Source organism: Sylvia atricapilla, chromosome 10 (assembly GCF_009819655.1).
Source record: "Sylvia atricapilla isolate bSylAtr1 chromosome 10, bSylAtr1.pri, whole genome shotgun sequence".
Lineage (NCBI taxonomy): Eukaryota > Metazoa > Chordata > Aves > Passeriformes > Sylviidae > Sylvia > Sylvia atricapilla.
In genome coordinates, this window is record NC_089149.1 from 17,397,947 (window position 1) to 17,462,490 (window position 64,544).

At 48.8% G+C, this 64,544-nt stretch overlaps 3 protein-coding genes across 3 annotated transcripts; 2 read left to right on the plus strand and 1 right to left on the minus strand.

Annotated features, from left to right (window-relative positions):
* Window positions 1-280: 280 nt before the first annotated feature.
* On the minus strand, window positions 281-11,849 carry DNAJB11 (DnaJ heat shock protein family (Hsp40) member B11). The gene is made up of 10 exons (XM_066326159.1): window positions 11,717-11,849; window positions 11,280-11,436; window positions 8,417-8,514; window positions 7,365-7,497; window positions 6,315-6,457; window positions 5,664-5,746; window positions 5,080-5,137; window positions 4,469-4,580; window positions 3,795-3,954; window positions 281-647 (listed from the first exon to the last, which is right to left on the minus strand). Exons 1-10 carry the CDS (start codon window positions 11,782-11,784, stop codon window positions 583-585), a joined length of 1,077 nt encoding a protein of 358 aa, XP_066182256.1. The 5' UTR covers window positions 11,785-11,849; the 3' UTR covers window positions 281-582.
* Window positions 11,850-12,177: 328 nt separating this feature from the next.
* On the plus strand, window positions 12,178-21,048 carry TBCCD1 (TBCC domain containing 1). Its single transcript, XM_066326160.1, has 7 exons — window positions 12,178-12,525; window positions 12,627-12,779; window positions 14,043-14,409; window positions 15,295-15,481; window positions 16,125-16,622; window positions 19,813-19,988; window positions 20,576-21,048. Exons 1-6 carry the CDS (start codon window positions 12,178-12,180, stop codon window positions 19,940-19,942), a joined length of 1,683 nt encoding a protein of 560 aa, XP_066182257.1. The 3' UTR covers window positions 19,943-19,988; window positions 20,576-21,048.
* A 1,180-nt stretch (window positions 21,049-22,228) lies between these two features.
* On the plus strand, window positions 22,229-29,429 carry CRYGS (crystallin gamma S). Its single transcript, XM_066326161.1, has 3 exons — window positions 22,229-22,825; window positions 27,057-27,299; window positions 29,101-29,429. The coding sequence occupies exons 1-3, from the start codon at window positions 22,805-22,807 to the stop codon at window positions 29,371-29,373; spliced, it is 537 nt and encodes a 178-aa protein (XP_066182258.1). The 5' UTR covers window positions 22,229-22,804; the 3' UTR covers window positions 29,374-29,429.
* The last annotated feature ends 35,115 nt before the right edge of the window (window positions 29,430-64,544 follow it).

Genomic DNA, 64,544 nt, shown 5'->3' on the forward strand with positions numbered 1-64,544 from the left:
ACTTTTGGGACTTGGTAGTTAAGAGATCCCACACAAAGGTCTTGAGAGACTCTTCCCAATCAATTGTGGGGCCTAACACATCCCAGTGCACTGCCAACAGCACCAGTGTTCCTGCCCCAAAACCAGACTCTGAACCAATACCACACTCTGGACTCAGAGGGGAAGGGGAGGAAGGACTGGGATTAAAAATACCACCCCAAAACAACAGGAATTTGGAAGAAATTTACGCAAAGGACGTAAAAAGCAGGAGCAGCTATGAAAATATGTTGAGATGGCCAAGAAAAGTCACATCAAAATATATTTAAAAACCAGAAATTCCAATCCGTGTGGAATTTAAAACTCCTTTTCCCACCTGTTTTCCTGCTTAAGGAATCTCTGTTGTTCCAGGACGTGGAACATGATAGGCAGCACCAGTTATGTCCTGAAAAAGTATTTCCCCAAACTCTGAGCACTTCCATAATTTACAAACCAAAGATGAGCTAAACCTCAACCATCGCCCCCCTCCCTCTTCCCCCTTCTACAGTGGGCAGGAGAAAACAAATCTGACTTTGCATTTCCAGGGAAGTCCAATTTTTCCACACATCAATATCCCTGCAATCCATTGTAGACCTTCTGCACTGATCCTTGCTTCAACAGCTGCTTGAGACCTGCAAGGGAAAGGAGAGTGTCACACACAGAGCACAGCAAAGATGTTGGGATGACTTTTCCAACACTTCTTCCCCATTCCTGAAATCCCGTACATGAAACATTACAAGGAACTGGCAGTTCAAGGATCTGCCGGTATCAAATTCTTACCAAACAGGCTAAAACAGTGAGTCAGCCCTTAAATCCATAATAGCTCATCTCCTGGGGTCGGCAGCTCAGGGCAGGGCTGGCAGGTCTCCACTGCTGCTTAAAGGGCAAGTCCACACAGAGCAGAGGAAGCAGAGTGGCAAGGGTGGATGATGTGTCATTGTTTTTCCAGAGATTAGAGAAGGAGTCCCCTCTGATTAACTCAGCCTGGTCACTCACTGCCCTGGAGCCTCAGGACACAGCTTAGAGCAGCCTCAAAAACCACTGAGCCCAAAACAGAGAGAAACTTCCAACACTGTGGGTGACCTCCAAATAACTAAAAGGAGGATACTGAGGGGCTGGAGTGTGTCCAGGGAAGGGAACGGAGCTGGGGAAGGGTCTGGGGCACCAGCAGCAGCTGAGGGAGCTGGGAAAGGGGCTCAGCCTGGAAAAAAAGCAGGCTCAGGGGGAACCTTCTGGCTCTGCACAACTCCCTGACAGGAGAGGACAGCCAGGTGGGGACAGCCAGACTCTGCTCAAGGGAACAAGAGACAGGATCAGAGGAAATGGTCTCAAGTTGCTCCAGGGGAGGTTTAGATTGACTATCAGTAGTGAAACCAACCAATTCACTTGTACAGAAGAAAATTCCAACCTTTCAGGCATGCAAGTCCTTCAGGAAATCCTGCTAAAAAACTGTTTGTCTCTGTGCAACCCTTGTCCTGCTTGTCTATCCTTATACTTTTTTGGTTACACATTCCCCTGTCCTTGAAAATCAGTGATGGGATGGATAAGGGTCACAGTAGTTACGTTAAAATACTGGAAAACTGTCTTGAAGTAGTAGTAACTGGAAGCAGGATGTCTCTCTTTCAGGCAAGAATTTCTCATGCTGCTTGTCGATGGCCAGAGGTTCCTGAACTCTTTTCAGGAACACCAGGACAAAGGGAAGCCCTGTCCAGGAGCTGCTCATTATTAGGAACAGATCATTCTCCAAGGCAAATTGACTTCCTCTCCCACATCCAGAGGAGGCTCCAAGTCACTTCCTGGCTGGTGGGTGAGAGGATGTGGCCCCTGGACGTGTGGGTCTTAAAAAGGAAGGCTGTGCTGGAGAAAGGTGTGCTCCAGGAACCCTGAAAAAATTTGGATTAGCATAATTCCACACCTCATTTCTCAGCAGCTCCCACTGGCCTGCTGGCCTGAAGAACATCCTCAGTAGTGCACAGGATATTTCAACACATACCCGAGGTTTCATCAGGAATTCCAACCAGGAATCCTAACAATTGGTGCTATTGCACTTCAGGCACTTTTTACTGGAGCCTGATTCAATTTTTCCCTTGAAATGTTGCTGATACCAACAAGAAGTGACAGGTTGCAGCACAGAGAGAGAGGCAGCTCTGATCAACACTGATCAAGTCCCACTGCAGGAAAGAAGGGATATTATTTCTGTGACTCCAAAGCTCGGGGTGGTGCTCTTGGAGCCAGTGTATCTTCTGATAGCCCCAGGAGGCAGACATGTACTCAGGAGATAAGAAATGAGGACCACTGCCAACAATAAGGAAAAAAGGGATGTTTTGAATTCTGAAGCCTACAGTTTTCCACTGAATGTACACTGAACTGCTGCCACACACAAGGATAGACCTATTCCCTCATAAAACTCCCCAAATCACAGATGTTTGGAGATACCCAGCACACAGAAAAGCATCTGACTGCCTACCCAGTCACCTTCCCCTGGGAAATGTGGAATTGCTTTAGGAAACAGACAAAAACACCCAAAGCCCTGTGCCTGCACACACCCATGCCAGTGCCATCATCTCTCTGTTCCTGGATATCCATAGAGGTGTGTGAGCAATTCTGTCAAAAACATAGAGGCTTCTGTCCCTGCTCCTTGCCTAGTGTCCTCTAAACTGCCAAGAGCAACAGCTAAAATAACCTCACATCTGTTTCAGAGCTGCTGTTGCCTGATGAAGCTTCTGGAAGGGCAGCAGAGCCTGGACTGAGACCCCACAGTGACGTGGTCATTGTGCCCTGTACGACATCCTTGGAACGAAGGGGAAAGCAGAAGGATAAACCCAAAAACCAGAATCACCCACCTCAGCCCAGAGGTACAGACCTCCCAGCCCAAACAGTTGCAGAAGGAGCCTTGGGACATCTGGAGCTGCAGCCACCAACTGGACTGCACAGGGCAGCTGGCACAGGGTGGCCAAGGCAGCAGCAAGTGCCAAGGGTGAAATAAAACCCACCCACGGCTTGGCTTCCCACTACAAACATCAGGAGTCCAGGGAATCACTAAAATAAGTAAATCTACTTCAGAAGAAGCCCTGGAAGAAGTTCTGGGGATTTCCTGAAGAGCTGCACTAATACATGCCAGGAATATCTCTGTCCCGTGACAGAGGATGAGGCCCTTGATTCCTACTCTGACAGAGAGCAACAGAACCATAGAGGCTGCTGGAGCAAAGAACTCCCTGCTAGGAGTATAGGATTTAAGCATTCATCCTCCTGGCAATTTTAGGATTCCTACATAGTTTATCAAGTTTCCATTTGAGCACTGGAGCTGAGGAGCAGATCTGTCCTAAAGGGAGCAGGGTGGAAGGAGCTGTGGCGAGGAACAACCCTTCTCCTGATGCAGTGTGATATTCCTGCCAGTTGCAGCAGAGGGATTTCCACAAGTCTTGCCTCCAAGAAAGTAGCAGCAGGGGCTGGAAAACCCTTTGTGATCCCATTCCAGCTGAGGCCAAACAAACAGAGGCTGAGCCCAGCAAGGCTGTGGGATCAGACAGATGGGCAGCACCAAAACAAAGCACCTGCAAACTTGCCAAGAGCTGCATTCCAGCAGCAGCACTTCCCAACCTCAGCCACAACCACAGCAGCCAAGCTTCCTCACTTCCAAGGGAAGTGGGAGTTAATCCCAGGCTGTGAGCCAAGGGTGTTATGTTGGACAAGGGGCACAGGGACAGGACAGTCCCTCCTGACTGCTCCAGCCCCTGGATGAGCTGTGCCAGGTTCAGGTTCAGGCTCTGGACATGCACCTTCTCGCTGCTCAGGCGTCAGCTGCTCCTTGGGGAACTCCACGTCAAAGGTGATTATTAGGGAGCCTTTGATGTTGTTGTTATCAAAGTTTGGAAGACCTTCTCCCTTCTTCCACAGCTTGGCACCGGGTTTTGTGGTTTTATCCCGCCCAATGTGAACCTGGCGAGGAAAGGAATTTTAGAACATTATTGGTGTTACAGGGTCAGGATCCCAAAATCACTGAGGTTGGGAATGACTTCCAAGATCATTGACTGATCCCCACCTTGTCAACCAGAACAGAGCACTGAGGGCTACATCCAGATATTTCTTGGATCCCTCCGGGGATGGCGACTCCACCACCTCCCTGTGTGTGCACCCCAATACTCCAACACTCTTTCCAACCCACTGGAAAGCTCCAACTGGCATTGATTCCTTGCCAAAACCAGTGATATTTGATGGGTCCCAGGTGGTTTTACTGGACACATGCCGGAACTAACACCACCCACTGCTGGGACAGCCTGGAAGTGAGGCACACACTGTGCACCCCTCATAGAAAGCCCATTTTGGCTCCATGGGAATTTGCCTGGAATGGTCCAACAGAGGGAATACTGTAGATAACCAGACCCTGAACAAGCCAACCCTCAGCACGGAGCTGCAGGGGAATTTGGGGTGCACACAACACCCTGGGCCTCACCTTGTGCCCGTCCAAGTGGGCAATATCCATCTCAAAGCCTGTCAGTGCCTCAACCAGTGAGATTGTCACGTTTGTGTACAAGTCATCTCCTCTCCTTTCAAACACTGGGTGCCTGTGGAAATAAGAGCCGTTGAGCTTTTCTCCTTCCCCAGAGGGGAAACAGGTCCTTGAGCTTTTTTCCTTCTATTTGGGAGTTTAGAGAAATCATAAATAGGAGGGGAAGTGAGGAATGAATCAAATTTAGCCTCATTTTCCTGTGTAAGATATGCACTGATAAGTGCCTTTTCTATTTCTAGGGCACTGAGTGGTGAGGTGTGGTAAGATGCCCTGACTCACACAGCAATTTTCTTAGCAGTGCATTTCCTTACAATAGCAAGATCGTGTGATAGGAAAAAGGAGACATTTATTCTGAATCACATATGGTGATTTCAAGCCAAAAAAATTAAGATACTTTGATAATTCCATTCCACTTTATCAGCATTGAGTCCAGCTCCTCCAGCACCATGAGGGCTGAGCACCCTGCACAGCCCTGAGTAGCAGGCCTGCACCTGCCCTGCTGAAGGGCAAGCTCCATCTGGCTAAGCGAGAGCCTAACTAGGTCAGAGACTTACTTCAGAACTTTTATTCGGAAGCGCAAATCTCCTGGCTCCCCATCCACGTGGGGCTCACCTGTGGGGGAGAAAGAAAAGCTTTGTTTCCAGGAAATAGTTAGGAATAAGTGGAGAGACAAGCAGGATATTACAGACTTGCAGCTCACAAGTCAAAGGAAAAAAAAAAAAAAAGCAACTGATTGATCTTTGGATGACCAAAATTCTGTTTAAACATATCCTAAAGAGCTTAGGGCTTTCTGACTCTTGCTTCAGCAAGGTGACACCTCTGCTGTTCTGGAACACCTGTCTGCATGTTAATGATGTCCTTTAGTCACTGAAGGGCACAGGGGATCCTTCACAGGCTCAGGCCTGGAATAGACGCTCCTGCTCAAGTGTTATGCCAAACATCAGACTTAGAGCTGGTTTTGTTCATGTCCCCACTCCCAGCTAAGGGAATGGAACTGCGTTTTCCAGACTTAGGGACATGCTCTGGGGTTCCAGCAGATGCAGAGGACACGGCACTTCCAACCACATAGGGGGCTTGGGCACTGCCAGTGCCAGAGAACCATGGAAGAGGAGCAGCTCAGAGCAGAGCACACACTCACCTTCCCCAATGAAGGGATATTCCATGCCATCCCTCACCCCTGGTTCTATCTCCACCTCCAGCGTCCGCTCCTCATTCACCAGCCTGAAAACGGGAAGAGAAGACCAGCACTCAGATTCCAATTTTATTTATTTATTCCAACTTCATCTCAACTTTTAATTTGTGTCACTGGGGTAAGGAGAGCATCCCCAACAAGCTCACATATGCTCTCCCTGCTCACATCTAAACCTAGAGGGTCAGAGCTCCCCTTCTGGTGAGCTGAAACTCAGGGAGCAGAGAAGATGAAGTTGAAAGCTCCCAAATACACAGGCAGCATCAGGGTGTGTGACTACATCATGGCATTCCATAAGCAGTTGTTCCCAGCTTGGCTGGGACTTGGCTGTGGAACTTCCACTGCAGTGTGACTGGGCAAGGATTAAAAGGCTGGAAGAGGAAACTACATCCAACAGATAAAGATAAATAAGGATATAACAGATAAGGCTCCCTGGAAATGAGAACCCGCTGTTAAGCCTCCCCAAAGTGCCCAGTTCTTCCTGGGAGTATAGGTGCGTTTCCCCACCTAGCGGTGGGTTTTGGAATAAACATCCCTATATCACTACATAAAATCACGGAATTTATGATTTTGTGGAGCAGGAAAGAGCACCAAACTCACTTGACGTTGGGACATTCATCACAAACAACTTCCTGAGTCATCTGGAAGCGCCCAGGCCCCAGCTGGGTGGTTCTCATCTCCTGCCTGCAGTTGCATTTCCTTTTGCCAGGTGCCTGTCTTGCCACTGGCTTGTTCCTGACAACCTGCAGGGAAGAGGGAGAGGTTGATGTCAGCTTTCCTGGGTCTCCACAAGGGTCTGGATTTATCTGAACAGAGAATGGGAAGGGATCTTAAAGAGCACCTAATTCCAGCCCCAAGCCATGGGCAGAGACACTTCGTTGTGTGGTGCTGCCATATGTGGCCTCAGCAAAACACTGCAAAGTTTTCACCTTGTGATCACACATTACACACCAGGAAAGTTCTCTCTGACATCACTATTGCCATTCTCTTTCCTTTGCCACACTTTTCCACACAGGAAAGGTAACACTAGGATGGAACACCCCACACTTTGGTTATGACACTTCCTTGTCCCACACAACTGGGATATTATCTGGAGCTCCCCCAACAGCCATGACACAAAATCAACCAATGGAAAGCCAACATGCAGACAGGAGGGACTGTCAGCACCAGAGACAGAGCTTGCTTAAAAGAAGATAATAATTTTCCACATACTCTTCTTACTTGTGTAATCTGGAAACTTGCCATGACATGTTTGGTCATAGAAGGAGATTGAAAAATCCTCCTTGTGGTTTTGCAATAATTGTAAAGTGAATTTGAAGCTTATGAACAGCCTCTCAAATATCCCTAAATTCTGCAGCGGGACAATTTACACCTGTTCCAACTGGCTGCTGCACTAGTTAAGCTGAGCTGGTGACTGACAGCCAATAAATCAATATTATCACACTTCATGGAAACACTGTCAGATGCAAAAGGTGAATAAGGTGTGGTTTCTTCAGTAAATACAGAAAATAGCACCACAACATCCTCTACTTCCAGACACAGAAAAGGAGCATCTATTTCAGCTCTGAATTTTGGAAGAAGATATTCTGAGCTCTGGTCAGGCACCTCAAATGTGGGAACACCTGGAAACACTGAGACAAGTAAACTTACTTCTACAAAGTTTCCTGAATACACCTCCTCCAAAGTGACCTCCAGGTCCACGATGATGTCACTTCCTCGGGGAATATTCCTGTCTTGCTGGCGAGGGTTTCCTCCAAACATGAATCCAAAGTCCCCAAAGAAGCTGGAGTCAAGCACATTGATTAGGTCAGGAAGGAATTCTGGCCAAGTGCTTCTACTCCACTAAAAAACAGCCTCCTCGCAGTCCTAAAGCTGCAGAGTAAACCCAGGAACCTCTTTTAGCTCCTGCAGAACACAACTAAAGCCTTTGAACAAAGCAGCCACTTTGGAAGAGTTCTCTGCACTAAAGAAAACAAAATTTGGAGCAGAACACTCAAAATCTGACCTCTCCACACTGCACTGCTGCTCAGCTGCCACCACCAAAATGTGTGAACTCCAAGGAGCACTGCAAGTCAGTGCTAGCAGACTGGTTTTCAGTACTTTGAGGACAAGAGGGATGAGGAAAACTCCCTAGGAATCCTGCATATTGTCACTCAGAACAGAGCAGAGCAGCAGTGCAAGTCCTCACTGAGGATTACAGGAGCTGAGCAACTTCTGGAATTATTTTAGGAAATTTATCCTAAGAGGCAGAAGATCAAGTTCTGTCCAAGCAATGTGCAAATGCCTCTGGTTTTAAATGCTCCATATTCTACAGGTGCTGTGCAAGTAACCACAGCACTGCTCTGCAGAAGGAAAAGTGTCCCCAAAGTGATGTGTAACAACAGGTTAAACCTCAATCACACATCGATAACCTGAGAAAGTTTCCACATTTGAAGCAGGTGCTGCACCTGAAAAATCACCCACAGTGCCCAGAGGTGCCCATGTGGGAAGTCTCTACTGGTTCCTGCTTGCAGCAGGGAGTTGGACACACCAAACCTGGAAACTGTATGTGGGATACCCACTGTAAATGTGTTTCCTCGAATTCTCAACTCATCGACATCAGTGACCCTGGGCCAGGTAAAAACCCCATCAGAAGGGTGCTTGTGGATGACAGACTCAGAGCAGCAGCTGTAGGACAGCCCAAAGGGGTTAAACTTCCTTACTGGGAGAAGATATCTCCGTGGGAGCTCTGGTGCCCATCCTTCAGGCCCTCCTCTCCATAGGCATCGTACTGCTTCCTCTTCTCCTCGTCTGACAGCACCTGGAAAAGGCAGGGATGTAGGAGAGGCTCATCTGGAGCTGAGGGGAGGTGCTGGACAAGGCTCTGAGGGCCCCCAGCATTGTCACTGGGAGCCCTGCTTGCAGTGCTGTCTAGAAAAGTTAGGCCCATAACAAGCACATTCTGTCCATTAAAAAAGCAGGAGAACCCAGAAAACACAAACACTGAGTTTATTTTAAATATTAAAGAAGAATCAGAATGAATAAATCAAATCCTACAAAGCAGGACATGTTGAGAAAAATAAACACATCCCTGTGTCTCAGACATGACTTTTAAGACTTTTTAACATTGATTTTATTTCCTAAGTTTTGATCTTCACTCTTTCCTGCCTCAGAGATCCTCACAAGTCTCTGGTCCCATTTAGTCTTCCTTGCCCTTCCTCTCCCATTGATCATATTTGGAAAAGCCAGAGATGGCAGGATGGCTTCCAGAAGGCTGCACAGGAGTGAGAACAGATGGAGAAGCAACTCAACAGGTGGAGAGGCAGCTAAAAGATGAAAACCAGCTGAATTTGGGGTGTCTGGAGAAGCTGTGGCTGTCCAAACCCTGGAAGTGTCCAAGGCCAGCTTGGACAAGGCTTGGAGCAAACTGGGATAGTGTCCCTGCCCAGGGCAGGGGATGGGACTAGATGAGCTTTAAGGTCCCTCCCAACTCAAACCATCCTGAGATTCTGTGGAATTATGACCACTGATAAATGCTAGTAACAGGGAAAAAAACCTGTGCTGACTTTACTACTTCCACCCAGCAGGTAAGGGTTCAGTTGTCCCTTTGCACCTGAGATGCCCACTCCTCCCAAATCCATCCTGAGACTCATGACTCTTGTAGAAAAGTCTCAGCTTCCTCTCCTGGGATCAGTCTCCTTCCTAGTTGAAACAGCTGAATTCAGACCACACAGCTCTGGGCTGGAATCACCAAGCCTGTGAAAATGAAGAGACTGAGCAGGTTCACTAACCTACTTTCCCCTCAGTATTTTTTTTTTTGAAAGCTTTGCCCTAATCAGCTACCCAGACCCTGAGCAGCAGTGCTGTTAATAGAGGCTCCATGGTGAGGTAAATACTGGTTTATAAGGGACACCCAATTCTGGTTCCATTTTGCTCAAAACAACAAAATCAACTCAGTGTATCCCCCAGCTAATTCAGCAGAAGGATTTCTGAGCTGTCTTGGCTAAACACAGATAAAGACCTTGCAGGGAGGGCATCAAAAGCTTCCTCCCAACCTCACACACATCAATACTGGATATCTGCTTTGATTTTACAAGCATTTTTCACTCAGCTTTTAAATAGAAAGAATAATCTCAACTGCTGGCAAACAGCTGGAACTCGAAGAAGAGGCAGAGAAATCCTTTGCCAGCAGAAAGTGCCAACAAGATCCCAGCTCACAGAGGCAACACCAAGCTCACAGCTCCACATGCACCAATCCTGAGGTGCTGCAAATGATAGGGGATCACTTTTATCCACAAAAAAAGTCTTTATATCCATTTTCCCTGTGATAATTAAGCCAGTTTATTTAAGTCAGAACTCAAAAGGGGTCCCAGCTCTGAGACAAATCTAAAGTGAGTGGTTTTCTTTCTCAACACAGAGAAAGAAATGCCATCTGGTTCTCTCACTTCCTCATCTGAGAAATCTTTGCACATATGGGGAGCACCAGGGATGGCAGCAGGAGCCAGCCTTTCCCCTGCAGCTGGATTTTTCTCAAAGGGCCCCAACCTCCCACCTGAAGAGCAAATCACGGCTAAAAATTTTTGCTAATAGAAATTTTCAGCCCTGTCTTCCACTGGGTCTCTCTGCTGCACAGGGGGAGCAGGAGCAGATGGAGTCCAGCAGTGACAGAAGGAGGACAAAAAGGACAGAAAACGTGGAGGAAACAGCCTGCATTCCACCCCATGGTATGTACAGCCACGGAAAGCAGCCTTTGACTTCAAACCCTTGGGCAATACAATGATCTATATTTGATTTATTCAATGCACTGTGCTATTAGTGTGAGGGATCATTTGCATGCCACAAAATCATCATGGAATAACAGGATTCCTCCTGTGAGCCACAATTACTTTTCTCACTTAATATCCTCTAAACCCAAGGCCAGCACCTTTCACTTCCCATCAGCTCAGACTAATCCCAGCCAGCCCTACATGCACTTGGAGCTGCTGCACCTTCACTCCCCCCTTGGCGAACTGGGAATAAATTCCCAAGAACTTTAAGCTGATGCCTTGGCTTCCTCCTGGCTGAGGGAGCTGAGGTGTTGGATTATCCTCTGGCAGGAGCAGCTCTCCAGCAACCTGATACGCTCTGGATCTTTGTTTTTCATTTGGGAGAGTATCTGGAATTGGATGTATTAACAGGGATAGGATGGAATTTGGTGTAGTAATAGGGGGAGCATGGAAATTGATGAGAAGAAGAAGGAAGACGATTTGATGTGGAAGGTGTCCCCGCCCACGGCAAAGGGATGCAATGAGATCACCTTTAAGTCCCTTCCAACCCAAACTATCCTGGGATTCTGTGATAATAAAAGATGTAGGATGGAATTCAGTATATTCAAAGGGGGAAGATGGAATTTCACAGGGTAACAGGGAAAGGATGGATACCAGCTGCACCTTATAGAAGAGCCTTTCCATTCCTTACAAAACTCCTTTCCCACCCCCTGAATGCTACAGGATGAATCCTCGTGAGTCTCAATGGCCAAGCTCCGGTCTGTTTTACTACGAGCCCCATCCACCCTTCCCAGCCCGGGGAGGACATTCCCGGCCTCACCTCGTAGGCAGCACCCAGGTCTTGGAACTTCTCCTGCGCCCGGGGGTCATCGGGGTTCCTGTCGGGATGGAGCTGCAGCGCCAGTTTGCGATAGGCCTTCTTGATGTCCTTGATGGAGGCGCCGCGGGACACCCCCAGGATCTTGTAGAAGTCTCTCCTGCCGTGGGGGGAGAGAGAAGGTGAGGGAAGGGGGAGGGGAACGGGGAGACGGTGAAGGAGAATGGGGATGGGAGAAAGAGGAAGGGAGAGGGGACGGGAGGGAGACGGGAGGGCAAACGGGCAAGGGGAGAGAGGTGATGGGAAACAGGAGAGAGGAAAGCGATGAGGAGAAAGGAGGGGGGTCCCGTCAGCGCCGCGGCCGCCAGCCCTGAGTAGGGGGCAGGCCCTGTGCTGAGGCGGAACCCCTCACGGCCGTGGGCGCGGCCTGGCGCACTCACCCCGCGGCAGCCTCCCCGCAGAGGCACAGCAGGAGGAGGCAGAGGCGGCCGATCCAGGCGGGGGCCATGGCGGGCCCGGCCCTGCCGGCTGAGGGAGAGCGGCGGGAGCGGCGCGTCCGGGCGGCTAGGCAGCGCCCCGGCCCCGGCGGCGGCCACCAGCCAATGGGAGAGCGGGGTGTTTCCCGCCAGCCAATCCGAACGCGCCGCCGCTCGCCGCCAGCCAATGGGCTGCTCACACTTCACCGCCGCCGGCCAATCGCCTGCCGGAGCGTCGCCGCCGAGCGCGCCGGCCATGCACCACCACACCTCCAGGGTGACTTCCTTCCAGACAGCCAATCAGCGAGTGATTTGCTTTTTCCCGCCCCCGCGCTGGCAGCCGCAGCCAATGGGCAGCGGCTCCCGGCAGCAGGGAAGGGCCGTCTCTATGGTGCCCGCGCCGGAACCCGGAAGTGGGGACGGCGATGGCGGCGGCGGCGGCGGCGGGGCCGGTGCGGCTGTGGGTGCGCACGGAGCCGTTCCTGGTGGGAGCGCTCCCGGCCCCGCCGCCCGCACGCCTCACCCCTCACTACCTTCGCAAGGCGGCCGCCTATGCCCGCGCGCGGGCGGACCAGGGCTGCTTCCCGCGGCTGCGCTGGCCCTCCTGGCGGCACATCGCCTGCGGGAAGCTGCAGCTCAGCCGCGAGATCGCCTGGCTCTACTTCGAGCTGTTCCGCGGCCTCCTCGGGCCCGCCCCGCCGCTCCGCCTGAGCTGGGCCGACGCTGAGGCGGCCTGCACCAGCGCCGAGGAGCTGGAGCGAGAGCGGAGCAAGGCAAGAGCCCCGGCCCGGCCTAAGGCGGGGGGAGCCCTCACCCCGCCTGAAGGGGAGCCCGGCCCAGCCTGACCCTTCTCTGTCTCTCCCGTCCTCTCCAGCTCTCCGTGGACACTCTGCAGTTCCTGCTCTTCCTGTACGTGCAGCAGCTCCATAAGGTTTCCCTGCGGCGGTCTCTGCTCGGGGACGAGTGGCCCAGCCCTAGGACCAAGTCTCCCAGCCTGGGAGCCGGGAAATCGGCCAGCGGAAATAAGGTACTCGTGCCTGTGGGGTTCACCCCCTGCAGGAGCTGCTTCTCTGTGGGGAGCTGCCTTAAGAGGGGTCGGAAAAGCTGGGAGGGTTTCACCTGTAGCTAACTGTGAGCAGGGGTCCAGCTGCAGAATTCCTGTTCCACAGTAAACGAAGTGAAGTTGTGATTGCTACAATTTGTAAAAAGGTTTTTTAAAGTTTTCCATGAAGTTTTCCCTGACTGAATATTCCTTGAGGGTCTTGGCAGGTGTCTTTTCAAGAAGCAACAGCCTTTTTGCTTTATTAGTCAAGCTGGAAGTTCTCCTCATGCTCATAGTGCCTTCCCCATGATCCAGTGCGGAGTTTGGGATCCCAGGGAGTTCCCTGGTATCACGTTATGTTTCTGAAGGGGGATTTGGTTGTTCAGCTGTAGATCATCCATGTAGAAACACTGTTTCCTTTTAAAATACTGCCGGGTATTTAGGAAGAAGTGAGTTGCCTGTATTCATTGGCAGCTCTATGTGGGAGAATGAATTGTAATTTGTAACTGTGTAAGGCCTTGCAAAGCTGTGGAATTCTGGCACAGTCCTGCTGCTGTGAGCAGGATGAACTGGTGAAATGTAGCTTGGGGCAAGCTGGAATCGTTAAAAATTGGGGCTGGGTAACTTTATCCTGAAATGTTGAACAGAAGTGGTGAGGACAAGGTGTAATCACAGCCATGTGTTCCTTCAGCAAAACTCAGCTTTATGAGGCTCTGCCAGCATTCCAATCTCCTGCTTTTTTTTGGGCTGGAGCCCTTTAGAATTTGAAATAAGGATTCTTTCAGAGGGTTTGGTTTCTTGGTGTACTCACTGGGGAGAAAATGACCTTCTACTTTTTATCCTGGAAGGTGACACTGAATCCTGGCTGCAGGTCTGGCTCAGCTGCAGGGATTTTCCAATGGAGCAGCTCCAAGACCTTGAGTGTCAATTATTGATTTGTTTTCTCCCTTCAAATGCCAGCAGCAGTGGCCTGGATTTGTGTAGGACTCTAGAAGAACCTGGTGCTGCTCTCTAGAAAGAAATACTAGGTACTTGAGTTGGAATGAAATGTTTTCTTTTGAGTTTTTGAGGGGAAGTGTCTTTCCAGCTTTAGTAGAGCAGAGCAGCAGGAGGGAGCAGGAATGAGCGCTGTGTCTGGCTGGGTTTCCTTCCTCTAGAAGGATTCTAAACAAGGATTTGTATATATGATGTCCATGGAGCTTCTCAGCTTGGAGAACTCACCCCTTGCGTGTTTTCTTGACCCTCCAGAACTGGAACGACCAGGAGCATCTTGCCTTTGTGCAGAGCCACCTCTTGGATATTTTGGAGCTGCTGCTGGAGCCAGAACAGCTCTCAGCCTCTTCCCATTCCAGCTGCAGCAGCCTGGTGTCCTTTGAAGCTGTGTGTGCCCTCAGCTTCCTGCTGGAGGGCACCGTCGGCAATTCCGGCACCGTCCGGCCTCTCCACGAGCTGGCTGTCAGACAGTCCTGCCTTGGCCACAATGGATATTCCAAGGTGTCCAGAACCTTCTCCCTGCCCAAGCTGGAGAGCTGGCTGCGCTCCTCCCTCACTGCTAATCCCCTGGGAATGACTGTCTGCCTCAAGGCTGGGAAAAAGCTGGCGTGGGCACAGCAAGGTGGGGAAAAAAACTGCTGGGAAGTTGTTCTTAGAAAGACAGAATTGTGGAGAGGAATTGGGAATGTGGAGGGAAATAGGAATACAAAATAGAAGCTGTAGAAATATATAAAAATTGTGGAAAAAGTATAAACAGGTGTATGGAAATATGCAGAGATATACAGAAATAGAAATATGAAAGTGTAGAGAAATCAAAAAATAGAAATGTAGTAAATTAGGAATGCAGAAATAAATTTAGAAATACAGAAAAATAAATATAGATGTATAGTATAAATAAAATTTAGGGGAAATAGCCAGAAATGGGAACTTTACTCCTGTTGCTGACTGGGGATCTGGCAGTGGTGTAGGACCTGGTCTGTGTTTCCTTGTCTCCAGTTCAGCCCCTCTCCTTCAGGGACATGTCAGTGGAGTCAAGGCACTTTCCCCCTTAGGATAAAGAATTCAGCTCAATGTTTTGTTTCCCTGACTGTAGGATCCCAATAGGGACAGTGGCTTAGGGAAGATGGGGAAGGGGCTTAAGGATTGTGTCCTAGAGGGAGCATTTCCCTTTCTAAAACACACAATTCCTGCTTAAAACTTGCCCTCAGGACCTTCCTGTTAAGGTGAGTCTCGTGTTCAGGAATAGGCTTGTGGAACTGGAGATTCTTTGCTCAGGGCTGGCTGGAGCTTGTGGGAAGCTTTGGCTGCTCCTAAGTAATCTTGAAGTGGTTTTGATCCTTTGGTGTTTCTCAGTTTCTGAAATTACTGGTGACTTGAGCTGCTGAGCTGCCCAGGAGGCATCAGGGATGGTGTGACTGGTGTGGGAAGTACCATCCTTGAACTTGGGGGCTGATTATTTTCCTGAGGAATTGCTGGACCCAGAACTGTTGTGGGCTTTGTTTTGCAGTGGAAGGAACAACCAGGAGAGCCAAGATTGCCTGCAGTGCCCGAGTGGTGCCAGAGGTGTCCCCCATGGTGATCATGAGCCAGGTGTACAGGCAGACCCTGGCCAAGAGCTCGGCCACTCTGGTGGGGGCTCACGTCAGAATCCATCGCTGCAACGAGTCCTTCATTTACCTCCTGTCCCCTCTGCGGTGAGTTTGGCTTCTCCTGTGACACAGCTCGGCTCCTGGCTGACCATGAGTGTGTCCTGGGGGCCAAGAGGCCAATGGGATCCGCGGGGGCATTAGGGAGAGCATTCCCAATAGGTCAGGGGGTGATCCTGCCCCTCTGCTCAGCCCTGTGAGGCACAGCTGGGGTGCTGTGTTCACGTCTGGGTTCCTCAGGAGGGACAAGGAGCTCCTGAGAGGCTCCAGTGGATGGTACGGAGATGATGAAGGGATTGGAGCATGTCCCTGACAGGGAAAGGCTGAGGGAGCTGGGCCTGGATAGTCTGGAGAAGACCAGACTGAGAGAGGATCCCGTTGATCCATAAAGAGATCTCCAGGGGGTGCCAGAGGGTGTTGCCACGCTGTGCTCAGAGGTGCCAGTGACAGGATAAGGAGCAATGGCCATAAAATAAGGGACAAAAAGTTTCACCTCAACATGAAGAAGAACTTCTTTAAGTTGAAGGTGGCAGACTCTGGAACAGGTGCCCAGGGAGGATGTGGAGTCTCTCTCTCTGGAGACATTCCAAACCCCCCTGGATGCATTCCTGTGTCACTTGCTGCAGGTGACCCTGCCTTGGATTAGATGGAGGTTCCTTCCAGCTCTAATGGTTCTGTATTTCTTTGGCAGATCTGTGACCATCGAGAAGTGTAGGAATAGCACCTTTGTCCTGGGCCCTGTGGAGACGTCGGTCCACGTCCAGAGCTGTGACAACATCAAGGTCATCGTGGTTTGCCATCGCTTGTCCCTTTCGTCCACCACCGGCTGTACTTTCCACACCCTCACACCCACACAGCCCCTCATCCTCTCGGGGAACCAGGCAGTCAGCTTTGCCCCTTTCCACACCCATTATCCCATGCTGGAAGACCACATGGCTCAGGTGGGCTTGGCCACTCTGCCAAACTACTGGGACAGCCCCATGCTGGTGTGCAGGGACAGCGGTGACACGGGTGTCTTCCGGGTCCTGCCCCCCTCCGACTTCTACACCTTTGTGATTCCCTTTGAGATGGAAGGAGACACCACAGAGACCCCAGGGGGCCTTCCCCAGGAGTACCAGGAGGCTCTGAGGCGGCGGGAGCAGGAGGTCCAGGAGTGGCAGCGCATGGTGAAGGAGGCAGGGCTGACCAGGTGAGTGTCCCCCAGGGAGGGCAGAGCTCAGCCACACGGACAGAGGGTTGTTTGATGGGGTTCCACAGAAATCCCTGAAGGATGGGTTGGGTTCTGTGAGCCATGTCTTGCAGGCCAGTCCTAGAGCATTAGTAATTAGCAGTCCTAGGATTCCGCTTGGTAAGGTGGGAAGACTAATGCTCACAGGCATAGCTCAGAGTTGTAGGATCCCAAAATGCTTTGGGTTGGAAGGGACCTTAAAGCTCATCCTGTTCCACCCCCTGCTGTGGAACACTTTCCACTAGCACAAGTTGCTCCAAGCCGTGTCCAACCTCACCTTAAACAGTTCAGGGATGAGGCAGCCACAGTTTCTCCAAGCAACCTGTGCCAGGGCCTCACCACCCTCACAGTGAGGAATTCCTTCCCCAAATCCCATCAAATGCTGCCCTCTGATGGTGGGAAGCCATTGTCCTGTCACCCTATGTCCTGGCATTCCAGTCCCTACTCCAAAGTCCCTCTCCAGCTCTCCTGGAGCCCCTGTAGGCACTGGAAGGGACTCTGAGGTCTCCCTGGAGCCTTTTCTTTTCCAGGTGAACACCCCCAGCTCTCCCAGCCTGTCACAAGAGCAGAGGGGCTCCAGCCCCTGGAACACGTCTGCGGCCTCCTCCTCTGGATCCCAGCAGCAGCACATCCTTGCTATGCTGGGTATCCCAGAGCTGAAGGCAGGTCAGGGCCCCACCAAATGGAATGAAGGGAGAACAATTCCCCTCCCTTGCCCATGCTGCTCCTAAGGAGGTGCTTTCTCCTCATGGCTGCATTTTCCCAGTCTGTGGGAAAAGTATTCCTAGATATTGCTGAGATGAGGGATCCACCTTGGCAGTGGATTGGGCCAGGGCTGGGTGTGCACCCTGAGCTGCCTGGGGTTCCTCTCAGCCCAACCTTCACCTTGGGATTGAAGCTGTAAATGACTGTGCCAGCCCTTGGTGAGGTGAGCTGAGAATGTGCATGTGGGTCATTGCAGCAGATCACCTTGTGGGCTGTAGCTTTTAAATTCCTCTGGAGCAGATCAGCCCTCTGCTCAGCTTCCTTGGTGAGCACAGAATGGGGATAAAACCCCGTTTCAGACATCCGTTGTTCTCCCTGGGCTGTTGCTTCCCACCACAGTTTTGGGAAGGTGTTTGGCCTGTCAAAACCTTCCTGTGAAAGGAGTGTGAGGAAATAGGGATGATGTGCTTAGATTTGCCATTGTCTGCCGCAGTCACAGGAGGCAAGAGCTCGCTGCTTATTCCATAAAAGGGGGGAAACTCTGGTAAGTTTAGAAGCTTATTGAAAAGAAACCGGGCAGCTGACAGTGGAAAATGTCTGTTGTCTCCTGCAGGCAGGGAAACAAGAAGGGAGACAAGTAGGAAGCTTAGAGCAAACAGGATATCAGGCTTGTAGAAAGAAAAAAGCTGCTGTGCTCAAGCGGGGAGGTGAATGAGAGCGTTAGAAATAAGAAGACATCTTTCAAGAAGTTGAAGTTGTCTGATTGGGAAAAGTGGGGCAAAAAAAGAATGTAAATCCTGCGAGGCTGAAAGTAAAACCTCCGTAAGACAGGACCAAGAAGACAGCTCGAGGAACAACTTGCAAAAGCGTAAAATCCTGTTTATTCATTTTCCGAACTTATCAGACAGAAAGTCTTTCAGGGTCAGTACTAGATCAAGGAGGAGAAAAAGTTCTTGCAGAAGATAAATCCACAAGGGAAGAAAGAAGTGCTGCCTTTGTATTCACTGGGGAGGAATTTGGGTTAGTTTGTGTCCCAGAACCCTTCTTTTTGGGGAATGGCTCAAATGGAAGAGAACATACAGACAGCAGCCTTAACTTGAAAAAAGGATATGGATACATGGAGCCTGTCTGAAGCTGAGGTGGTTTTTGTTTTGGTGTTTTTTTTTGTTTGTTTGTTTGTTTTTTTTTTGTTTTGTTTTGTTTTGGTTTGGTTTTTTGTTTTTTTTTTTTTTTTTTCAGAAAACTGAATAGATTACTCTGAATTGGAAGGGACCTTAAAAACTCAACCAGATTCCACCCTCTGCCATGGGCAGGGACACCTTCCACTGTCCCAGGTTGCTCCAAGCCCCATCCAACCTGGCCTTGGACACTTCTAGAGATCCATGGACAGCCACAGCTTCTCTAGGCACCCTGTGCCAGGGCGTCCCCACACTCACAGGGAAGAATTTCCTTCCCAGTATCCCATCTGACCCCGTGCTCTGGCAGTGGGAAGCCATTTCCCCTTGTGCTGTCACTTCAGGCTCTTAGAGTCTCTCCGTTTTTCTTGTAGCTCCTTTAGGCACTTGAAGGCCACAATGATTTTACCCTGAAGCTTTTCTTCTCCCAGCCTTTCCTTAGAGGAGGGATGCTCCATCCCTCTGATCACCTTTGTGGTGACCTCTGGAACTGGTTTCCTGCTTTTCCCAGTACAGAATGGGGTCGGCGCATCAAATTAGGAATGGGTTCAAAGCAAAATAACAAAATCTCCCGGATATTTAAAAATATGTATGTTTCATTGGTGTTCAGAAATTAATTATGTAAACTGCTTGAAAAAGTCCATCAGGAGCTACTCAGCACCTGTGCCACCTTGGGCTTAAGAAATTCCAGACGTGAGCTGCTCCCAGAGGACTGGGATGCTGTTATGGAGATGCTTTTGGGCATCTGACCAGTGCCAGTTAGCCTGAGCTGAGTGGCCCACCTTCTTACTCCTGGGCTTGACAAAAGCACCCCGAAAGTTCATGATGAACAACAAGCATGATGTGAGGTGTGTTTATAGGTGTGTTTTTTCCCTGATCTCCATCCTCTCCAGCGCTGTCAGAACGGAATTTTGTGTCCTTAGTGCTTAACACTGGTAGCTAATCTTAGTTTTCTCCCTTTTCAGACAGTTTTTCAGCTGTGCCCTAAGGGGAAAGTGGAGGCAGCCCTGGAGTAGGGTGGTTGTGGTGATGGGATGAGGAATTTTGTATGACTTATCCAACTCCACCAGGTTCTGCCTTTGGGGTTCATTATCATCACATTTGCTGGGTAAAAACCTTTTCTGGTTGTCTCTGCAAGGTTCAGGAACCAAACCTGGCTCTTCCTGATGCATCTGGAGGCTTGTTTGGATAGTGGAGACGTGGTAGAAGTATAATACTGTAAATAAATGTGATTTTTTTTCCATATTTCCTTACTGATGTTTCTGTTTCAGGGATCAGAGGAAACAGTTCCAGACGTTGGTAGAAAACAAATTCTATGAGTGGCTGGTTCAGACGGGGAACCGGCAGCAGCTGGACAGCCTGGTCCCTCCTGCTGTGGGCTCCAAGCAGGCAGCAGGATAACATTCCTGGGCAGGATAACATTCCTGGGCAGCGGAAGGAAGGGGAGGTGAGTAAAAGGCCTCCTTCTCTTGCTTCTTCTCTCCCCCCAAGAACTGTCCTATGTTTGTGTGCACAGCTGAGGCAGAGGTAGGAAAAGCAGGAGTCTGCTGGGTGAATGTCCTCAGAAGAGCCTGGCATTTGGGTTTAGTTCTTACTTTCCTGTCAAAACCCATTTTCAGCTGAAATCTGTGTCCTGAGCACTGCCTTGTTGTCAAGTTTGATTTGTTGGAGGCATTTTTTAAGGCAGATGGACGTAATGTGATATAAAACTGATTGGAATAGCTGCTCTTTCAAAGAAACTCTGTGTATTGATGTCTGCCCGTCTCACTTTTTGCTAAAGAGAGTTGAGTGATACTTTTGGTCATTCTTTCAGTGAGACTTTGGGTAATTCTTACAATGAGACTTTGGATAATTCTCACTTACTCTTTCCAAGGAGAATTGGTTTAGGAGCTGGAGACTTGCTTGTTCTTATTGTGCTCTTCTGCCATGGCATGTTTCAAACCATTAGAAAATGATTTTATTTTTGATTTAGCCTTTTGAATTCCTTTTCCTTTGCTGGTGTTAGTAAAATTGTCTCCTTTTATTTTGTTCCAGAGCTCTGGGAACAGGCAGTGATCTTCTCAGCCCTCCTCTCATTAAGACTTTGTGGCCATTCCACCTGCACCCACCTGACCTGGCAGCCAGCCCTGGTGTGGATTGGACTGCACTGCTGCCTTCCCAGGAATGTGCTGCAGCCATGCTGAGGTGCCTGGCACTGGGGGAAGATGAAGTGTGCCTTGCTGCAGAGCTGTCACCACAGTTAGTGTCCATGGGGAGCAGGTGTCCAGCACACCAGGTGTCCTGGGACAAAGCTGGATGCATGCCCTGGGCATCACCTGCATCCTCGTGGTACAAACCAGCTGTGCTGTTTTTATAAATGTGAAAAAGAAATGTTGAAGTATTTTTTTATGGACGAAATCCAACAGGTTAATTTTTTTTATATGAAGATGGCACTTTTGTGAAGATGAATTTTTGTATATGGTTGCATTGTTTTTACAAATGTCAATAAACCAGAGTTGTTGGATAAACCTGGCACATGTCCTAGGGAAGAGGTTTTACCTGTACAGTTGGTCTTAGAGGGGCACAGCATCTTTTATCTTAATGAAATGTGAACCTGTCAGAGAGAGGAACTGCTAATTTATGAGGAAAGTGGGGCAAAAAAAGAATGTAAGTCCTGGCAGGCTGAAAGTAAAACTCCTGGAGCTGAATGCTGCCCTAGCACAAGGTTTTGATACAAGCCCCATTCCTATCTCTCATAATTTTCATAAAGATTATCAGCTTGAATAAGCACCATTCTCTTGTGCTGGTGGGATGTGTTTTGGGGAGATGTGCTCATAGCTGAGCACTTAAATAAGCTTGGAAAATAGGCAAAGGCATTGCATGGGTGAGTGGAGGCAGCAGCTGGTGGTGCCTTGGGAAGAGCTGTGCAAGCTCAGAGTGAGGGGAAGCACAGTGCTCTGGACTGCACAGCCTCAGAATTCCTCTGAAGGTCTCCCTTGGCTCCTGGGCAGGTAAGTGAGGTGAGTTTATTCTATTTATTTATGTAAGATGAGTTTATTCTATTTAACCAACCTCTAAAGGAGGGACGTGCCAAGTGGCTACAGCTTTGAGCTGTGAACCTGCTGACAGAACCCAGCTTGTGCTTGAGCTCTCATTTTCAGGAATTAAGAACTAAATCAATCCAAGTGGTCTCAGTGAGGGCAGCAGCTGGGGGTGATTCAAGGCTCCTAAAATGGGAAGAGGAGCAGCTGCTGACTGTGTGTGCCCCGGGCTCTCCCATCTGCCTGCTTTTACAGAGCTGCTGTTGCGAGAGTGCTTGTCCTGACAGATTTGAAAGAAGGGCTGCGTGTTTCGGGCGCTGCTGTGCCAAATTCGTGTCCCTTTGTCTCACTAAGCCTTTGGGCTGGGGCACTGAATAGCTGCAGAGGTGGTTTTTCATAATGCACTGGCGGGGGGGTGGCTGTGGAAGCCACTGATCCTCGGCCTCCTCCCGCTGAGGGCCGGAGTGTGGCCGAAAGGAAAACTCCTCTGCTCCAACCTCAGGTGCTGGGCTGAGAGTTGGGAGCTGAATTTGTGACACTTGCAGGAGCAACCAGAAATCTGGGCATCGTTTAATGTGGGAAATCACTCACTTTGTGGGGAGTGGGGAGGTGGCCACACGTCCTCCTTTTCTCTCTGCGTCACGAGGTGTTTGGAGCAGTATGACTCCAGCTGAGGGTGTCCCAGGAAAGTCTGCAGCCTCTTTGCTGCACAGATGTTTCCGCTGAGGGTTTTCAATGCAGAGCTGGTCTTTGCAAGTCTCTGGTGTCTGCTCTGAGCACTTTTCTGTCGTTCCTTAACTGCATCCTTCACTGCACAGGCACGTGCCCTGATGGATATCATGTGCCCTCCTTACAAATGGGGTGGGGCTCTAAGAGCCAACAGGATTCCTTCTTGTTTAACAAGCTTGGAAGGGAGAGAGCAGCCAAATTACCACCCATCCTCCCGGACTTGGCAGGGGGCTGCGGGTTTTAAGTGCATTTGGCAGAGTTTTGGTGTTCTGACTCAGCAAATGGCAACAAAGGGAGGATGGCGAAGCCTTCCTTTATTCCATAATCCTGTTTGCTTTTCTGGAAATCGGCTATAGCCTCAGAATCACTGACTCAATTTTTGGATCCTATTCTCATGACAAAGCGGCTGTCTGGTTTAAAACAAGCCCGTTATAAAAAGGGCACCTCGGATCCTGGCTGTTTGTAACAGCTGCTGACATTCCTCCGGCACAGGAGAGCTTGGCTGGAACAGAAAATGTCCAGAGCTGGAACCAAGGTAAGTTTATTTGCAGTGTATTCATGATTTTGGCTAAAAGCACAGAATTTCGCAGAGATGAATTGTGGAGAAACTTTGTTTTCTTTGTTCTGCTGATAGCTTCCCCCTCTGTCAGCATGTGAGCAGGGGGAGATGCTTGAAACCCCCCCTCACGTGGAGGTAAGCTGGAGCTGAGCCCTCCCAAGTATTTTTCCAGATTTTGGCAGGTTCCTCTAGGTGTGGCTCTGCCAGAGGATGGAGTCAAGCACAGTGACTGGTGAGGAGGCATTTTGAAGTGGTTCTAAATCAGGAGGATCTGATACCTTGTAAATTGGGGGTAGAGGGGGCTGTGCCAACCACTGTGCTTGCACAGCGGGTCTCATGGAAGGCTCCCTTGGAGCCTTGGGAGAGCCTGACTCCGTGCACCAGGGGAGCTGCCACATCCCTTTTCCATGGTGGAGCAGAGGGTGTACTCTGACAGAAGGACTCCTGTATGGTGGCTGTGGCACTGAAGGGAATTGTGTTCCCTAAGGCATGAACACTGGCCTTGGGATTCTGGTGCAATCGGCAGGGCTGAACTAGAATCGGAGAAAGAGATAGGTTGGGGAGCTCAGCTGCAGCTGGAGTGACATCTCTCTGGTGGGGATCCAGCTCCTCAGGCTTGGGTTTAGCAGAGCCGAGCTCACTGATCCCACAGAACTTGTACTGGGTCTGAGACTGTACTGGTGCAGGGAGAAACAGCTGGGAAAGGAAAGGAAAGGAGAGGAGGGCGAGGACTTGGGCCAGGGTCCGCTCTGGAATGTCAAACACTGTTAGGAGGCTGAGGGAAGAGCTTCATCTGAGTTTAGCTTTTGGGCTGGATTCCTTTCAGCCTGTGGAGGCTGTGAGACCCGAGGGGTGCTGGAAGCACAGTGGATTTGGAGGCACTGGGCAGTGCCATGGAAGATCCCATCTTGGCTTTTCCGTGTCCTTCAGCTGTGTGGCTCTCAGGGGTTGGGCTGTTGGTATGGGAAGCTGAGGAGGGTGTGCTGGTGGCTCCCAGATCCCGGGATGCAAACCTGCTGTACCTGAGCCTAAAAAAAAGGTGCTGGGGTTGCAACTGCTCCATCCTTGAGTTTCCTGTCACCCTGTAAAGCCTTGAGCACATTCTGCTTTTCCCCTGCTGAAAGCTGTGTCTCCTCGGCATGTACCATAAGAAATTTAAAGAATATGTGCTGCTGAGGGGCAGCAAGATGGCCAGGAGGAGTCATCTCCTATATCTCTATTCTCTGCTCTTATTTAGCATATTCCAGGGATAAGAAAAGGGCAAAGGAGGGAATTAAACACCATTTCTCCCAACCCCAGTCAGTGATCTGGCCTGGAAAGGGATCACTGCTGACAGAGGAGGCACTATGGGATATTTTTTATGAGTTTTCCTCTAGCTAAGCTACTGTTGAAAAGAAATATGTGGTAACACAGGTGAGGCGACTAAAGCAGGAGTTTTACATTCCTACAAGGAAGTTCTGCTCTGGCAAAAGTGGTATGTGCCTGGTAACCCCCAAAAGGCAAGGTTTGGGCAGGGAGAGGTTTAGAAGGGAGTGCTGGGAGCAGGGCTCCTGGAGCATTTGGCTGAAAGAAGGCGATTTCCCTGCAAGTGAGAGGGCACAGAAACAAAACTGAAATCTGGGACTGGAATCTGTAATTTGCCTGTAATTATTCTATGGGTGAAAACATCAATCTGCTCTGTTGGTGCCTGAATCCATGCAGGAAAGCTGGGAAGCAAAGGTCTGCAATGAGCTGAGGGTGTGTCTGAAGAGCAGTGCTGAAGAACGGGTGAGCGGCATCCCTTAAATTCTGAGATTAAACCAAGGAGCAGGTTTCAACCAAGGCTGGACAGTTCTGTAGGAACAGCCATATCCTTAACATGCCTTTGGATTTCTCTGGCTTTGTGGTTTTATAAGTGCGGGGGAAACGCCCCCCTGGAAACATCAGGAAGCTTTGCCAGGCTCCAGTTTAGTTGTGTTGGGCTGGGTGGGGAAGGAATATCACTGAGTCCCGGAATGGTTTGGGTTGGAATTGACCTTAAAGCCCATCTAGTTCCACCCCCTTCCATGGGCAGGGAATCTTCCACTATCTCAGGCTGCTCCAATCCCCGTCCAACCTGGCCTTGGACACTTCCAGGTTCCCTCTGCCCAGAAAGCAGGTCCACATTGGGCAGAGTTCATCATTAACTGTATTGGATACTCACCACATGGACAGGAGTGGGACAGGATCAGAGCCTGGGGACAGATGCTGGAAAGAGGGATCAGCCATCCCAGCACAGGATAATGCAGAGGAATGGAAATAAATGAATCCCTGCAGAGGGTTTTCCAGGGATGCTCGGGCTTCCTTGATCACTGGCTTCATGATGAGGGTGACTACTGATGCATGACTGCCAAATCCAGTGAGCAGAGCTTTCAGTGTTGCTTTTTGCAGATTTTTTGGGTGATACGTTTATGAATGATCAAGAAGCAGGATCTGAAAAAGGTAGTGGGTTGTGGCCAGGAAGACCTGGTTAACTGCCCAAGAGTGGGAAAGCAGGAACTGGGCATTTCAGTGCTTTCCTTTCACAGCCCTTATTCACTGCTGGAAAGATCAGAGTGATTCCCAGCTCTCCATTGAAGGTGGGACGAACTTGCTCAGGATGTTAGGAGACAGGTTGTTGTGTGTGCACCAACTGCTTCGTGATGGCAGATCAGTCCTTGAAATGGAAAGGAAAATAGCAGTATCCTAATAAATGTCTGGTAACAGGCCACAAAATTAAGAGCATGAATCCTCTGGCATGATCACTCTGACTCCCCAGGTCGCTTGGTGGGACATGCTGACCAACCAGCTCCAGGAAAACTCCAGCTAATTTAATTTTTGATTAAGAAGTGAGTGAGTTGTCCTGGATTTGGGTTGCAACACTGACAAGGAATGATTTTTAAGAGCAGGGAGGTTACATCGATACCAGTAGCCAAAGCACTGTAGGGGAAGTACAGCAGGTGGGGGTGTATCTTACTCAAACTATGGAAAAAAAAAAAGGGAAAAATGGATTGTGGAACACTGCATGTTGGATGTGGCCAGAAAGATTCTCTCTAGACCATCTGGTGTCATGAGGAAGCAAGGGATGTAGTCAAGATAGACGTGATGGTTTGGGAATCTCTCAGAGAATAGCAACATTTGGTGAGTAATTGTCACCTGGAAGGATCTAAAAATGGGTCTGGAGAAAGGACTGGTCTGGTCTAGAGCTTGACAATATTTCCATGAAGGGATTTTTGAGGGAAACTGGGCCTCCTCTCCGGGGCTGGCTGGGAGGATGATGCCTCTGGTGGGAGGAATGGGATTCGCTCATCAGTTCCCAAGATCATTTGAAGCTGGATTGTGATCAAGGATGGAAGTACTCCAGGATAAAGTGCTTTGGGGTCAGCAGCCTGGCTATAGAGCAGCTCTTGGGAAAGAAATGTGGGGATGGATTGTGAATTTGTCAGAGGTTTTGTGGACTCACAGCAACCAAAGCAGAACAAACCAACTGCAAAGACAATCCTTGGATATCCATAAAACTGCTACCCACCATGCACATGAAATGCTCCCTTAGTTTCTCCTGGCATGGGCAAGGCTTGTGTGATGTCCAGCTTTGGGCAGTGAGCTTTGAGAAAGGAAGTTTTGGGTTGTTCAAGTGGGAACAAGGATGGGCTGGAAGACATAACCTTGGAGGAAAGAGATTTCTCCCTCCCCCCATCAGTAAAGATCTCGCTGCAAACAGTTGGTAAGCCAATATAAAAGAAATAATTAAGGCTGGAAAAGCCCTCAAAAGGCATCAAGTCCAAGTGCCACCAACCCAGTGCTGCCAGACACACCCATGTCCCCACAAAACAGCTTTGTACAGTCCATTGACTTCTCCTAGCTCTCAGGCCATAATTCAGCAACTCCTGATCTAGAGAAGGTGGGAGAGATCTGTTTTGGTAGTGTTTTGCTGGAAAAAGGACAGGGACTGCTCCATGGGAATGTTGGATTGGGCTGGGACAGAACAAAGGCCTGAGAAGGGCAGAACACTGATGGCAGGGGGAGGTGTTGGGGTCAGACAGGTGAATTAGTCTGACTGACTGCAGCTGGCCGTATTCCATGGCTGGACCCGGTGATTTCTGATATCCCAAGAGCTCTGCCTTCAGATCTTTCCTGCTGTGATGTGGCTGGAACATGGAGATGTGCTGGGCGAGGAACCTCCGCACTGTCCCCTCTCTGCTCGTTTCAGGTCACCTTCTATGAAGACAAGAACTTCCTCGGCCGTTACTACGAGTGTGACAGCGACTGCCCTGACTTCCACACCTACCTGAGCCGCTGCAACTCCATCCGTGTGGATGGAGGCACCTGGGTGGCCTACGAGAGGCCCAACTATGCTGGGAACATGTATGTGCTGACCCACGGGGAGTATCCTGACTACCACCACTGGATGGGCCTCAACGACCGCCTGGGCTCCTGCAAGTACATCCAGATCGTAGGTGTCACCCCTCTCCCAGGGGATGCTGTCGTTTACACCCATTGGAAGGGTTTCACGTGGGGAAACGTGGTGTCCATCTTCCTGGGGAAGCACAGAGGGGGTGGCTGCAGGGGATTTGCTCCCACAGTCCCACTCTGGGAGTAGCAAGGTGGTTTGTGGAGGGGGGAGAAGGTGAATCTCTCCCACTCTGGATTGCAGGGGGAAAAGGTTGATCCCTTTAAATGTGGGTGAGTTTCCATAGGAACAGCAGTGTAGGTTCATCAGCATGTTCCCTTAGGGATTTCAGTGTCCAGGCAGGTTGCTCCAAAGTTTTCCTCCCACCTTTTCCCTGCTGTGTAACCAACTGATCCAACAGGCTCAAGGCCTGTAACAGTGGAACGTTGATTTTGCAGGAACAACTGAAGTGAGAGGGAGTTTCCTCTCTAGCAAACCAGAACTCCCTTCTGATACAGGGAACTGGATCCATGTCACCAAACTCCTCTGGGCATGGAGACACCAAGCCCAGCAGCAGCCCTGGAGTGCCCAGAAATGGAGGGGTGTCTGGAGCCCTCTTTGGCTGTGCTTGGAGCAGTTTGGTGCCTCCTGGTATTGGGAGAGCACAGGAGGTGTGCTCATTCCCTCCTAACCGATGATGGGCAGAAAGGAACAGAGGGAATGATCCTTTTGGGAAGCCTGTGGGGAGGAACATCCTTTAAAACTGGGATTGTGGATGAAATGTGGATTGCTGCTGCTGCTGCTGAGGTTTTGCCAGTGGTGGGGCAGACACTGGTGATCCATGGGTATTCTGACTTGGAGCACGACTGTGCATTCCCACTGCATGGAACAGATCTCACAATTGAGAACAGGTTTTGCTTTTCTGCCTGGGAGTCTAACCCTCCTCTGAGCCTATTCTGGCTTTGAGCTGGGTCTAAATCCCTTTTCCTGGGGCAGGGAGGGTTTCCATCCCGTTCAGAGCACTGATCTGGCTTAAGACATGGAGCCAAAACACGTGCGAGATGTAACAGCAGCATAGCGTCCTCCACCAGGATGAAACGTGGGAGCCTTATCCTGCATATCTACCTGGTACCTGGCTTTCCCTCCTGTCCTGGAGAGACCCCGAGGCCCCGCAGAGCTCGGCCGGGGACCCAGGGGACGAGAGGTGTCCGGGCAGCTGCCGATGAGACGCTGCCGCGGCGCCGTGGGGCGAGGAGCGCTTCCCTTCCCGGTGGGAACAGCGCTGGCTCCGCAGCACGGCGGCTCTGCCGGGGTCGGCAGCTCATTCATCTCCTCTCCGCCAGGGGCAGAGGGGACTGGAGGGGGTCTGATGCTAACGTGGAACACGGGGGGTTCAAAGCAGCCCGGGCTAGCGAGACTGGCAGTGCTGACTCAGCCTCATTCCTGGAGTTGCTCTGCCCGCGATGCTCTGTTAAAAATTACCCCGGCTGCTTCTCCCTGTGCTTTTGGGGGCTGACGTGACACATTTCAGCCCCGTTCTGGTGTGCTGGGCGTGGTTGGTACCTGCTTTGAGCCTGGCTGTGCCCAAACTCTGTCCCCGTGACAGAGCTGGGACGTGTCGGTGCCTCCATCCGATGCTTTGGTCGCCGATGAAGTCACCCAGAGAAACTGTGGCTGCCCCATCCGTGGAAGTGTCCAAGGCCAGGTTGGATGGGGCTTGGAAGAACGTGGGATAGTGGGAGATTAGAACTGGATGATCTTTAAATCTCTCCCAACCCAAACCATTCCACGGCTCTATGATTTTTCTCTCTCTCTTTTTTTTTTTTTTTTTTTTTTTTTTTTTTTTTTTTTTTTTTCTTCCTAGCCAAGTGGAGGCCGAGGCCACATCCAGGTGTTTGAGAAGGGAGATTTTGGCGGGCAGATGTTCGAAGCCACCGAAGACTGCCCCTCCATCATGGAGGAGTGGCATATGCGGGAGGTGCACGCCTGCAGGGTGCTGGAGGGCGTCTGGGTGTTCTACGAGCATCCCAACTACCGGGGCCGGCAGTACGTGCTGCCCAAGGGGGAGTACCGCAAGCCCGTGGAGTGGGGCGCGGCCAGCCCCGCCGTCCAGTCCTTCCGCAGCATCTCCGAGTGAGCCGGCCCCGTGAGCGGGCTGCCACACCCCCCCAATAAACCAACTGTGTCGCTCAGCTCCGCCTTGTCCTGGTTATTCTCGGGGTTTGCGTGCCGGGTGTCCTGCTTCAGGGGAGCTGGGGTGGAGCGGAGCCTTCTCTGAGCAAAACACCCCGCGCCAGTCCCGCCTGCCTCATCGTCACCCCCTTCCCCGTCCCCTGCCCTGTGTCCCGCTGCTCCTTCAGGAAAAAGCCAGCCCCAGTGTGTCAGATGCTGGATGTCCCCTGTAGGTGTGAGCCAAGGGATTCGGCAGCTTATGGAGTCGGGGCGGTGGAGGCAGGAGAGCAGGCTGGAGGTGGGATAGAGGCAGTGAACGCCTCTGGGAGCTGCCCTGGCGTGGGAGGTGGCTGCTGGGTGGTCCTGAAGGGCAGCAAGAGCTCCCTGGCCACCTGAGATGTGCAGAGAGCAGAGGGGGCTCCCAGTTAGCCCCCAGGAACATCTCTTTTTGCCCGGTGCTGCCGGAGGAGAGGCAGGTCGCAGGCACAGCCTCCCGGGCAGGAATAACTGATGGCTGGGCACTGTTCCCGTGGGAGCCCCGGGGACACGCAGACTGTTAGCCCACGGAGCCGAGGGGCTGGGGGACAATGCACGGGGGTGGGAGCAGAGCCGTCCCAGCCATGCTCTGCAGTCTCTTCCCGTTGATGTATGAGGTTATTACGGAGCAGAGAGCCAGGATCTGTTTGTCAAGCCACGGGGCCGCCACCTCCTGGGAAAGCTGCTGCTGGTGATGGGGAATGTGAAGGAGCCGCCAAGAGGGGCGGCTCCAACCCTCTGGACTTCCCCCAGCACAAAGACGAGCTGAAGAGTTGAATTCCCGTCCTTCCTCTTCCTCCTCTCCCTGCTGTCACCCGTCTACCTTAGCCCCCTGCCCCATTCCAGCCTTTCTCTGCGAATGGTGATGCATCTTCACCCACTTCCATCCCTCCTCCCCTCATTTCCATCACGGATCAGCAGGTTGCAGATCATCCAGCTGGATGTATTTTTTCCCCATAGAATTTCTCCAGGACCAACCAGCCCTCAGGTCTAGCTCCTCTTTCCGCCCTGGCTTCTGGCAAAGCTCTCTGAGGGCAGCAGCTTGAGCACAGCCTGGCTCCTGGTTTTTGGTTTGTTTTTTTTTACAGTGAGCCTGTTGTTGTCCCTGTTGTGGATGGAAGATCTCCTGTAGGTAGGCGAGCTCCACCCACTGCATTTCCAGCCATCTTCCACCCTGATTTTGGGAAATGTCCCCCTGTCCCCATCCCACATGCCCAGTACTGGGTGGATTTGGGATGCTCCAGCACTGTGGTGTGGAGTGCGTCCACCCTGGAGCACTGGAGGAACCAGACCTGGATCTGGTCTGCCCTTAGGGTAATGTTTTCCCATATCCTTCCCTTTCACTGCTGATCTCCCCACTTTTAAAACCCAATTATCCCAAGTCTTCCCTCCTTCTCCTTGTCCTCCAGGCTCTTGCCCTTAGGTGAATGTTGTGTCCTCAACATTTGCAACCGACATAAATAACTAAAGTTCTACTTGGTGTTTTTTTTATTGTTAGTTTTTAATTTATTGTTATTCCAGATGACTTTTCCCCTTTTTCCCTTGCCACGGAGCAGGGTGCCTATGGAGATGAGTGGGGAGTGCAGCAGCCCAAGCCCAGCAGTGCTGATGCTGGTTTTTCCTTGACAGCTAATTTCCATTTCTCAGTATCAGGGGGTCTGCTCCAGTAATTGGCATGTAGATTGTGTGTGGTGGGCCTGTTAGACACGAGCAAAGGCTCTGCTGCTTGGAAAAAGCCAACCTTGGACTGATGGATGGGGTGTAAGGAGGTCACGGGGAGAGAGAATATCCAGATGCCCGCATGCACACACCTACAAAATTTCCCATTCCACGCCCTCCCCCCATCCCTACTTTCTTTATCTGGTAAACTCTAATCTATCTTATTTCACTGAGACAAATCCTGCTCCATTTCTCTCTCTTTCCCTTTTTCCCTCTAAGGGAAATGTGATGGAACCTGCTCCTGGATTTAATGAGAGGATGGTGCGGAGTAGCAGGAATTAAAGTGGTGCCATGGTTCATTAGCAATTGGGGATCACATGCAGCAGGCCCAGATGTTAATTACACTTTGGGACTTAATTGGTATAAGGCATTCCTCTCCTCCATCGCCCGTAATCCAGTGGGTGTGTGAGGACTTCCAGGCAGGTGTCTGTCTGTCCCTCCTCCTCCGCCTGCCCAGCACCGGCCATGATCGAGGGGCACCAGCTGATTTGGAAAAATTGAAGTCACCTTCATTTCCACCCCCTTGGGTGACCAAGGACCTGCTGTGATTTTTCCTTCTTTTCCTTCCTGTGCCATTCTCCTCCAAAATTTTTCTCCAGCTGCTGGAGAAAGCAGGTCTGGATGGGATGGGGCAATGGTGGGAGATGGCACTGTGTTGAAGGAGGAAAAAACATCCGCCTCAAAGCTGGTCATCCCCAGTGGATACCAGGACATCCTGATCCTTTTTCTTGCTCCTTGACCTGTCCTTACTGGCCCATCCCTTCTATCCAGCTCTCGAGGCAGACAGGGGAGCCCACATCTGCCCCCATAGCACCTCTGCTGCTGAAATCTCCCCAGTTCTTCAAGGCCAGTGGTCTCCAGTTTCTTCCCTTTTCCACCTTGGGTTCACCCTGATGAGATGCAAAAGCTGCTGAAAAGCTGAGGGGGGTGGTGGGCAGCGTTATTTTGCTGGAGGACAGAAATTATACGCTTGGAAATGAAGAATATTCCTCTGAATGCTGCCAATTTGTTCCTTGCCTGAGCTGGCTGGTGGTGGCCCAGTGTGGGGCATGGGTGTCACTGTGAAGGAGCAGCACATCTGTGGGATCTGGCCTGGAATTCGCTGCACAGCCCCAGTGGGACACTCAAACTCACCTCTGCCCTCCACAAATTGCCCCCAGGCCCTGATGGTGGGACACAGCCACCACAACCAGCCCAGGCTCCCATTTTCCCTCCTCTTCCTGAGGTTCTCAGGGCTTTGTGGGTCTTCCCTTTGCGTTGCTGGTGCTCCTTGGTCTCAAGCTATCAGCAGCTTGATGCATCTTTGTTCTGCCAGAAAAGATCACTCCTGAATGAGAGCCACTGTCCCTTCCCTCTCATCCCTGGGAGGGGTCAAAAAGTGTGTGGATGTGGCACTTAGGGACAGAGATGTGGCAAACCAGAGCAATTGAAGGCCACTTTGGTAGGAGTTAAAGAAAAACAATGCTTTCAAAACTCCAAAATTAATTGTTTTGGGGTTGGATGGAGAAAGGAGACGTTTAATCCTTTTGTTTAAACTTCCTTGATTTTAGGTCTTAGTTTTCGGTTCAGGGGTGGGCTTGGCAGTGCTGGGGAGACAATTGGTGAATTTAGGGGAGACTTTTCCAACGTAAACAATTCTGTAATTCTGTGATTTCACGATTCCATGATTCTCTGATTCCAGGATTTGATGGTCTGTGATTGTATAATTCCATAGTTACATAGTTCTGTGGCTCAGGGCAGCACTTCTTTGCCATCTGGTTCCCTTGGAGCCCTGTCACTTCACATTCTGCATTTCCCACCATCTCCTCACTGAACCCCAAGCCCCTAAATCAGGGATTCGGCCTCCACCTCAACCCCTGCCTGGGCAGTCTAAAGGTTCTCCCCAGTGGCTGCAGCCCCCACTTTGGTTTTGGTGAAACCACTTTCCAGGTGGTGTTTTTCCTCTGTTTTCTGTGTGACCCCCCTGTGCGTTCCCTGTTGGCCCCATCTGAGCGGTGGTTTCAGGGTGCTCCTTCCATCCTCTTCTGAGCATGTGGGGAAAGTCTGTCCCAAATCTGAGCGGGGAGAGATGGAACTGGTTTGTCTCTCTCACACACAGATGTTCTGGAGACTTCATCAGAGTCTGGCCACTGTCACACGTGTCCTGCCACCCAGAGGTGCCGTGCTGGCAGTGTCTGTGAGCCCTGGGAGGGAGGATGTGTGAGGATGAGGATGTGTGAGGATGAGAGCTGTGCCTCTCCAAGTTGTGTGTACGGGCCTGAGGGATGCTGGCAGCCCAGGTGAGGCTCTGAGGTCCCCTAGAGCTGCAGAGGGAAAGGAGAGGAGAGGGCAGAAGAGGAGAGAAAGAGGCAGAGGGCGCTTCCCAGGGCGCCATCCTTCCCTTTCCCAAAGCCCAGCAGAGGGCAATAGAAGCAAATGGAAGAGACGAGACTTGGCGAGGGATGTGCGACGCGGACAGATTCCAAGGCAGAGCGACCTGGAAGCGGAGGGATGTACAGGAGGATGTACAGGCAGAGGGATGTGCAAGAGCGGGGAACGGTGCGCCCGGAGCGCTGTGCAGGGAGCAGGGCTGGGGGGCGTGCTGAAGGAGGTCGGAGCAAAACAGAGAAATTCAAGGTTATTTTGGTGAGAGTGAAAGCAAACCGATGTTTTCCTAATTCCTAAAATTCATCGCTTTGGGAAAAGAAAAGGGAAATATTTAACCCTTTTGTTTAAATCTTCTGGATTTTAGGTCAGTGTTTATGAAAAGCGCTGCATGGCTGATCACATTCAGTGGATGATGCTGGGAGGAAAGGCTCTGAGAATTCCCAGCCCGATTACATTCCAGCTGAATAATTGTGCGACTGAGCTCTGCTCAGTTTCTGGATTTCTTGGAAACCAAATTCCACACTTACCTGGAGCCTTCTTTTGGTTCTGCCTGAGCCGTGGCAGGAGGGATGTGCTGGGCTGGGGCTGGCACTGCCCACGGGCTCCCTTCCTCCCTGCAGAGGGAAAACCACGACAGGCCGCGGGGTGAAGCAGCAGGGAAGAGTTGGGAACGGCATCCCCTTTCCACCTTCCTGCTGCTGGACCAGCTGGGGCTGAGCTTGGGCAGGACCCTCCTCTCCTGCTCTCTGTTACTGCTCCCTGCACGCTCCTGTCTGGCTAGACAGGTATTCCCAGCTGGATTTCCTACATATCCAGGTCACTTCCCTGTGGTTTTTAAGCTTTTTAATTATTTTTTTTTTTTTTTAATCCCCCCCAACTCTTTGGAGTCGCACAGGGACGTTTAACAAGAAAAATGTTCCATGGCAGGACCGTGATCCTATAGCCGCCCTCACAGCTATAGACAGGACATCTGCAGAGACACAGCAGGGCAGTCTCTCCTGGCAGATTCCCGCTTGAGACCTTGTCTTTTTTCGGGGAAAACAACAATTATTTCAAAAGGAAGGGTAAAATCCCTGTGGCTCGAGCTGCAGGTGGCCGGGAACAGGCAGGATCCTGCCTGGACACCCCAGGAAGGAGCTGGGGGGGCGTTATCTGGGCAGAGCCCCACCACGGTGCTGCTGCTGCTGCGGGGTGCGACCTTCGGAAAAAAGGATGATTTTGGGGAGTCTGGCGTAGGCTTTTTGTTGCTGCTTGGAGAGAGCAGCGCTGGGCTCTGGTCTTAGAGGAGAAGAAGGAAGGGTCGTCCACACCTACGGAGCCCCCTAGCCGGCTCATTAAACCCGTCCTTGCCGGGACGAGCGCGGTGCAATCTGCCCATCTCCGCGTTATCTCCCCATCGGCCTCCTCTCCTGCCACGCTTCCAGATGCTCCTTATCTCCCCTCACCTTCCCGGAGAGCCGGCGTGCTGGGGGCAGGGCCGGCTGCCCAGACTCCCCACCTGTGATCTCCCCGGCTCTTATCAGGCTCCCTGAGTCCCCATCGAGCCCCTGTCTCAAAGTCAATCGGATTTTCAGGTCGGGCGGTGGCGGGGAGGCTGCGGGCACCCCGCTCTCCCCCTGCGCCCCGCTCGAGCCCGTTCCCCAGGTAGCGCCTCTCCCCATTTATTCTCCAACATTATCAATTACATTTGGATTATTATTCCTCACTGAAGCCCAAGCGAGCCGCAGACAGCTATTTCCTAATGGGGAAACGTTACGGGCAACTTATTAACGAACAATGCGTCATTAAGGGGGGAGAGCTTCAAAGGCTCCTAAACGCATTTCAAAGGACACAATGCGGAGCGGATCCTGCCGCCGCATATCTGGGGGACATGGGCAAAATTTGTGACAAGGAATAGACCGGGCCCAATGTAATTAACTAATTCTCGATCAAAGGGGTTTTAGAGCTGAATGGTCAGGGAATTCAATTATGGGTTTCCTAATGAACCACTCTGTGCCAAGTGATGGTACAGGGGGATGTTTTCCTCTGGAAAAGCAGGGCTGAAGATCAGGGCTGGGATTTCTAGAGAGGTTTGGGAAAGAAGCACCAGAGAGCTCCTCCCGGGTGGACCCGGTGTGGGGGGACAGAGATCATCGAATCGCAGGATCCCAGAATGGTTTGGGTTGGAAGGGACCTTAAAGCTCATCTCATTCCAACGTGCCATGGGCAGGGGCACCTTCCACTAGACCTGGTTGCTACAAGCTCCATCTGCCACCACCCAGGCTCTCTCTGATGGCCGTCTGTCCTAGAAATGTCCCCGTGGTGGAACATGTTCCTCCTCCCTTTGAGTTTGGGCAAATCCTAGAGCTCTTTGGAGCCAGAGCTGCTGGAAGGGGTTGTGGGATGCAGCAGGACGGCTGTGCCAGGGCTGGCGTCTCCTGATCCACTCCCTGAAAAACCTGGGCAAGGGAGATTTCCTCCTCTGCTGCCTGAATCCAGCCTCTGGCAAAAATAGCATGGTTTTCTGCTCATGAAAGGAACATCTTCTAGTCCTCCACTAGTTTTCTCTTATTATAGAAAGTTGATTTGCTCACTTTACAAAGGGAAATGTATTATGAATTTTCCCTTCATTCTCCTTCTTTTTTTTTTCCCCGTTTAACAACCGATTTGTGTGTTGCATGAAAGTTACACAGCTCTTTAGATGCGTTTGCTATTTTATTTTCTTTCATTCAAAAATATGTCAGTAATCTTTTTGTTAACATGAAAGATAAAGGATTAGTAATGCAAGATGCAGTTTTCTTGTAACCTTCTTGAAAGCAGACTATAGTTTCTTATCTGGCTCTAACATTCATTTTCCTGAAATGAAAAAAAAAAAAAAAAAAAAAAAAAAAGAAAAAAAGAAAAAGGACTTCTTAAAATGAAATAAACTATATTCAATTCAGGCGAGCAGCGCCAGCAAAGGAATTTATTGCAGCTGGCAGAATGGAGCAGCTGCACTGATGTCGTTCTGCCGCAGCACTGGGGACCTTCCCCAGGAACAGCACACACGGATCATCGGGAGCCTGGGAAATGCTGCAGCGAACAGAAACCACTGGAGAATCATGGAATGATGGAAAAGTTTAGCTTGGAAATGGCCAGTAAAATCACTGAGTCCAGCTGCACCCCCAGCACTGCCCAGGCCACCTTTAACCCATGTCCCCAAGTGCCACATCCACACGGCTTCTAAGTCCCTCCAGTGTTGGGGACTTCAGCACTGCCCTGGGCAGCTGTGCCAGGGCTGGGCAGCCCTTTCCACGAAGAACCTTTCCCAATATCCAACCTGAACCTCCCCTGATTCAACTTGAAACTATTTCTTCTCTTCCTATCAAGGACAAACCTTGTGTTGGCATCATGACATCACCCAAGATGTGCCTGTCCAGTTGACTTTAGCAGCCATCCTGTTTTCCTTGGGGATATCCAGGAAGTCCCAAGCTGGAGATGGGCCACCATTTCCTGGGCTTGGTGCTCACTGCAGATGCACAGAGAAGCTGCCAGGGAGGCTGTGGTTGCCCCATCCCTGCAACTGTCCCAGGCCATGTTGGATGGGGCTTGGAGGAACCTGGGATAGTGGGCAGGGAGGTAGAACTGGATGACCTTTAAATCCCTCCTGTTTGCAGTTAGGTTTTGTTCCTTTTTACTTTAAAGAATTTTTTCCCCATAAGTTACCAAGGAGACTAAATGTCGTACTTAAGACTATTTACCAAAACAAAGGGGTGGTCAAAGCTCAGAGGGGGGTTGGGGGTTTGAGGCAGGTAAAGAGCAGAGCTTCAGGTAGCTGGTCAGTCTGGTTTTGGGCATTCAGGGAGAAAGCACTGCTGGGTTGGTGCTCCTGCTGGAGGATTTCACTGCAGTCCAGTCTTGGGAAATCTGCCATCATCTGCTCACCCTGGAATTCTGAGCTTCTCTGCCGCCCTGTGAGAGCTGGGCCAGCCCTGCCCTGCCATCGTGGTTCCATCAGCGCTGCTCCTCTTGCTACAGCGTGACCCTGCACCCCCCTGCCCTGCCGGGACATCCTGCCACTCCACAGCTACCCAGACTCTTTTTCCACTGTTCCCAGCTTGGTGCTCCGAGTATCCTACAAAGGCATCGAGACCAAACTGCCCTGGGTTTTTGTGAAGCAAAGTCCTCGAAGTTCTTGGTACTGTTTTTGTTATCAATGCTGTAGTTGGTTTTTTTTGTTGTTGTTGTTTGTTTTTTATACATATCAGTAAAGAACTCCTATTTCTATTTCCAAAATATTTTGCCTAAAAGCTTTTAACTGAAAAAATTATAATTGGAAAAAGGGTGGTGGTTTACATTCTCCATTCCAAGGGAACTCCGGCTTTCCCTGGCAGATACCTGTCTTCCCAAACCAAGACACCTCCCAACTCAACCCATTCTGTGACTGTGATTCCATGATCTTCACCCATGGCTCATGAGCAAACAGGGATTTACAGGACTTCTAGCTCCTGGCAATTTATTTGAGCAGCATTGGGTCTCCAGGAGGTGCCACCTTGCATCACTCTACCACCAGCCTGACAGGGGTTAAATCCTTTTATAAACTGCTGGATGTCGGTGACAATCAGCTAATGGGTGCTCACCATCTAAACAAGGTATTTCCCCCCATCAGGTGGATTTGGTTATTACTGAGTTGGCCTGACAACATTTACAACTTTGTTTATAACCGGGTTTGCAGGGAATATTTTGTTTTGCTCCAGAGAAACCAGGTGTTTTCTATCGCGGAGGGGAATGCTGATTTCTGTCCCACACGACATGGATTGCAGAGCTTAATAATTAAATAAAATAAAGAAAAGCATCATCCTGTGGGCTCAGATCTTTGCCTCCAGTGTTTAATGGGGCTCTTGTCCTGCGCTAACAGATCTGTGGTTTCATTTGAGGGAAAAGTGTGTTTTCATATCAAAGGAGCCCCCCTGCACTGACCCAGCCTTCCCTTCCCCCTCTCTGCCCTGGCACACATGCTATTTTAATATTTCATATATTTCATAAGCTTTTATGCTTCTAAAAGAGAAGTGAATTTGTGGAGAGTTGAGCTCTCCAGAGCTGTACTTCAGAGCTGGGAAGTAATTCAGGGTGAAGCCTGTATTAATCTCAGGTGAGAGAGATATTTAAATTCAGGCTACCAGTGTGAATATAAAATGGGGATCTCTTTACAAAATTTTCAAATTGTAATATGCAAAGCTTAAAGAAAAGAAACCCCAAGGGAACAGCTTTCTTCTAGAACATTTTGTTCCAACCATCATCTTTTTACCTTTATTTTTTTATTTAAAAAACCCTCCCTTTGCCATTTTGTATTTTTAAATTAAATCTTTCAGTTTTTAAAATGAAATTCTTTATTGCTGGGAGATGGTGATGGGGAAGGGGGAGCAAGATGTAAGTGCCTGCCTGTGAAAAATGGTGCATGGACCCAAATTTTAGCTGGCACAGAAGGAATAGTGACCAGAGGGGAAATAAATCTCTGTTTGGTTGGTCTAAGTAATGTGGGGCCACCTCCTCACTTGGGGGATGCTGCCTGAATCCTGTTTTTGAAGAGAAATTTCTGCTTGGAGGGAGGAGAGATGCAGCATAATCACGTTCTTGCATCCTCCTCTGCCAGTGCTGGGGAGCACTGGGATGAGCTGGTCCATCCCATCAGCCTTCTCCTTCTCCACAGATAAAGTTCAGAATGGATTTACGATCCTGGGCAATGACCACATTCTGTGAGCACATTTTGGTAGGATGGGGATCCCCTGTAGGTGTCTGTGCTGGGTGTAATGTGCCAGAATATCCCAAATCCCACGGTACCACTCCTGGGAGAGCCCTGTGTTTGCATCCAAGGCAAGCACCTCTGGCTGCAACCGGCTTCCAGGTCAGGAGAACTGGTGACAGATGACATGCTATTATCAGCTCTGTCAATTAATTAAATTACACATTATGCTTATGAGGGTGATATACTGAGCCACTCTAGATTAAGTGTCACAATTAAGTCTTTAATTTCTCTTTAATAAGCAAGTTATTATATGTTAATAAAAGATCAATTAGTTGCTAACAGAGCGTTGATCCAGGTACAACGAGTGTGTCAGGGAAACATCAGGGCTGACACGAAAGGGGATGGGGGATTTTGTGTACTACATGTGTACAATTAGGATTTTAATGGAGACAAACTGGAGGGGGCATCCAGGTGGGCTTGAGATATTGCTCCATACATGAAACCTGGCTCTTCCCAGGCTGGCAGGGCTGGGACAGCCAGGACAGATCCAGTCATAGAATCCCACAATGGTTTGGACCTTAAGACTTATCCCATTCCATGTTCTGCCATGGGCAGGGACACCTTCCACTATCCCAAGCTGCTCCAAACCCCATCCAGCCTGGCCTTGGACACTTCCAGGGATGAGGCAGCCACAGCTTCTCTGGACATCCTTTTCCAGGGCCTCTTCACTCAAACTGGCAGGAATTCCTTCCCAATATCTCATCTAACCCTAGTGTCTGGCAATGGGAATCCATTCCCCTTTGTCTTGTCACTCCAGACCCTTGTCCAGTATCCCTCTCCAGCTCCTCTGGAGCCCCTTTAGACTCTGGAAAGGGCTACAAGGTCTCCTTGCAATCTTCACTTCTCCAGGTGAGTGCCCTCAGCTCTCTCTTCTGCAATGTCAGTGACAGCAGGTGGTTATCCTGTGTGGGGTGATCCCAAGGACGGACCTTCCACCAGAATGGTCTCCAAACCAGGTCTTATTACTGCTTCCTGCTCTGTTATCTGTACACCACGGCATCTTCCCAATGCACCTCCTGCCAGGACCCCCTTCCTCCCCTGTCCAAATGCCCATCCCAGCCCGCTCACTCCCACTGGGAAATGCCAGGTGAGCGTGGAGCAGTGGGGAGCCTGCGGCTGAGCTTCCAGCGGGAGAGGAGGGAAGCGCTGGAGCTCCAGTGGCACCAAGATTCCAGCTGAATATGGATGACATCATTATACGGGTGAGCCTTTCAGCAACAGCGAGCTGGGTTTTAAAGTAGCGACCTACAGCATACAAATGATGGGTTTAAAGGAAATAAAAAAAGAGATGATTTGAATAGCAGACATTTAGAGAAGAAAAGCTTCTCCCCCCCCTTTCCCATTTCTAATATCTTCCGACGGGGCAGGCGCTACGCATTTAAAAAGAAATTAAAACACTCCCCCTAAATACACTCCAGGCAGTAACAATGGCAAAGTTAAGAAGGTTACGAGACTTAGTTGTCCCAGCAACATGTCATCAAGTTGGAATGAGCAGGAAACACAGATAATGGGGAGAAGGAGGAGGGGGAGAGAAGAGGAATAAAACCACAGGAGGAAAAATGCCAAGAGATTGAGGAAGAAAAAGGAAACCCCTTTTTATTTGCTGTTTCGTTGGGATGAATCTGATTTTATAGTCCCTAAAAGAGGCTAAAATATAATCTCCTTTTGTGTAATGCAAGTGTTAGGAAAATGTGTCATCAGCAATTCTTCTTTACACTCCAGCAATAGTCAGAAAATTAGCAGGGATATTCAGCAGGCTACAAAGAAAAAACAAACAGAAGTCTCACATTTTCAGCCCGAGCTGTCATTTAAGAGTGTTTCCACTTTTTATTCACCTTATTGATTGTCCCTTATGGCTTGTCTCTGCTGCAGCAGCAGAGCTTGGGGTTTCCAAAGGAAGACAAAGCAGAGGAGGAGGTTTGGGATGTGGCTGTAACTGCCTGGAGAGCCCAGGGCTCTCCCAGTACTGATGGCTTTTGTGCTCAAAAGTAGGTGTAGGAAAAAAGCACATGGCGCAACACCTGGCAGAGGACAGAGAAACGGAGAAAGAGAAATGGGAGGCTCATCTGAGCCATAACCCAAATCTGGTCACACATGGGCCAGTTATCCTTATTCCAGGTGTCAGCCTGGAGCTGAGGCTGTGTGGCACATCCACCCCAACTAGCTTCCATACAGGTGCAATCCCAAGTGTCACGAGAGCCCACAGCTTTTGGTGGATGTGTCTCTCCAAAGACTTGTGGTGCTCATCAATGCCCACCACTGCCAGGTGGGTTGGTTTTGGGCTCCCCGGAAGGACATGTGTTCACTTCAGGTCAGCATCTCCCCTTGGAAGTATTCCAGGCTGGATTGGATGGGGCTTTGAGCAACCTGGGATAGTTGAAGCTGTCCCTGCCCATTACAGGGGATGAGATAGGCTTCAATGTTCCTTCCAAACCATTCCATGATTCTCTGATTCCATGATATTGATGTTTGATTCCTGTCTAGAGTTACAAGGCAAAACTTTAATTAAAACAGTGATTAATCACTCAGCCTGTGGTTGCAGCAGGATGTTTGTGTGCTGCTTCCTTTACTTGCAGACAGGGTGCACTGGAGTGGTTGGCAGCTCATTGAGTTCCAAGGGGATGAAGATACTGGGAGAAATGGGGCTGAACTGGGAGAAACTTCAGCTGGCTGATGGCAGAGCAGGGCGCTGGGGAGGAGCCCCTCCACCCTCCCCCAGACTCAATCCTCCCAAGAGAGGAGCAAGGTTTGCACTGGCATGCAGAGTGAGGAGAGGATGAAACAACGCCATGAGGGAGGACAGGCTTGATGATCCCAGAGAGTTATTCCAGCTCTGTGTCTCTAAACTGGACTGAGTACCTCAATTTTATGCACTACTTTTAAAAATCCTGACCCATCTTTTTTGTGTGTGTTGCCCCAAGACTCTTGACACTTCCAAGTCCCTCAGTTATATCTGAAACCTCACACTGTGCCTTGACTTGCTCCATGCTGAGATATTTTTGGTGCTTGCGTGTGACATACAATCACCCAAAATGATATTGATCTCTGACAAAAGTCCCTCCTCTCTCTTTCTCTGTCAGTTTCTTCCAAAAATATTTATTTGTTGTGCCTTTTAAAAAAATTTAATTCTCTCTTGCTGTGGCTTCTTGTAGTGGATTATATTTTACAGCAAGCCTTGGTTTAGTTAATTGATGGGGAGCTTTGCCTGTGAGGATTCTATAATCCTTGGCATTTTATCTTTGCAATAATTGCTGTGTTTGTGATTATTTCAAAGGACTCAGGGAAAGCAGACAACAAGAAAACAGCTCATCCACTTGTCTTTTGCAGCTTGTCCAGGCACCTGGGTGGGCTTCTCCTCTGCAAGATGTTCCCTGTGCAGCAGAGAAGGAAAACCAGGGTGAAGACCTGGGGACCTGAGCAGGTACAGCAATGTCATGAGATCACTGAGGGCTTCGGTGACATGGTGGCACTGAGGACTGGGAGTCATCTTTCATCATAAAAAGCTGTATTTTTGGTAAAAAGGGTTTCATGGGGGTGTTGGTCTCTTCTCCCAGAAAAAAAAAAATGACAGGACAAGGGGAAAAGGCCTCAGGTTGCACCAGGGATGTTTGGATTGGTTAGTTGGGAAAAATTCATCGCCAGAAGTGTTGTTCAGCCCTGGCACATTTAGTGCAGGGCAGTGGTGGAGTTCCCATCCCTGAAGGAATTTAAAAGCTGTGTGGATGTGGCACTTGGGGACGTGGGTCAGTGGTAGCTTTGGCAGTGCTGAAGGAACAGTTGGACACAGTGATCTCAGAGAGCTTTTCCAACTTTAGTGATTCCATGATTCAATGATTGACACCTTTCTGGCTTTGGGCCAACTGTGAGGCCCTCTGGGCTTGTATCCGATGGAAGGGATGGTGGGGACATGCCATGGAGGACACAGGGTGCACAGCCACCCCTGTGTTTGCCACGGGACTTGGGGGTGGCGTTGTGTTGGTGTTTGCTGTGGGATGTCAGGAGCAGGGCCACACTGGTGTTCACCAGGGAATGTTGGACACAAGGCCACACTGACAGTGGCCTCGGGGCACTGGATGTGAGGCCAAACTGGAGTTCACCATGGGGCAATAAGGATGAAACCACGCTGGTGTTTGGTGTGTGATGCCATGTGTGAGGCTACACCGATGTTGGCTGTGGGTGACCAGACATGAGACCACACTGGCATTTTCATGGGATGCTGGACACGAGACCATGGTGGTAATGGCTGTGGGACATCAGGCATGAGGCCACACTGGCGTTGGCTGTGGGACATTGGACACAAGGCCACATTGGTTTTGGCCGTGGGACCTCAGACACTAGTGTTGGTGTGAGGCCACACCGGTCTTTGCTGTGAGACAGCTGGACACAAGGCCACAGTGGTGTTGGCTGTGGGGCCTTGAGGATGAAATCATGCTGGCCATAATGTCACACTGGTGCTGGCTGTGGGACATTGGACACAAGGCCACACTGGTGTTGGCCATGAGACTTGGGAGTGAAACTGTTCTGGTGCTGACCATGGGACATTGGCCATGAGGCTTCGCTGGCATTTATGTGGAACACTGGCCAGGTTGCCACGCTGGTGTTGTTTGCCAGGTGGCCACTGGAGGCTGCTGCTGTCTTTGTAGTCACCGGCAGCTGCCTGCGGTCCCGGAGCGCCCACTGAGCTCTGCCGGGCCAGCACGGCTGGACAGGAGGGTAAAGTTCTCCCCCAGCAGCCCGAGGCTGAGCTGGGAAACATTTTCCTGCCTTGTCTTTCTATTCTGCATAGGAAGAAAGGTAAGAAGCTGGGTAGCGATCCTGGGCTCCTGGGGAGGAGGAAGAGGCATTTCTGTGGCATATTTTGAAGCAGGATCATCTTACAACCTCTCGGTGCCCAGGTGCATTTTTTTAATAAGAAATAGAAACTTACCAATGCTCTCTGTGCATTTTCATAGATTTAGAAGCTGTTTAAAAAGGAGTCAGCCCTGGTACTGTGGATAGCCCTGGCATAAAGCCTGAGTGTGCTGATGCTTATCAACTGCCCTGAGCAGGTTCACCTGGGCCCCTGTCTCACACACCTGCCAATGGCTCAGAAACTCAATTTAAACCCTGACTTGGGTGTTTGCTGCTGGCATGGGCCCTGCTGCAAGTGTGCTTTTCTCCAGTCTTGCCTTTCTCCTGGATAGGGCTGGAATGTATGTTGGGTTTAGCTTGTCTTTGCCTCATCTTTTGAGGGATCTCTTGGGATGGGCCTTGGACTGGTCCAGCCCCCCATTGTGCTGGGGGCTGCTGGTGGAGTTCATTGTCAGCACTGGGTGGGCTCTCTGGTGCTGAGGGCTTCTTCTGGGATCATCCTTGGCTCTCAGGCCATCCCACCTTGGACAGTAGTGGAGCTTCCTGCTGTGTGGTACGGATACAACCTCATTGGAATGACCCTGCTGTGTGTGACTTGCTGGTTGTCAGACTAAGGGCTTTCCACTTCTTTGAAATTTATGGATGAAAAGCATAATCCAGATGGGACATGCTCTGAATGCAACTAAATTTAAAGCTTGGGTGTGAAGGGAATTGCAAGCTGGACATCCAACCATAAAATCATGGAATGGTTTGGGTTGGAAGGGACCTCAAAAATCACCCCATTCCTTTCCAGCCCCTGCCATGGGCAGGGACACCTCCCACTATCCGAGGTTGCTCCAAGCCCCATCCAGCCTGGCCTTGGACACTTCCAGGGATCCAGGGGCAGCCACAGCTTCTCTGGCATCACATGTCAGGGAATTTCTATCTAATATCCAATCAGAATCTCTCTTATTTAATTTAAAACATGGAGAGACCTGACTTCTCCCATGGACATGGAGTCGCTTGTGCTTTCACGATCCAGCTGCTTTTTGTGAATGCATCATGCAAAACGTGATACTTCTGGTGATATCCCCTGGGGAACAGAGGCCATTTGAGTTCTGTGGTGAGAAGGGATGAAGGGAATGATGTGCTGCTTTTTAAGAGCTTCCAAGGATTTGGTGAGTGCAGAGCAGGCAAATAGTAAAATTCACAGGATATGTTTCAGCTATAGAGGTGTGGTGGTTTAACATGAATGTGAAGGAGATTTTTTTTCCTAAGGAAGTTATAGCATGGATTGACAGCTTGGCTGACGAATAAAAGTGTTGTATATGCCTCTGGAGACCCAGTCTTAAATCAAAAATCCCAGGTGATTCGGCCCATTGCTTTCCCAGCTGACAAGGAGCTAACATCACCTCGTTAGTCAGAAGTTTGGGCTGGGCCAGGTCCAGCCAGGCCTTGGGGGTGGCCCTGTCTGTGGGACAGTGGCCAGGGCTGGCAGTGTCCCCTCTGTCCCCCAGCACTGTCCCCTCTCTCCATAACTCCTCCGATGGGGAGAGGAGGAAGATTGCAGACCAGCAGTCTGGCCCTGCTCCAGGGGCCCTGGTGGCTGTGCCCTTGGCTTGGCTTCCAGAGCCTCTGGTCTGAAGGAGGAGAGACTTTTGAGAAATTTCCTCTGGAGCTCCAGGGAACTGATCCATTTTTGAGTTGCTTTAGATCTGACCAGGGGTGGAGGAGAGTCACCCATCAGTGTTCCTGAGCATGTTCCCTTCTCCCCCTTCCTCCCATCATCACCTGTGGCCTTGAAGTTCCAGGAGTCAGCTGGAGAGGAGAAAAAGATTCTGGGCAAAGATATTAACTCTTTTCCCTCCTCCATGGAAGACAGAGTGATTTGAAATGTAGAGAGACAGCATTGAGACAAAGTCAGTGAAAGGACTGATAAAGACTATTGGAAGATGGGATGGAGGAAGTGGACATTTCTGACCAGACTTCTCTAGATGTGAATTATGGGGAAATGGACTGTTTCTGTAATATCCTAATGTTGCTTGGGGGAATGCAAGTTCTAGCCAAAGGGCTGTGTGAATTGATATACATGGGTTTTAATTGAGAATTTTGAATAGAATATGTCCCCGGCTCCTGGGAAAGAATAAGGAGGTCTCTTTCTTTTGAGATAGAGGAAATTTTAGAGATAGAAAAAGAGAATCCTTGTTTTGTACTAGAAAAGCATTCTTAAAATGATACCCCAAATATACAGAGGTCCATAAGCAGCTTGAAAAACTACTATATGGGTGGGACTGCACAGAATCTGCAAAATTCTGGGCAATTGCAGATTTGTGACATTGAAAGCCACCAGACCTTTTCTTGTGGCGTGTTCTCCATAACCCCAGAGAGGCTCCTCTCTCAAGGTGATGTAGGATCGTGTTTAAATGGTGGCAACTGACTGAAAATCATAGTTCTCTCTCTGTGCTGAGTGGAAAAATGAACAGTTTGGGGTAGGGAGGAAGGTGTTTGAATGTCTCATTTTTTTCTCTCTCTTTCCTTAGTGTAGGTTAATAAAATCTATCTGTTTTTACTTTTAAGTTGCGCCTGTTTTGCCATTTTCTCCCAAAATCCTATCTCCCAGTTGGTAAACAAAATTTGGTGAACGTGAAACCACCACAAGAGGAGAAAATATCCTGAAAAGATTCTGTAGCTTGTCAGGATGCTGAGAATGTGCATTTACCTGCTTGGCTCCTGGGATAGTGGGAGGCACAGTTTCCCTGAAAGATGGCAGTACACACACTACATTTAAGAAAAACACTTCCATACTCCTGCCTGCTATAGCTGGACTTTTGGACTTCATTTCAGTTAGTTCTCTAGGGTTTTTTTTTGCCTGTTATAATTTGCTGGACCCCTTTGGATACACAGGAAAGCTCCTGAAGTTGCACAGGTCTCACTACTCACAATAAAATGCTTTCAGTGTATAGGGTCTGCCACGCTCTGGCAATCACAGGTGACGTTTCTCACCTTCTCTAGGTGTCCTGACAGTCCTCTCAAGCTCAGTCTCTGCATCATCTTGGTGTAATGTGCATCTGCTCTTTCATGCCCTTGTCTGAATGTGGAGGTGGCTGTGAGCTCTGTGCTGGAGCAGGAGGGGCAGTGGGATATGGAGTCTCTCCCAAGCCCTCTGTGAGGCAGAACCATGCAGAACTGAGAGCTCAGGGCACAGGAGGGGGCCTTCATCAGCCCGAGGAGACTGGATTAGCTCCTGGAGATGCCTAGGCAGTCATTGCTTTCCTGCTGCTGCTTCATAAACATCTTCCTTGTGCTAAATCCAGGGAAGTGTCATGATTTCAGGAGTGGAGCTCAGCTTGACCAATTCCCAAGCCTGGCTGGTGAATTCATGGGTTTTCCTAAACTTGTACAGGCTGGAATTGCTCATGATGCTCCTGAGTTTAACACCTGCCCAGCACCTGGGCAGCTGTGCATTAAAATCAGCTTGTGTCGCTGGAAGAAAGGAATATTAGGGTTATCTCTAGACCTAATCCTCAGGATCACCTTCCTGTAATGTTCACACCAGGGAAAGAGGCTGAGTCAACTGCTGGGCAAAGATCCTACAGCTCCACATGAGACCAACAGACACAGACCCACAGAGGTTGGAAACCTCCTCTAAGACCATTGAGTCCAACCATCGGCTCTGGAAAATAAAACTGGGGTTGCTTGAGGTGCCAGGATGCCTCAGTCCAGAGTCTTGTCAACACACTCCAGGAATTAGCCTCCAAAACCCAGGCATTTGGGTGCTGGACATTAGAAATGGGTGCTGAAATACAGAGGCTGGATTTGTGAGAAAAGGAGAGGTTTTCCTCGTGAAGAAGGCTGGTATTTGGAGGGAGAGGAGCACCTTGGAAAGTCAATCCACAGGGCAAATTGGAAGAACAGCTACTAAGCAGCTGCAGGGTCTGAGGCCGTGCTCTTGGCACACAGAAATGGCTGCACATTCCCTCTCCAGCTCCTCAACTCGCAGGTCCCATGTGATGAGAAGAGGTCTTCAAGGTCATTGATTCCAGTTCCCCCTGCTCAACTGCAGGTGGATCCCAGAGGCCACTGTGGCCTCTTTCATGCCCTCAGACTTGTTTCCTATACCTGTAGCAAATCTGTGATGCCCTGAGCTCTCGGTACACTGATGATGACTTCCTGAGATTCTGGCTTTGCTCCCAGAGAGCTGATTCCATCTTGGAGTTGTCCAGGGAGGGATTTTATGAGTAAAAATAAAATAGGCTGGTGCAATCAGTTCTGAGAAAGACTAATTGTGACCCAGAGGTGGTGTAGGCTCATGTGGCAGCCCTACCAATGTCATGAGACTCACCCCATTCCAGTACCACCCAGCCAATAACACCATAACAGAACCACTCCCTGTAAGAAAAACCTGGTGTTTGAGGCAGCTTCTTTTCTGGCAGAGCAGAAGTGGTTTTTATTCCACAGGGGGAGAAATTTATATGCAAAGTGATGGATACAGTAGACTCCCTGCCTTCGGGCACATAGGGGAAGAGCTGAAAGAGGTTCAGAATGCAGAGGGAGGAAGGTGTGGAGAGCTGTGGCCAAAGTGAGACAGCACTGCGGGAGCAGGTTTACAACATCTTTCTATCCCAAAGGCAGGGGAATTTGGGATCCCTACCCATGCAAGGAGACTAAAAAAGGGGAGAAGACTGACAGTGGAGAGCAGGATGTGTTTCTTTGTGTATATTTCAGCTGCTGGCTCTAATGGCCCTGGGTGGTCATTCCCGGTCTCTGCTGGGTCTTCTGGATAAATTCCTGGGCTATCTTTGTGAGCTACTGTTCTACTAAGTCAGGCATGAGGGGATGACCTCTACTAGATCCCAACTGTATTCTAAGTGTCCCTCAAATCCCTTTTATCTTGGACCATAAAGGGGAAAATGCAATGCATTCCCTGGAAAAGCCTTGCTCTGCCAGCCCTGTCCCTGACCCTGCTCTTTGTATGCAGAACTTGCTGCTGGGAGTCCTTAATGTTTGTGCTGCTTCATCTTCCCAGGGTTTGGATCTGGCACGAGGGGCGTGAGCCATTGCCTGAGAGCCTCAAGCATTTGGGCAGCGTTTCCATCCTCTGGCTGCCAAGGTTTTCCTCCTGCCTGGGGAAGCAGCAGGAGCACTTTAGAAATGATGGAGACGGGAATGCTGCAGTTTGGAAGCAGCAGCACTGAGGGAAGAAACTGTCCTTTCCTTCATCCACAGAGTCAATCCTGGATCACCCCCTGTTTTTCATATGCTGGCGAAGGCAGGGAGCAGGGAGGGAAATCTCATTAAAGACTTGCTATTGGGAATGGCTGGATAGCTCATTAGACTGGGCAAAATGGCTCGTTTCCTCTCCGCAGGTTTTTTTTTTCCTAGGAACTCCGTGGAGGGAAGGAGTTCATTTAAAAACAAATATTCGCAGCAGCGTGCCTGCAGGACACACTGCTCCAGCACGGGATTCAATCCCAGCACCCAGGGAAGAGAACAGCGCTCATTTCCGAGAGGAAAACCTCATTAGGAACGTTTGGCTTTTTCTTGGATGCTGCTGGATTTGCCACGTCTGGGATTGTGGGATGGGTCTGCAAACGTGCTGGAAATTGTGGGAAACAAGAGGAGGGAGAGGTGGAGTGAGGGGTGACTGTCCTTCCCCAGCACCCCACCCCACGCCTGGCGCACACTTGCACACGCAGCCACTGCCGTAGCGCTGTGCTCCTGCCAAGAGAAACTTGGGAAGGGGGGAGAGCCAGGCAGAGACAGCAAGCACACTTATCAAGTGGCTTGGACCGTAGCCGATTTGAAATATTACTAACCTTGCATTTTCAAATTTGATGCACAACAACCAAGATGCTAATACTTTCCTTAGTTTAGAAAAAAAAATCCTTTCACCCATCTCTTCTAGCCGAAGATTAGGAGAGAAGCTTTAAGAAGATTTAAAAAAAAAAAAAATCAACTTCTGAGCAGCGGAAAAAATGGTTTGTGATTCAGGGGCTCCGGGCAATTCATCATGGAAATTGGGTTTCTTAGCCGACATCATGTGAATCCTTTCGGCCCTGTCAACTTTTTAATACATTACATTGAGAATGTAAATCGTGTTGGTGAGGGGGAAAGAAGAGGGAAAAAAAAAAAAAAAAAGAGAGAGAAAAAAGAGAGCTGCTTCATTTTGGGTTTAGAGGGGAGGCAGCTTGAGGCCTGTAATTCATATTAACTAAATAATAATACTAAAAAAAAAAAAAACCTCTCTAAATCTACAGATATGGATATACACCTAGGGAGGGAGGGGGGAGGGAAGTGAACGAGACAGCCCAAAATTGAAACCATTTTATCCTTTTGAAGGGTGAGTATTTGAGAGGGGTTTGTTATGGATTTATTTTTATTTTCTTTATTTTTTTTTATTTGGGCTTATTTTATCCCTTTCTCAGCTTGAGCTCATTCTTCCGTCAAAGAGAAGAGCAAAATGAATGTTTTGGAGGTGGAGGAAGATGGAGGAAACAGAAAAGGGAAAAACTGCAGTAATATCTGGGATCTTTTTGGAGTTTGGTGGATTTTTTTGCTCACATCCAGGTGATTTGGATTAACTCTTTCATGGGCAGTGGAAGCTCATGCTAATTTTTTGACTTTTTAGAGGGCATGAAAATAAAGCTCTGGATGGGGAGTAGCAGGTAGTGCTGTGAGATCCCTGAGACTGAGGTTAATGGAATTGTAAACACGAACCTCTTGGTGCATTTACTCCCTGAAAATGTCCTTTGGGAGGTTCACTGTGAGCTGAGTGGAGCACAAAGGCTCCACATAAACCCCTGGATAGGGCTTAGCTGCTGCATGGGCTCCCAGCTGGCTGGGAGGTGGGAAACTTCACCAGGCATGTTCTTGTTATAGCTGGTGGCTTCTCCCGTGCCTTGAAATGCTCCTGGCATTAGAAAAGGGGAACTGATCATCGAGGAGAGGCAGGGAAAACACAGAGTCTCTGACCTTGCAGGGAAAATACCTTTATTTTTTCTCATTGAATGGTGTTACATGGAGATTGAGACTTATTTAATAGCAGTCATAGAATAATTCAGAGTGGAAGAGACTTCTGTGGGGCTGTACGTGGGGGGTCCTGCTCACAGCTGGGCTGGCTTCTGGATCCCAAACCTCTCTGCTCAAGGGCAACTTGGGAAGAAGACAGGAAAAGAGGTGGAAGGATGTGTCAGGAGGGATTATAACAAATAGGACAAAGGGTTGATTGGTTTCAACACAAATTATGAGCATCAACATAACTGTATGAGAGTCAGGTTATGAAGAAGGCTCCTTCCATACCCTCAGAGAGGGGAAAATGCCTGGAAATGGGAACTGTAGCTCGGGCACATCCAGAAGAATCAGGGAGTCCAGCTTGTTTGGGCTGCTAAAGACTTCTTGGAAAGCATTTGAACAGTTTAAACCCCTGTCAGAAAGGCCAGATGGACACTCTCCCTCTGGAATGCTGCTGCCAGTTTTGGATGCCTGCCACAGGCAGAGGGTGGTGGGGAATGGAAAGAGCTGGAGCATGAGGACCAAAGTCCTGGCTGGGGGATCTGAGAGTGGCTTTGAGCTGATAACAGAATGTGCTTCTGCCAGCAGCGTCTGCTCTGCAAAGTGACACTCAAGTGGAGTGTTGGAGGAGTCACCAGTGTGGCACTGGGCTGGGAGCATTATCTCTTGGGTCGGGGTAGATCCAGAAAACAAAAAATCTGTCACCCAATTGCTGTGTGAGGAGGCATCTCTTTAAAAGGGTCCTTAGTGGCTATTTGAGGGGGTTAATCAAGCAAGTCCAACTCTTCCCAACTGCCCACATTCAACATCCCTCTCCCTCTTTTTCCCAGCCATAGCAGGAAGGACTGACAACTTCCCACCTCTCCCATGGGACAATGGTTTATCACTGGTGACTTCCTTGCTTGACATCAGTGAAAGTCCTGAAAGAATGATGTAAAGCTGAAGGTGCTCCCTTTACTTGTGACTTATTAACTGCAGTTTAGCTATTTAAATAGCATTGTAAAAACAAATATAAATCCTGAATGCTTCTGTTAGGGTTAATAATCCCCAGTTTTATTCCTCTTTTGACTGCTGGATTTGGGTGCTGCTCCTCACTCCAGACTGACAGCAGATACTGATCCTGTCATTTTCCTGGAGACATTTGCAGGTGACGCACACACGTGGACTATGCAGTTATGAAAATCAAGGGGGTTGATATTAATAATGCACAAGGAAGAGGTTGTGTGTTATTTTTATGCATAGGAATATTCCTGTGTGTGACTTCGAATTCCACAGTCAAGCAGTTGATGCCATCGATGTATTATTTAGTCTGATGCTGGGTACAGCATTTCCAGAGGGGTTTTTGGGCCCGGTGTCCTTCAGAAATAATTAATTTCCCTTTTTTCTGCTTCCAGGTCTGCACAGCTTCTGTTGGCAAACAGCTCTTCTCCTATCTTGTTTCCATTTAGGCATTGCACCCATGGACAGGACTTAATCCTGGATATCTCCAGCTCCTGTCAAGAGTCTGGTCTGCTCCAACTTTAAAAGATTCTGGAGGAGTGAAACCAACACTCTTTGGGAGTAGACTCCAAAACACTGGAGTTCATTCATATGATGTCCAAGGACTGTCGAACCTACTTCCCTGTGAGTGGATGCCCTGGCACAGGGTGCCCAGGGAAGCTGTGGCTGCCCCTGGATCCCTGAAGTGTCCAAGGCCAGGTTGGATGGGGCTTGGAGCAACCTGGGATAGTGGAAGATGTCTCTGCCCATGGCAGGGGGTGGAATGGGATGAGCTGTAAGGTCCCTTCTGGGCCATACTAGGATGAAAATTCCATTGGTGACTTCTCCTCAGAGAGTCTGAAGAAAGGATTTTTCACCTTCCTTTCTGGGTCAGTAGGGACAAATCTCAGGCAATGAGAGACCCTTATCCATTGATGAAGGTTGTGAGGGTAATTCCCCACTCAAGATAGGACACATCATCCCCTCATTCTGCACAAACTGGGTGCCTTCTGACCTCAACACCTGCAATCCTACAGGAATCTCCCTCGAGAGGAACCTCCAGAGCCTTTGCACTCTCACAGATGGATGTGCACATTCCCAAGTCCTTCTAGGAAAGCCTTAGTCAGGTTACTTGGTTTTGTTTTTTTTTTTTTTTTTTTTTTTTTTCCCTCTGGTGCTTCAATCCTCAATTGCCACTTGCTGGGATGGTGGAATGAGTTGTTGAGGCTGTCAGAGCTGTGCAGCACATAATGAAGTGCACACACGTACATCTATACATTCATATGTGGGCAGGCTTATGTTGTGATGCTGTAATACAGCTTAATTAGGACATCACTCAGACATCTGAGACTATGCCTAAGCTGGAGAGGTTTTTTTAATTTTGGTTTTCTCATTTAGGTTCTAGTCAGATCCCCAAGTGAAATAAACAAAAGGCTAATTGCTTTTGGATTTTAATTACCACTGCAATACCTGGGTTTATTGTATGAATTGTGTTTTATAGGTGGTGAAAGGACACCGCCAGCGAGTGACAGATTCTCAGCTGACAACAGCTCTGTTCAAACCAAAGGAATTCTTTGCAGTGGGATCCAAAGGACAGCACATTGATTTGCTAAACTCCTAATTTTTTTTGTTGTGGAATGTAACTTCAAACTTGGCTGACTTTTAAACATGATATAATTAGGCATGCCTGAAAATGCGTTTATTAAAAAAACAGAGACACAAAAGTAGAAGTACTTTATAATCCACAGTGTTAAGTCTCTTCAAAATTCCTTGGACAGTTACACTGCTGCTTTAGTTGGGGTGACACAGCACAGTCTTGATACCTAATCCCAAGTGACTCTTCACACTCAGTTACCAGAGCTGTTTGGTTCCTATCTGGTTATCTTTAATACCTTGATCCATACATCTCCTGTCTGCTTTGCCGGGAGGGTTATTCCACTGATTTTCAAGACTACAGAATAGGCAAATCCTCATTCTACATCTATTTATGAATCCTAGAAATATTTGACATCCTTTTTCTACCCAGCTGTACACATTTCCTTGTCCATGATGGAACAATTACAGAAGAAAAAATATCCTTCCTTGACCTGCTTCTAATTTTTTTTTTTTACAGGTTGGAAACTCCAGATTTCCATTTTCATTGGTGACCAAAGGAAATAGTAGCAGTCTGATAATGTATTTCAAATGTATTTATTCCAAATATGTCTATTTGGGAGTAACAGTGAGACCTACATAAATTTTTAGATAACAAGCCTTGCACATCTGTAAAAACAAGGAAACTCGCCTGAGCAACTTTGAGCTTTGTCCTTCAGAGTGAGAAGAAATACAAAGTGAAGAGTGAATTCATAACTGAATGAACCATCAGATGCTGAGAGCCCTTGGGCAGGAGCTGAGTGTGGATTTGACAGGAATCCTTCTTTTTTGAACCTATGGGTGGAAGGTTTGTGGAAGGACAAAGCATCTTCTGTGTTGAGACCTCTTTGGACGTGTCCCCGCAGGTAATATAATGATAATTTTGGAAAGATTTAAGGTTCATCTGTAGGGAATTCAGTGAAAGGGCCACACAGATTTGAAGCATGGCGGTTGCTTTCAGCAGAAGTCTAAAAGAAAGTCTTGCAAACCAAATTTTCTTTGAAATCATGGGATGTAACAATCAAAATTAAACTGTGTCTCTTTAGAAGTCCTGTGCTGAAAGCATGATTTTACTGATATTCGTGAAACTGAAAGTATAATGAATTACTTGTTTGGGCTGGAAGAGTTCTTAAGACCATCCCATCCTACCCCTGGCATGGACAGGGACACCTTCCACAAGCCCAGGTTGCTCCAAGCCCCATCCAACCTGGCCTGGGACACTTCCAGGGGTCTGGGAACAGCCACAGCATTCCTGGACAACTTGTGCCAGGGCCTCCCCACCTTCACAGGGAAGAATTTCCTTCCCAGTATCCCATCTAACCCTGCCCTCTGGCAGTGGGAAGTCATTCCCCCCTGTCCTGGCACTCCATCTCTTGGAAAGAGTCTCTCTCCATGTGTCTTGTTGGCTCCTTCAGGCACTGGAAGGCCACAATTAGGTAATCCTGAAGCTTCTCTTCTCCAGGCAGAACAATTCCAACTCTCCCAGTCTTTCACCTGGTTTTATTTGCTGGAGATGAGAGCACACTCAGGCCTGTTGGGAGAAGGGTTTGCTCACACCATTGTGCAGCTCCAGCTGGTGCCTTTCTCTTTCAGCTCAGGGTTTTAACTTTTTGAGAGAGGCTGTAGAAATCTCCTTCATCTTCGTTGCCTTGGCTGTTTGTCCCAGAAAGGGGGACAAACCTTGGTTGTCCCAGTGTCCTGGGTTAGAGCTCCACATCAGAAGGAATTTCTGCATGGAAAAGCTCAGGCATTGGAAGGGGCTGCCCAAGGAGTGGTGGAGCAGCCCTGGAAGTGTCCAAGGAATGCCTGGATATGACAGTCAATGCTCTGGGCTGGTGATGAAGTGGGGGTCGGTCACAAGTTGCACTCAATGCTCTTCAAAGTCTTTTGCAACCTCTGTTGGAAATCACCTCACAGTGATTTTGTGGTGGGAACAAAAGGATTTGTATTTTGCTGTGATTATTAAAACTGAGTGGGATTTATAATCATTGCTCAGTTTTTATCCTGGGAACATGACCTAAAGCCTTGGTGATCTTGGCTCTGCTGTGTCAGGAGTGGGATGTTTTCCCCATCTCTTCTCCCTCATCTCTCCCAGTGCTCCCAGCAATGGTGGGTGCTATGCCTCATCAGGAACCTTGGTGGAATTCACTAATTCCTAAATGATGCTGTAATTAGCACATGGTGAGGTTTATTCCTTTGAGAAAATAGCTCTTTTATGACATCAGATTCTGGATTCTCTCTGACCAAGGGAAATGGGAGAGCTGGCACAGTTTCTGCCAAGTGGGTGAACTCTGAGACTAAAACACCCTTGAGACGAAGAGTCTTGGATAAATGAGAACAATGGAGTAGGATGTTCTAAGCAGGTATGATGGAGTGGGATGTTCTGGAGACACTTGGTGAACTGAGAGAGAAAACCAGGGACTGTGTTAGTGCTGTTCAATTAAATCACAAGGAAAAAGTAGAATTTCATGAGCTAAGGGCGTAATGAAGCACCAGTTATTTTTAATACATTAGGGTAAACCTTAAGAACTTGTTTTTTGTTACGGATTTACCACAACAGGGATGCAGCTTGTTCTGAGGCAGAATTAGAAGAAATTTTGAGCTGTTGAAAACTTCACTAAACCAAGTGTTCCAGCTTTCAGCAGAGCTTAAGTGAAGGCTAAGAGGATCTAAGTTTTACTCGATAAGACAAAGATGGTTGCTATCAATAAAGATGCAACGCATTTACAGTTTTCTTATACTGGCAATGTGTGGGCTGGTAGAGGCCAGTGAGACTAATTTAAATCACATCTCAAAGACTTTTTGTATTTCTGCATGGAATTTTTGACAAAAAGGAAAGACTACTTTGGGGGAAAAAAGGTCTCCCCTAAAAACCCTTTAGTGAAATTGTCTTGTAATTTAGAGAAAATGTTTGAATGGGAAGATTGAGACCTGCTAGGTTACTGCTGTTGGCCTCTCTGGTTGGAGAGAAAATAATGGTTTAATAGAATTCATCTAGGCTGCATGAATTGGTAAAATGTATTGATTAAGCCAAAATTACTCAAATCAAACAATATACTTTTTGGTGCCATCAAATGCAAGATCAAATAGTAAGGAAGACTAGGAAGCATTGATAGGCTCCAGGAGGTTATAATTTAGATATATCTTTCTAAAAGGAGGCAGTGAATTTGAAGGGATTTTTGACTTTGAAGGGATTTTTTGTGTCCTTCCTTTCACTGTTCCCAGACACGGAGGGTTTTGTGACACCTGGCAAAGTGATTTGGAACAAATAAGGGGTGTTGTCTCCTCTAATGGAGCTGGGGTGACCCTTGTTGGGAGGCAGGACTCAGGCGTGGTCTACACACACTATAAGGGGACATAAGTGAATCAAAGGCTGTGGGTTCAGTGAATACCTGCAAATGAGATGGAGTGAGGAGACCAAAAGGAGGCTCTAGAGGGTTATTTGACTGTGGTATCTCAATGTCAGCACCTGCACCAGTTACTACAGGTATCTTTGCTCTAATAGACCCAGCACTTCCCATTGAACTCCTGGAACAGAGAGCTCCTAATGGGAGCACTTGATTGAGCTGAAGTATGATAAATTCCCAAGGAAAATAAGATGCTGACAGTGAGAGCAATTAACTGCTGGAGCAGCCTCTCCTGAATCCCTCAGGATTGTTTGTCTCTTATATCACAAGGAAAGGGCTCTCTGAAAGGTTCCCTCCCTCAGCCACTGCCGTGGAACAGGCTCTGAAGGAAGGGGAAATCCTTCTGCTGCTACACTTGGGAGTTGAAACTCTGTGATCTTCATGGACAACACAACCTTCTCCAGGCTTGGCTTCCACTCACTGCAGATAATGCATTCAGGCACAAACTCATGCTCCTCTTCACAAATGCCTTTGGCACAGCTGCTTCCCTGGAACTGGGAAGGAAATTCTCATGAAATCAGTGTGGTTTATTGCAAAAGGATTTCCCAGATCCCAGACCCACCAGAATTCCTGGGTACAAGATGCACCTGTTGCATTTTAAAATAGGTGTGGCACAAGGGAGTTTTAATGCCTGATTGGCCCTGAGAGTTGTGAACACCCTGGGTTGCTTATTGCCATTGGAAACTCGCCTCCAGCCAGGAGAAGATACATGCAGCCATGGGAAGCCATACTCTTCCAACACCACTGTTACACTCATTGTGCCTCAGCCTGGCTTTGAGACAAGTGTTTTAAGTCCCTTTTCTAAAATTGGAGGTGTTTTCCTGCCTTTGGGATGAATTATGCTGAAGATAATAAAAGCAGATTTCACTTTCTGACCTTAATCCATTGGTCTCTTCCTGGCAGCTGGAGCAGGTTGCGCCCAGGAGCTGGCAGAAGGAACCCTTGGCTGTGACAAAACAGTCACAAGGTGTGAAAGGTGCTAAGAATGAGACGTTTATATATGACAACAACTTGTTAGTACTTTCTTTACAATAATTTCATTCCCATTTTTGCCCCACTCATCTCCTCTTTTACATTTATTTTGTTTTTTCTCTTTGTGCTTCTCTCTCCCAGTCTTGTTTTCCTTTCTCTCTATTCTGTCTTACATGTATCAGCCTTTCCTGCCACAAATCAACCCTATTAGAAGCTCCAAAGGGATCCTTTCCAATGGCCTCCCTTTGTGAACTCTGCCTTTTTTTTTCTTTTTAATCTGCAGTGTTCCACATTACATTGCCATTGATTTAATAGACCACCATGAATTTTACTGCCTGTCAAACAACAGCACAATTATTTTGAATTCTATTGTGGCAGAGCTTGACACCCAGCTCTGGATCACATTACACTTTTCACCCTTGCTAGAGTGCACTTGAAAATCCAGGATGATGTTATGTGTGATTCCTGGATGGCATTTTGCAGCATTGTTTTAATTCAGCATTTTAGGGATGGAATGATTTGGCAGCTGGTGGATAAAGACTCCCACTTAACTGAATCTGGAAATGGCACATGGAATGTGGAAGTTATTACAGGGTGTTAAAAACCCAAACCAGTCCCATTCTTCTCTCTCACTGCTCCTAGCCCTGAATAAACGAGATGGGAAGAAGACCCATTATAAGTCTTGGTTCATTGGGTGTGGGCTGATTCCAAAAGCTTCCCAAGCAGGATGCTGAGTCCTCTCTTGCTGGGCATTAATGGGTTGCTCTGTATGGGAAAGAGGTGCTGGATCCATATGCCTGGAGGCACATTCCCACAGAGAGGCAAAAACTGCCGAGTACTTTGAGAGCTGATGCTGGCTCTCACCAGCGTAGAGCAGATTTCTAACATGGAACGAGTGGATTACAGCTGTATCCAAATAAAGGATTGGTTCATTCAGGATGAATCAACTCTTTGTATCCCAGTTTAAAGGGCTCTTTCTATCATCTTCCATGCCCAGGATAAATTGTTTTCCTGATGACAGGGACAACAGATTTGGTCTGTGTTGTCCCAGGGGCTGCACATGCAGAAAAGCTCCAACTCTGACACTGAATATACTAAGGGATGATATCCTGTAAATATGTTAAAGAATAGAAACAGGTTTATTGGTGAAAATTTCCACTTAAAAGAATAAATGACTTACCCAGGGCAAGAATGAGTCTGAGTTGCACCTGGGACCTGTCTCCGGTGTCCTTAAGTTTTATTCCAAGATGTTTTCCTATCCCTGCTGAACAAAGTCCTTCCCACAAAGAAATGTTCTCCTCAGGGTCTGATGCAGATGGATTTGGATTGTGAGTGATCATGGAAAAATAATCCAGATTGATTCTGGGCATTTCCCTTTACTGAACTTCCCTGTTCCCAGGAGATCTCCTGGTTTGGTTAGGGGCGTAATGTCAGTGTGTGAAGGAGCTCACCCCTGAGCTAGGGCTTTGGAAGAGGTTTGCTCTACCTGTTCTCTGCAGGGGAGAAGGTTTTATTGTCTCCTCTCAGGAAACTGGTGGATGATGCACACATCTCGCTGGTCTCCATCATATACAGGGCTTGAATTTGTCCTGTTACAGACAAAATTTGTCCTGTTTTTGCTTCAGGGTGGGAAATTCATGGGCTGAATAAATCTCCCAGGGAACTCACGCAAGATGTGGTGGCTCTGCAATGCATATGCTGGGAGCCTGGCAGAGCAGGCAGGTCTCTGTGCTTTATGGCCTGGGCAGAAGTAGGATTGAGGCCAGGTCCCAAAAATTTAAAGTTTAAAAGGGCCAGTGCCCTCCTTCCCCAGCGTTGTGACAAATATGCCTTGTGATCCATTGTGGGGATCCCAGTCAGCCAGAATAATTGGGTGGCAACTCAATTTATCGCCTGCAGCCCTCTAAAGCTTAGGAAGTGCTCTTTCAGCCCTCAGCTGGTATTTAATCAACATATCATAACTTTTATTAAGCCTAAATGCAATGCTCCTGAGATACTAAATTTAAAGTGCTCCTGAAAACCAGGGCCGTTTTTATTTGATTTACATATCACAGCATCATGTAGAATGGGACCAGGGTGACCAGGAGCCTGCATTACAGGCTCAGGAAGCTCCAGAGTCTTGTCCTACTCTGACACCTCTGATACATCACCGGGTACCAAGAAGGTGGGAGAGGGGCTGGAACCTTTTTGAGGTTATTAGTTATAGAGGAAGAAATTGAGTTGCAGTGACAGCGGCCTCACCTGAGCATCAAAGGACACCCCTGAGTCCTGGCAGAGGTGTCTCCTGCAGATCCACAGGCAGGGAAAAATGCTCACACCCTTCTCATGAAGAGGAAAAGAAATGCTGTGTCCATACATGCTCCTGGGCATCTCATGACTCCTCCCTGGGAACATTGTCCAGGGCCATGGTGGAATCTCCATCCCTGAGGGGATTGGAAAGCCATGTGGACGTGGCATTTGGGGACATGGGCTAGTGGGACCTTGGCAGTGCTGGGGGAATGGTTGGACTCTTATCCTGGAGGTCTTTTCCAACTGAAAGGATTCTACAATTTGGCGATCTCCTTTGCCCTCCCACATCCTGGTCCAGTCTTCCCAGTGCTCCTCAAAGAGCACTCCGCCCCTCAGTCCCTTGCACCTGCACGTGGGCAGAGAAGCTCTGCTTGTACCTCCCTGCTGAGCTGCCTTTGCCAGCTTCTGAGCTGGGCAATTGCAGAGGCATCCAAATGCCCAGGACAGGTGGTTGAAGTTCAACTTGGCCAATTTGTGCCCAAATCACAGTGGTTCCTGCATTGGCCACAACCCCCTCTGTAACTGGTGCTACGAACTTCCCTGGGCTGAACAATGGGACACCCATGTCCAGCTTGGATGGATGGGGAGTGTGAGGGAGAAAGAATCACACCCTGGTTTCCGACTCTACAAGATTCCCAGGAGGCTTGCCAGGAACTGTAAAACTTTGGCAAGTGTTGGAGATTGGCTTAAAGCGCCAAAGACAATATTTAAACCCCATGGAAATTCTAAAACAAGAGCGTTATTAAAGTGGAATTAAGGACAAAGGAGTTGCTAGTATCTACAAGAAAAGGCAGAATTAAGAATGTTTGGGTTTAGAATAGTATTAGAATATTAGCTGAAACCTAGAAATAAGGTTTATCTGTAAAACATTGTCTTTGAGAAGGTTTCAATTCATGGAAGAGATAATAATTTGATTTCAGACATCTCATAACACATTCCCTTGTTCCAGGGCCATCCTGGAGGTGGGAGGGCAGGGTGCTGTGTGTTAGTCTAAATTATAAGACCCATTCAAATGGCAAGGGACAGGATTAAATCCCAGCATAAATACCCTTTGGAAAGAATATGAATCCTTGTCCCTCAAGGGAAAAGCCAAATTCAAGTGAGAATAGAAAAATTTTGAAAGGAAAACTCCATTTTGAATAGGGAATTTTTAACCATGGTAAAACTCAGTTATTGCCTGGCTGATTTCTTACCAGGGAAGGCATAGAGGAGCTATTTTTAGTTTCAAAAAATAAAGATTTTCAAAGGATAGTATTTCCTACTCACTATGTTCTGAATGTGAGTTACGTATGAATGTTTTTGCAGTTATCTAAGACTTTCCATTGGTGAGCTTTTTTTTTTTTTTTTTTTTTTTTTTTAAACACTGATGTAGTGATAAAATTAGGAACTTGAGCAGGATAGAGTTTTATTCTAGGCTTGCCTGGAGACTGGTGGCCTCACATACAGGTCTGGCCCTTGGCCATAATTTAGTTTTTAAGGCACAAAAGCTGTGGGTGCCAGGACGTTGCCATGGCCAGCAGGTCAAGAGAAGGGGTATTTCTTCCACAGTGTGAGGACACATCTGGAATACTGTGGGCAGTTTGGGGACCCCAGTAAAAAAGATGCTGCCAAACTGGAGCAAGACCAGTGGAGACCACTAAAATGGTTGTGGGGTTGGAGCCCAGAACAGATGAAAGGTGCTGGGACAGAAGGTGCTGGGAGGATTTCATTCTTTGGAGATATTCACTATTTGCCATCCTCCTCTTTGAGGTTCATAGAATCCCAAAATGGGTTGGAAGGCTTGAATCCTTAAATCTCGTCCATTACCACCCCTGACATGGGCAGGGATACCTTCCATTATCCCAGGTTGCTCCAAGCTCTGTCCAACCTGACCTGGAACACTTCCAGGGACGGGACAGCACCACAGCTTCTCTGGGCAACCTGTGCCTCATCTCTCTCACAGGGAAGAATTTCTCCCCAGTATCTAATCTAAAACTGCCTCATTCAGGTTCCTCCAGATGGTGAGAACTCCAACCTACAGTGCCTCACATGACTCTGTGGTTTTCAAGGTGAGGTTGGTGAGGTGGCTGGTGGAGGCCCTCTTGGGCCAGGGCCATCAGAATTAGTGGAGTTGGCTTCCAGGGTCTGGTGGTCCATGAATCAGGAGACATCTGGCAGCCAGAAAAGCATTGAGGAGCCACACAGGGACAGGTTCAGCTCTCAACCAGAGCCTTCCAGTGGGAGAATGATTGTCATTTGCAGAAAGCACCCAAGTTTGTATGGAGCTTTGGATGGAATTTGTGTATCACAGAAAATTTCTTGCCTCTGAAGCTGCCTGGCTGCACTGGAAGGCTGTGAAGCAGAGACTGTGTTGTTTACCCTCTCTGAATCCATTGCAGAAGATTCAAGAGACTTCTCAGAATCTTAATGAAGATTTGAGAGACTTTTCTTGCTGGTTGTCCATGGGGAATACAGGCATCACCTTTACATATAAGATGTTCTCCCTCTGCCTGGGGCAGGTTAGAGATAGAAGGGAACAAAAGAATCCTTGAGGATTTTCAACAATACGCCAGGAGCACTTCTCTGTGGCTCAGGCAGAAGGTCTGGAGGCAAACAGGCAGTGAAAGGTCATTCCTGCATCCCATGGCTGTCTCCTAGTTGGCTGGAAGTTGAATATCACTGGTAAATGCTCTTGTCGTTAAATATATTCTTTAGCACGCAGATGATTGCTAAACTAAGCTATAATTATTGGTGGAGCTGGCAGTGGTGCCTGCGATTCAGGTTGCCAAACATTTCCCATTAAAAGATTCTCTTTTCCAGTGCTAAATCCTTGCCAACATGGAACAGTTCAGGCTGAAATTTTCAGTTGCAGACCGTTGGCTCGGGCTGGGCTTTGTGTATATGAATTATGTGTGTGTGTGGGGAAGCAGGAGGGAAATAGAGTTTAAGCATATCCAAGAGTGTGATATGAGTAAAAAGGCGTTGTTTTACAATTATTTAAGGGAAAAAAATCCAACACCCACATTGTTGAGAAATTCTGTTGCTTTCACGCTTTATTTTTATTTTCACAGGGACTTGAAATTTGGCATTGGGATCAATTTGGAACTTTCAACTCCTTCAAACTCCCTGGTTTTGGCCAAGTCATTTGCCTCTGCAGATGTGCTGAGAAGGTGTGTCCTGAAGTTTGTCTGGAGTTTGTGCAGCCCAGGGCTCCAGGAAGGAAGGAAGATTCCTTCTTCCCAGGGCAGGTTGGCAGCCTGGTATGTATTTTGGCCCTGAAATAATGAGAATGCAGTGTGGATTTCCTACACCCAAAGCATTTCTCACACTATATGGAGGCAAACACGCTGATAGTGTGGGATAAGGAATTTCTGAGCAGAGGTGGAAGGGGGATACAGAATGGGTCATCCAAGGAGATGAATGGGGAAAGGGCGACTCTCTATACAGTGAGGTGTGTAAATCCTTGGAAGGTCTTACAGCTTCCAGTCCTGGTTGCAGGACCAGTCCAAAGCCCTTTGTGCCCACATGTCCTTCCCTGGAATCAGAGGTGGGTTGAGGTGAGAGTCCTGAGAGTAGGAACTTCAAAAGCATCATTTTTACCCTATCTCCAAGGCTGGGGAGATCTTCCCTCTGAATCTTTTCTGTCCCAAAGCCCATCAAGTCAAGCAAAATTTGCTGAGTTTTGGCTGTACTGTCAAAAAATTGTTCACAGCTAGAATACCTGGTTTAAGTTTTTTGGTTTGGTTCAGCTCTGCAAACAAAGGCACCTCACTGGAAATGATTTGGGTTAGATAGTGCAGGATCTGAACACGGTGCAAGCACAGATGATGCACTTGTGATGCAGCTGAAACTTAGAAGAATATCCAGGAGCTGCTGATGGAAGGCGCAGTGTTGAGTGTGCTGAGTGAGGCACAGACTCTCTGCAAAAAACTATTTGAATCTAGGCCAGGAGCATCAGGTACATGAAGAGGGTAAATGAAATCAAACTTTATGAGCATCTCTAATTCTTTAGAGCATCCATTTGTCTACACCTCACCTTGTTTATGAGTATAATCCTACCTATGCTCTGTGCATCCATGTGGAGATTAATGCTGGTAGGTAATTGCAGGATGCTTGAGAGTTTTTTGATGGAAGGGTTCCATATGAGGAACA

Coding starts and splice junctions, on each gene's coding strand:
- DNAJB11 (XM_066326159.1), bottom strand. CDS start 11,784: ATGGCCCCCGCCTGGATCGGCCGCCTCTGCCTCCTCCTGCTGTGCCTC. Junction 6,458..7,364: donor ATTCAGGAAACTTTGTAGAA/GTAAGTTTACTT, acceptor TCTTCCCTGCAG/GTTGTCAGGAACAAGCCAGT. Junction 5,138..5,663: donor ATATCCCTTCATTGGGGAAG/GTGAGTGTGTGC, acceptor TCTCCCCCACAG/GTGAGCCCCACGTGGATGGG.
- TBCCD1 (XM_066326160.1), top strand. CDS start 12,178: ATGGCGGCGGCGGCGGCGGCGGGGCCGGTGCGGCTGTGGGTGCGCACG. Junction 12,780..14,042: donor AATCGGCCAGCGGAAATAAG/GTACTCGTGCCT, acceptor TTGACCCTCCAG/AACTGGAACGACCAGGAGCA. Junction 16,623..19,812: donor AAGGAGGCAGGGCTGACCAG/GTGAGTGTCCCC, acceptor TTTCTGTTTCAG/GGATCAGAGGAAACAGTTCC.
- CRYGS (XM_066326161.1), top strand. CDS start 22,805: ATGTCCAGAGCTGGAACCAAG. Junction 22,826..27,056: donor TGTCCAGAGCTGGAACCAAG/GTAAGTTTATTT, acceptor TGCTCGTTTCAG/GTCACCTTCTATGAAGACAA. Junction 27,300..29,100: donor CCTGCAAGTACATCCAGATC/GTAGGTGTCACC, acceptor TTTTCTTCCTAG/CCAAGTGGAGGCCGAGGCCA.